Source organism: Pomacea canaliculata, linkage group LG1, assembly GCF_003073045.1.
Source record: "Pomacea canaliculata isolate SZHN2017 linkage group LG1, ASM307304v1, whole genome shotgun sequence".
Classification (NCBI taxonomy): domain Eukaryota; kingdom Metazoa; phylum Mollusca; class Gastropoda; order Architaenioglossa; family Ampullariidae; genus Pomacea; species Pomacea canaliculata.
The window spans coordinates 31,438,823-31,510,911 of record NC_037590.1 but is presented as its reverse complement, the minus strand read 5'-3'; the positions used below and the strand labels follow the sequence as shown (position 1 = coordinate 31,510,911).

At 42.5% G+C, this 72,089-nt stretch overlaps 4 protein-coding genes across 5 annotated transcripts; 3 read left to right on the top strand and 1 right to left on the bottom strand.

The window, feature by feature from the left end:
• The first annotated feature begins 23,364 nt into the window (after positions 1-23,364).
• Positions 23,365-35,530, top strand: LOC112562390 (interferon regulatory factor 2-like). Of its 2 annotated transcripts, none has more exons than XM_025235649.1 (10): positions 23,365-23,900; positions 27,223-27,562; positions 29,626-29,787; positions 30,407-30,459; positions 30,657-30,795; positions 31,125-31,410; positions 31,947-31,975; positions 32,179-32,230; positions 32,632-32,681; positions 33,400-35,530. In XM_025235649.1, exons 1-6 carry the CDS (start codon positions 23,805-23,807, stop codon positions 31,148-31,150), a joined length of 816 nt encoding a protein of 271 aa, XP_025091434.1. In that variant the 5' UTR covers positions 23,365-23,804; the 3' UTR covers positions 31,151-31,410; positions 31,947-31,975; positions 32,179-32,230; positions 32,632-32,681; positions 33,400-35,530. The 2 variants fall into 2 exon arrangements, with proteins under 2 accessions (XP_025091434.1, XP_025091426.1); XM_025235641.1 differs by having other exon boundaries at positions 32,629-32,681.
• Positions 35,531-38,456: 2,926 nt separating this feature from the next.
• LOC112561011 (probable ATP-dependent RNA helicase DDX46) lies at positions 38,457-39,005 on the top strand. Its single transcript, XM_025233134.1, has one exon. The coding sequence runs from the start codon at positions 38,457-38,459 to the stop codon at positions 39,003-39,005; it is 549 nt and encodes a 182-aa protein (XP_025088919.1).
• Positions 39,006-41,978: 2,973 nt separating this feature from the next.
• LOC112573942 (DNA-3-methyladenine glycosylase-like) lies at positions 41,979-43,395 on the top strand. Its single transcript, XM_025254656.1, is given in 4 exon segments — positions 41,979-42,181; positions 42,892-43,148; positions 43,150-43,192; positions 43,195-43,395. Coding segments are annotated over 4 exon segments (603 nt in total). The 5' UTR covers positions 41,979-41,994; the 3' UTR covers positions 43,311-43,395.
• Positions 43,396-44,140: 745 nt separating this feature from the next.
• Positions 44,141-71,504, bottom strand: LOC112575934 (neuropeptide SIFamide receptor-like). The gene is made up of 3 exons (XM_025258082.1): positions 70,490-71,504; positions 49,129-49,228; positions 44,141-48,234 (listed from the first exon to the last, which is right to left on the bottom strand). The coding sequence occupies exons 1-3, from the start codon at positions 70,803-70,805 to the stop codon at positions 47,517-47,519; spliced, it is 1,134 nt and encodes a 377-aa protein (XP_025113867.1). The 5' UTR covers positions 70,806-71,504; the 3' UTR covers positions 44,141-47,516.
• Between the last annotated feature and the right edge of the window lie 585 nt (positions 71,505-72,089).

The window sequence follows — 72,089 nt, the reverse complement described above, 5'->3', positions numbered from 1 at the left end:
ATTAAATTTCACACCGGGCCCGTTCATCTGCGAATTTTACAGGGCAGTATGCTCCCTAGCCCTAATGCAGTGCGGCACACCTTGAAAACCCAAGGTTGACCCATAAGGACAGAAGTGACTCCCCATTTCTCATTATATCTCCAGCTCATTCATTTCCAATCTTGCCTTCCAAGAACTTCCTCCGGTCAATAACCGCGTCAACAGAGTCACACCTATATTTTCTTTGCACGTTGCTTTGCCTTCTCCCCTCGCACTCCCACCCCTCCCACGTCCTCCATCCTCGTGAAGGTCGGTAGACTCGACTTCAGGCTGCACGAGCGTCAAGATCACATCGACAGGCGCTCAAAATACCCCGCTGTATACCCTGCTGTATACCCTGCTTCTATATCTGAACGGAGTTCTCCGAAATGCGGGGACAAGCACAGTTCCAGTTACTCGCCGGGAGCTGATCACGTGGGCTGCTGGCGAGAGGGTGAGGTGCTGATCTGGGCCAAGTAACGTCCCTAGTGCTACTGCTTTCCGTTTCCCCCTTTCCTCATTCCCTTCCATCCTCTCGGCTACTCGCCAGCTGGCCTAATATTACACAGCTGTTTATGGAACGATCGAGACAGATTTTCTTGGTATTAAAACAACTTTTTTTTTTCACGGGTAACTTTGTGGTCGTACCGTCCCCCCAAAAAAACCCAGAGTCATGAGAGGTGCACATAGACTCAAAGTGACTTGTTTACGCGAATTTTAGAGCTTATATATATCTTTATTCTTATATATTCTCTCCATATATGGTATCGTTAAAGCGCAGTTAACACACTCGTTTCTAAGAGTGATGCTAAGCTATATCTACCCTCCTTATTAAATCACGTGACACCGTAGTGATGTTAGAGCAGGGTTAGAGACACCTGATGGAGAAAAAAAGACTGAGAGATGGAACACATGGATCTAGAAACCATCTCCTGGATGTGTGGACCCCATGTAAACCTTTTGTCTAGCTTGATGTCGAAGTTAGTGGGTGTCTCTTCCTAGGGTAGCAGCTTTTGTTGTTAAAAGCTTAAGGGTATCTTTCGTACTTGACAGGGAGAAGAGAGTGGCGGTTGTCTTCAACCTGATGATAGTGAAACCAGTCTGTCACCCATCTAAGAGATGTGAGCCTCCTGCATCCTGAAGGTTGCATTCTGGGTAGAATCGGAGGTATTCCACATCGCGAAATGGTCAGCAGAAAGCGCTCGTTGGTGGCGATGTTGATGAATATAATAGAGTGTAGGAGAGATCATTCCACCTTGTGAGAGTAATACCCGGATGTTCAATGTCTGGCTGAATTTTCGCTGTGGACTTTGACTCTTGCAGTCCAGTGGTTGTGTCGAGCTCGTTTCTTGACGGTTTCCCTCACAGAACATCATCATCACTTTCGTTGGGATGGACGCCACCGGAAACCCACAGCAAAGATGTCTCTCTCAGTCGTGGCCTTAGTTTCCTCTTGGGACACGTCAACCCTGACCGTTGACTTCCTCAGTGAAGACTTTCGCCAAATGATGACGTGTCAGCACAAAAAGTTCTTCCTGTAACCATCTGCTCCATACAACCATCACACATCACATTTATCACAGTCGAAGGTGACTATACGAGATCTGGACTTTAATTAACCTAGTCCCTGGTCACGGGGTTACTATCGACATCAGCAACTGCACACAAACTGATTAAAAAGAAATAATTGACAAATAATTTACTCACAAACCTGATGCAGCCCGGTACAATAAGGTGAGGTTGGCTGACCCTGGGTTCAGCTGTTTTCTCGGGCACTCTGTTTTCTCTGTAGCATCTGTTCACACCACGCCTTAGATATAAAACCTAATTAGTTGCTGGCTCGGCGTAAAAAATTAATTCTCCCAATACCTGAGCAGCCCAGCAAAGCTTTCATCGCCGTCCTGAGGTCACATGACCAAGGACTAAGCCAAGTGCAGTGTTTTGTATTTTATTGACTCTATCTATCTGATTGTTAACAGACGTGAGAACACAGCTGTATATAATTATTTTATTTACACGATTTGTGTCTTTATCAGGTGACAGCTACGCTTGATGAGGTCTGTAGGCAGGAAGGCAACTGGAAAAAACCTGAGTGGATAAGCTTGCCTCTATTGTATGGAAGGAAAGAATGTTACACGTGATGATGGACATTCAGCTAGTTTATAATATTCATTTGTCAACAAACAATAGTTCTTTACGAATCGATTGGCATTGTTGTTTAAACTTGTATTCCGACAGCTAAAATGTTTTGGCTTTATATGTGCTCGCCAGTGCAAATGTGAAGAGTCACGATACTCATGAATAGTAATATCACGGACGTGAATATAAGTTCGTGGTAATCTGTAAGAGTATGTATGTTGTTTAAAGTTTGAGTTAAGAAAATAGAGATAATCCTAAACGTATAATTATTCCAATATTTTTGTTGATAAATGATTGTCTTTTGGGGGAGGGTGGAGGTGAGAGGGGGGGCGCAGTATTTGTCTTTCACCAAGGATGCAGCACAGCCTGCCTCCAACTTACAATAGAGTCAGTTACACATCAACGACAGATCGATCAACTGCCGCGCCACACGGGTATCGAACCCAAGCGTCTCCGAGTCAGGACGCCAGTGCTCATAACAGTTGGCTATCCATTTACACTCGCTTCTCTCCACTGTATTTAGCCTTGAGGCAATATCCCACTATGGGGGAGAGGGAGTAGCGGGGGGAGGAAACCAGAGAACGACCAGCCTTGCGAGAACAGAATCTGAGCTCTGAGTGACTCACTTCAGTGGTGACAAGTGACAGTTGAAATCACTATGCTTCTGGGCAGCCCTTGCCATTGCTAGTAATAAAAACTAAGTTATTTATAGGTAAACCCTTTATGTTGACGTCTGTACTGTGTCCCTAGGGGAGTTTAGTGCTCCTTTGGGTTTCAACAGTGATACAGTTTGCGTATTATCATTGAACTCTGGACGAAAACAGCTGACACTGAGGTTAATGAGTGGTGCGTTGTGGCAACATCTTCCACTATCAGTCTAGAGACCTTAAAATAGCTTTAGTGCAGAGGTGGTTGCAATTAGATATATAGGGTAGAGATGGTGATGATGATAATAACATTTCACAGATGCGATACAAAGTTATGGTAGACAGAAGGCCTGGGAGAAGCCAAAGTCAGGGTTTTGTAAATGTAATTGTTTTTGTTTTTTATTTTGGAGGGAAAGGGCTTCCACCTCGCGGAACTGTTAGGGGTGGGGATCTTTGGAGGTGGTGGTGTTGGGAGGGGTCGCTGTCTGGTGAAGCCACCGGTGTTGTCTTTTTTTGGAGCTCTTTTTTTTTTGTTTGTGATTAGGTTCAGGGCCGCCGAGAGCGACGACCTCTCCGGGCCCTTGTACTTGTAATCGTAAATTATTTTCCCAGTATATAATGTATGTTTACAATTCGAATCTCAATACTACACTCAAACTCAACTTCTGCATGTGTAATTTGAAACCACTGACCAAGGCCGGCCCCTTGACAGTCCGGCCCGGGTACTACTGTGCTGGTGCCCTCTTTTCTTCCAGAATGAAAAGAAGGCATAATTGCAGACCATGAAGCAGCTTTTTGTGTTGGACAAGTCTGATTACAGCATCAGGGCAGGTTGAAGGCAAGGATAGAAATTACTTGACATTCTTGCTAAGAGGATAACAGGAGAGAGAGAGAGAGAAAAGCTGGAATAGTATTTTCAGATCAGTTCTCCTTTCTGAACAAAGACAACCATATCTTCTCTTACAGCCCATGCTTAAGTTTTAATTATAAAAAGAAATGTATATAGCACTTTCTGGATAAAAATACACGAAAAACAGAAACAGTATCTCGACTCAGTTACATTCAAAAATTACTCATTCTAATTACAGGACACTTCTAACTATGCATACTGTATTAACAAGTTTTTTTTTTCGAGTTAATCGTCAGTCGGATCTGAGGAATAATAGTTCAATGCTTACTCACAAGACCACTGTCGAGGAACATGAGGCTGTACTCACGACAAACTCAGTTGCAGTCACTGTGAACTCAAGTTCTCTGAATCGTCAAATATATACACAAATACCCCACAAATATAAGACAGACGTTGAACTTCAGCGCCGCCTCCTGGGGACGGGTAACCACACCCTCTCTTCTCCGTGATGCCGAGTCTAAAGCCAGAGAATTGAACTCGTCGAAGCTCGCTCGTTTGACGGAGCCTTCATCTCCTCCTAATTACTCCTATGTTCTCTCCTAGAGTCATTTATTGCGCCTATTAATAAGTTATAAAAGAAATTAATAAGCGGAATGCTCACATAAGCAATATGAAAATCCAAATTGTACAACATTTCTGCACCTTGCTTGGAAGACTCATCCACCACTCCCTCACATGCAGAGTCTGGGAATTTTCCGTGTCTTCCTGGGAGATTGAAGTGCTTGCCGGTAACGGTTAATTATATTGTGTCACCCTATCCCTTTGAAGAATCTTTCAAACTATAATATTATTACTCATTTAACACATGCGGCTCGGCGTGTCCTCACCGTGTTGACTCATTTCCTCTACTTGCATTCCTGTGGCAACTGCATCAACTCGCTTGTACCCGTCAACAGAAAACCATCAAAACTCCCTTATGGAAAAAAGGAGCGAAACATTTATGAAACCCCAACGAAAAGTATAGACGAGGAACATGCGTAAGACATCAGTTTGGGAACATCTCCCATAGACTAGTTGTGAAAAATGTAATAATGCCAAGGACAGTAGTTAATGAAGCGAGGGTAAGTCGTTACCACGGGTAACATGGAGAAATCAAGGAAAACCGTCTTATTTCCAAAGTTTTAAACGGGTATCCAAACACATGTGTTATATTACCCTTGGACACCGCTTTACAACTGGAAACAAGACACTTTTCCTTGAGTTCTCCATGTTGCCCAGAGTAACGACATAACCTTGCTTCTCAACTACGGCCCCAGCTGGTAACATATAAATGCCAGCTGTGGAACATGTAATATAGGCCATACCGGGGGCATGTACCATGACCATGCTCTGGAGCACCTGATACAGATCAGATGGAAACATGACACAAAAATAGAACAATCAGACAATGAGAAGCATTACAGAACTAGTTCTACTGAGTCTGGTTGCCTGGGAAACGTGAGACAAACCAAAACGCTGGAACTCGAGGCCGAACTGAGCGTGGGCATTCAGATGAAATCAGGTTAATTACATTCTGCCTTGCTCGATACTCCTCTGATGTTGTGTGAAAGCCGATCCTTTGTTGATTTTCTTTTCACTGGGGGTTCCAGCTGACGAACGGTCATGTTGGGCCGCCGGCACCGGTCGTCAGGGAAACAACTGGGAATGAGGCCGACTAGGTTTGCCAGTTCGATCTGTCTTGAAAAGAGTTCAGCAGGTCTTGGGTGACGGTGCGTCCCACTGCTTTTTTATTTGCCTGGAAGGGGAAAAGGCCCTGTATCACACATAACTATCCGTAACTATGGAAACAAAACATGACATTGATTAAAGTGATCGATGTAAATGCAAAACATTCTTTGTCAAAGCATGGTTATCGCTTGACCTTTTAGCACTTGTGGATCGCAGTTGTTCAGTCTGCGCGATGACGTGGCTTCCTTCAGCAGAACTTTCGAGTTGCAAGGTGGCTCGGCGTGTAGGTAAAAGAAAGAAAGAAAAATCCCCCACAGTAAACTTTTCAACAAAGAGTGCCAATTTCGATGTCGGGTGTTTGAATGTTTGAGTCAACATCGGTTTTTTTTTCCTGGCAGGAGAACCACACCTCTTACTTATGTACTTGCGTATGAATGTGTGCGCTTTTGTGTACTTGTATGCATTCATGTGGCTGTGCAGTGTGTTTGCTCATGTGCCTGAGAAGTCTATGTCGGTCATTGGGTCTGCGTATGATTGCGTGTGGCGTTCGTGGGGTTGTTGGGTGTGTTTGCTCATGTGTCTGCGAGTCTCTACGTGTCAGTCCCATCAGCAGCAGCGTCTTTCCTTCGTAGCGCAAGATATAATCTTACCTCCTCTCTTGTAAGTTCGGCCATTAAAACAAACAAACAAACAAACAAACAAACAAACAAACAAACAAACAAACAAGAAAGCAGAAGGGAATTCTACTGGTTTTAAGCAAAATTTATCTCTCTGGTTTTATTATTATTATTTTTTAAAGCGGTAGAATAATTCTTCTCCAAACAATCGCAGCCCTTTTTTTTTTTAAAAAAAAACCTCTCTCTGTATTGACAAAGTATCTACTTCAGATCATCTTAAACAAATCACGAACTTGGAGTTATACACGTCAGTGATCAAACACAATGGGTTGTATTTCATCTTCTACCCTTGCGACTGCACTCGGTCTAATCTCATATTTTATTGCCAGTGTTCCTATCGTTCCACTCGCGGTTTTTATCTGATAGACCAAGAACGTGTGGTATTTTTCTGCTTTATCTTTTTCACCTACTACTGTGTACTTGCTACGACAATGACCTCCGTCACCGCACGATCCCTTGTCTGCCTCGACGAACGACGAACGCTTGAGCTCGAGCGAGGCTAGCTTTAGCCTGAAGCCGCGAGCAGACGACACGAGCGGCTGACGTCAGCGGCAGACGTTTTTCGCAGAATACCCCGAGAAATTCCCCGAATCGAGATTCCCCTCCCCCAACTTGCAATGTTGCGCAGTCTCGTCCAGCCATCTTCACGTGGAGGAGACATTCGAAACTGCTTGCGTTTTAGGAAATCAAGTTTTCAGCGAAAAAGTCTCGTCATCCCTGCTGTCTCCCCGCCGCACGCACAAGGTAAACACAATATTTTGTCATTGCACTGAAAGTGTGTCAGGAGGGCGGGGGAGGTTAAATTTAGCTGTGCGCTGTGTTGTGTTTTGATGTGGGAGGTCAGCGAAACCTCCACCACTGCGTGGGTGTGGTTGTGCACTTCAGCATTCTGCACGAACATCAGGATGCGAGTGCGCAGAGACGTTTGTTATTGCTCTATGTTTTTGTGTTGTGTGTGTGTGTGTGTGCACGTGGTTCGTATGTTGGTATGCGTGTATTAGAGAGTAAAGATGTGTTTTAGTATCCTCGTGTGTGTTTACTTGCTTGTGTGTTTGTGTCATCGTTGTTTTCTGTGTGTTTGTGTGTGTGAGTGCGTGTGATGTAAATTCTTGTGTGTGTGTATTAGAGTATGTGTTAGAGAAAGAAAAGATGTGTGTGTGTGTTTACCTCGTGTGTGTGAGGGAAGGAGAGAGAAAAAGAGATGGTGCAAGAAGTGGCAGATGAAGATTACATTATATAAATTGTCATTCTTTTAAGGAAGTCAATGTGTTATAGAGGTTTCTGAGCTTAATCTGGAGCTGTTTATTTGTTAGTGCTGGCTGTGCAGGCAGCTGTTGGCGTCTGTTTGTCAAAGCCGCTGATGTAAGGCTCACTGAAATATTGACATCTGGATTGTGCGTGGCTCACATACTCAAACCCTGCCGCATTTTTTCATGCATTTCTAACATCTCATTCAGGTATTAAGCATTCACCGAGCTTTAGAAATCTGCTGAAAGTATGGATACATTGTAATGTTGTATAGTAGAATAAAGAAGATGCAGCATATTAATAACACTAATAATATTTATGGTAATATGTTTTATCAGCCTTTAGCATAATTAATTTTAGATTTTTGTGTCGTTGTATTTAATGCTGAAAGGAAGTTGTCCCAGTGGACACAGTAACAACATTCTCACGAATCTCGATCATGCACAACAAGCTAGTTTCTCGAGGACTAAAATTACAACCGTGCCATAAGTGCCAAAATTATTTGTACCATGATTCCTAATCTGTCTGCCATGTGATATCTCTTTCGCAAACATTATACTCCATGGGATTATTTTCCGAGCATTTTACTGTTTACGCTTTATTATTTTTATTTCTGTAACAGTAAATACTGAATCAAAGAACAAGTTTGCTTAGAACCTTAAATAGATGTTAGCAGTGTATTTGTCAAAGAGGGTTGCATGCCTCCCCCTCCCCTATCTTTCCTGGAAACCGTAGCTGGTTCACAGTATCAATAAACCAGCAACTGGTTAACCATGCATGACTCAGAGTCCGATGGCTGACTGTCTCTCAATAGCATAATTGAGCTTCCTCCATTGACCTATGAGCTTCCATCATCTCTGTAATGCATCAAGAATGTTGCAGCTGAAGTTGACTATTTTCAGTTGAAAGCTTGACTCCAGCCAGTCTAATGCACTTTCAATCTACTTGTCTACTAACCACACTTGTCAACTAACTTGTCAACTAACCTACTTGTCAACTAACCTACTTGTCAACTAACCTACTTGTCAACTAACCTACTTGTCAACTAACTTGTCAACTAACCTACTTGTCAACTAACCTACTTGTCAACTAACCTACCTGTCAAACAATTTACTTGTCAACTAATCGCAGGAGGTGAGAAGGTAGTGTGCAAAAGGGGAGAGCATCACAAGTGCTCGTGTTTGTTGGTGCAGACAAGGTCGATTTATTATGGTTGAAGTGTCTTTTTTTTGTGACAGCTCATTGTGACTCGACACTGTTCGCCGCTGTACCAGGTGGCGGTTGATTTTCTAGAGCTTTCTCGTGCAATGGTGTCTCTGGGTCACAGTCCGCAAGTCTGTCGACAGTTAGTGTTGGCTGTCGTGGGTTCAGCTGTCATCTCTAGCACACTGTTCTTTCTTTCATGTATCATCTGTTTACAGGGCTAGCTGCCTTACCGAGATATAGTCTTAGTTGCTGACTCGGTGTAAAATACCAATTCCCTCACTGCGAATCTGTCGAAGTTCCAAGTTAAACTGTTTTATGCCGGCTTTAGGCGAGCGACAAACATTAGGAGGTAATCAAGAATTAGGTTGGACCTACTGCAACGGAAATTTAATCCAGTTTCAGCCAAAAGATACCATCTGGAAGGTCACTTAACACTCATGTAAAATTTAGGACAATCTTCCTCGTGCAATCCGCATGTTTTATACACAAGTTAGAGAGCATGAGAGAATATCTCATATCTAGGGTTATTTCCGGTGTGTTTGCGTGGGTTACACAGGTGTACACACACTTGTATATACATAGCTGCTATCACTATGAGTGTATGCCTGCTTTTGTGTAAAATATTTTAGGATTATGCAAGCTCGTCTTCCTGCAAAATTGTGTGTGTGTGAGTGCGCCTGTGTGTATATCATGCATGATGTATGCTTTGGAAGATCATTTTTCTAAATACTGCACGTGATACAGTTTCGACCGAAGCAAACTGACTTAAGATCGCAATTTTACAACAAAGGCACGATGATGTGTAGCTGCCAGCACATCATCCACCCCGCACATTATCCCACCCCTCCCCGCCCTGTCTACAAATCCCGCCACGTAATTGTTTTCTAGACGTGCAGAAACTTGGCGAACTTGGGAAAAAACTCACAGCTGGCGGCTGTCTCACGCACACAGCTAAAAATAGCCTTTCATCACTGTGCGCGAACCTCACACGCCCCTCTCATTATGTCATGGCGGCGACCGACATTAACTAATTGAGCATGCGCACGAACATTCCCCCCCCCACCCGACAACCCCCCCACCCCCCCACCCCCGTGCACAGGTTGAAGGACACGCGCTGCTGATCCAGCTGAAACCGGTTTCGAGACCGCTCATTGATTGCGCGTGCGCAGCTGGCGGAGTCTGCGACGCCGGGAATAGCTCGCGGTACTTTCCGGTCGGTGTTTCCCCCACCGAAGCTGGCTTTAGCATCCTCTGGAAACATCTGTCAATCCTCAGACAATCTCGACTTCGGGAAATCCTTGGCGAGAATTTCCTGCGTGCATTTATTACACGTCAAGTAAGATGCTGAATGTTCATGACTGAATAGAAACTTTGTAAACTGAAACTTGTTCCAGTCTAGGGATGGACAGAAAGACATACACCTGGAGAGGATAGAAACAGAATTACAAAGACAGAGAACGAACGATGAAAATTGTTGTTTAAGGATTTTTTTTTCGTACACAGAGATAGAGTATCAGGATAAAAGCCTATATGATCTTTTAAGGTCGTAAACGTGATACGTTATCAAGGAAAAATATATCCACACCCTTCCCTTCCCCTTTCCCCCCACGGGTATGGCGAAGTAAAGGGCGTGACGGAATAACTTAGTTAAGCCGAGAGTCATGACTACGATCACATGTGGTATTCATCGGTAACATACCGTGTGCAAATCACGGTCCCTTATCATCAGGTAAGGTGATCTAACCTTTTCATGTCGTTGGGGGAGGGGATGAGGGGTTAAAGACTTCACTTTTCTCTGTTTTTTTTATGAGTGCGGGTACTCATCTCTCCCTCTCTGCTTCCCGGGGCATCTATTGTGCGAGGGGCTGTCATCAAGTTATCGACGAACTTCAGCATCATGATGTCAGCATCAGCCACCCGATAAGTATTTGATTAGCGGGTGTGTGGAGATGGAGTAATAAGTAGGTGAGGTGGAGGTGGTTGTAACCTGACCAGCGCACACTACGACTAGTAACTGTTTACAGGTGTACATTTTAGTTCAGAAGGTAACATGTTTATCTGGCTCTTGTTTAATGATTTGTGCGCCTCTCTCCCTGTTATAACATTACCCCGGAAAGACTTTATCTCACATTATCGCGTGTACCCGCGCATGTGTGTTTGTATGCGCGCTTGATCGTGCATAATGCATGCATTCGTACGTGCAAACGTGGTCATGCATGTACACGTACAATTGATCGTGTTGCTGTAAATAGTGACTGAGCTGTGTGTGTGGAGGGGGGAGGCAAGTGTGTACACTGTTGACCAGTTCCCGGCAAGCTGATACTGCCTTCCTGGAAAACCGTGGGTGTAAACAGCACCTCGAGGGCAGACATTCGTGCACGCGCCCGTGCGATGGCACGTAGCCACACCGACGCCACACATTAACAACATAAAGTACATTCATAGTGCACACAAACATTAACACATGCACTGACAGAAGAGCTTACGCACGCACACACGCACGTATGAACGCTGACACACGCACAGAAACATCTCCCCTCCCCTCAACACACACACAGGCTCTGCTTTTCGTTGGAAGGGATGTGAGCTGGGGGTAGGGGGAGATCTGGTGTAACAACACCACGGGGTAATATATATTACTCCACAGGCTGCAGAGACCTCCATCCTCTCCCTACACTCGCGTTGTCTTGCTGGCTATGTCTGTCTGTTAGACTGTTTGTCCGTCTGTTCCCCTCTCTCCTCTATCCCTCCTTTCAGTTCCAAGCAAATCTCCCGCGGAAAGGGTACTTTTTGTTTCATTCAATTCCAGATAACTGTGATTTTACCCAACAGTTGCCAGTCATAGAGTGTGGTAGGTGGTTACGTGGGTGGTGGTGGTGGTGTTGGCATGCTCATGAGCGATGCGCAGCAAGCTTCTAAGAAGCTGATAGTTACTTAACTGGAAACTGGTGCCACCTTGGACATATTATTTCTCGTCGACTTCAGTCAGCGACTAGTCTGCAGCTTCTTGCTCTGCAATCTGGTTGTTCATCTGCCCATTATCAAACAGATAGTTGGAGGACTCGAACATTTACGTTGAGCTTCTTGGAACATTTTGGGATCGCCTTTTACTCTTAACTGCACTTGGAAAATAATGCAGAGGTTCCACCGAAAGAAAAGTTGGAGAGATTACTTGTAACAACCACGTATAGATGAGGAGTCTTTGACTTCGGGACTTGCACACCAGATGTTGCTGGTCAATGATGTTGACCCCGAAGACTAGTTCGAGGTTTTTTCTTTAGTGAAAAAAGACATCAAAACGAAACTGTTCTTGTATACTTTGGCTAGTTTGACCATCTTGCACTCTGGTGTTTCGTTTTCACAAACTACGACGCAGTTTTCTGGAGGAGAGGTTTTCTGATCGAAACTGATGAGGTTCGGGCTAAAAATGGAAATGATGTTCAGTGGTCTTGCAAATCTTTTCACCGAGAAATGATGTTTGACTGCGGTTCATCACAGATTGTGTCATGTGATTTATACTTTTCAAAATATTTTTCACTGATGATGACCCTCATCACTTTGTATCATGGTCAAAATTTTAAAACAACGGCGATTCGTTACAGGACGATCTGACTTGAGCATGTAGTGCACTCAGCCTTCATTGCAAGAAACCTTCTTTGGATGCTGGATTGACTGAAGTGCTTTGTACCGAGTGTCTTCTACATTTCTAACATCATTTGGAAGCTACATACCCCATTTTGGAAGTCAAAGTTCGTGAAATATTTTGCGTAGAAATACATGATGCATATTCACTACCTTAGCCTTACATCTGCCAATGGACATTGCCGGCGTGTGTATAAGTGCGCCTGCGCGAGGGACCTGCGCACTAGAGAGCCGGTAGTTGCAGAACTGTCACAGAAGCCAGCAGCTAACTTCTGAAAAACTTTCATCGTTGCACCGATTGTCGCCGACAAAGGTGAGTGAAGCTGATTTTCGATTCAATCCGATGCAATTACCATATCAATAGATTCTTGGCAGCCACGAAGCGCACCTGGTGAATGGGCGGACGGCCCGATATTTCCATTGTGTGGAGGAGTTCCTATCCCCCAACCCTCATCGTTAAAAACAGTCGTTAACAGGCGACATGCTTTAGATCATATGGGCTAGATTGTCAATATTTAGGATATTTTATATCCCACTTCACATAGCATTGTAGCAGGCATGTTAATGGTTGCCTTAAAGAAGTTTTATGATGTATGCATGCCGCGAGAAGAATAAAAAAAATTCCTCCATGGAAACGAGAGTGCAGGGAGAGGTCAGCTATGACACTTATATAAATAAACAACGTCCGGAGTGATATCACAATAACAACAAGCCTTACACAGAGCCCGCATTTCTGTAAGGCTTGTTGTTGTGCTAGCACTCAGGACATTGTTCATATCAGAGGCAGTAATCATTCACAGCAGAAATAATACCATCAATAACAATGAAGAATGAATTACACGATTATTACATGGCCCCTAAACACTACACACACACCACACTACACTCACACAAACTTTTCAACAAACGGCCAGGGAAAAAACTCTGTAAAAATTATTCTGGTTGCTGTCATACAATTATTTCGCCTTTGATGTTTAATATCTGTTAATTTTATTTTTATTAAGCATTTGTGTTGATGTTTTAAAATGGCTGTGTCAGTGAAAGCTGCACACTTCGCGGGTTGTCATGTTTACGGAGAAAATAAACCATTCACTACGGACAACAAGTAATATTATTTGTGTTGCCTTAATAACACTTTGTAGATTTACAAGATTAAACAATCACCAGGTGTAAGTTCTGCATAATTTCTAATGCTTTTGATGGATTAAAGCATCCAAAATTGTTAGGAAAAAAATACTTCCAGTAATTTATGTTAGATTAATATTAATTAAAAGCAAATGAGCTCCTCTGATGCTACTAATACAGTTAAGAATGTTTGAAAAGCTCATATCTTCTATATGTTTCAGTAAACCACAATGATTGGTATTAATTTATTGACATTTTAATTGACATTTTAAGAATTATGGATTGGTTTATTATTTAATTTATTTTAATAATAATTTTAATATCTCATTTGCTTAATGAATAAAATGCAGCGTCATTGTTATGGCGACAGAAAAAAGTCGAGAACCGTTTTGTGTTCCAAGTTGTCAGAGTTTACTGTTCTTATGATGAAAAGTCATTATCGGATTACTGTATTGTTTTATTGCTCTTACAAATAACTACATTTCTGTCTTTTAAAACCCTTGTTTCACCTCTTCAAAAATATTTTGTCTTCTTTTGGTCTATGCTGGTCCCAATATTTTGCAAAACCACTAAGATGGCGCTACTATTCCCATACTAATCCCATTTCCAACTAGTATTATTGCAATTATGGATGTTTGATATATCTACAAATACAATTTTCATATTCAAAAGTAACGCAGTTCAGATAATGAGACAAACTTACTGACTGAAAAACCCACAAGAGCATAACTTTTCTTGAATGAAGCAACACTCAAAAGGAGAAAAAAGAGTCTCCTTTTCAAAATTAATAGAGGAGGATCAAATTTCCATTTTTGTCCGGACAGAGGGGATAATTGTCTTCTACTTCAACACTGATTTTACTGATCGCAGGGAAAAAGAATGGTGGAGCAAAAGCTGCTCTGCATTTTTTTCTAAGGTTGCTTGGAGTTTCGTTAGTAAGAAACAAAGTATTCTTATCAATTCAAAATAATTATAAATAATATTATGAGGGTTACTTAATAGTTTACATAAAAATGCTGTCACTGAATAACATTAAATATTATTTATTGAAGCGAATTATTATATTATCATTAATTATTTATTTTGAATGCTAGTATTAAATATGTTTTTAATAATAGTATTGAATATGTTTTTAATATTACTATTGATTATTTGTTTTGAATATTTGGTTGAATATTTTTACTAAATATTTATCATGATACCGAAAAACGCTAAACAACAAACGCCAGACTAGCCGCTAGAAATCGAGTAGAAATGATTCTCAGGAAATGGCTAAAAGCGAAATAAATTATACATGATAGTGAATATAAGGAGCATGAAAGAAAGCTGTGCTATCAATTATATATCAATCATTGTGCTGTTTCTGGAACTTCACTGTCACCCGCCATGTCACTCGTGGAATAGTACACCCGACAATTCTGGTTTGGTGAAGGGTATCTCTACTTTCTCATTAATATTCTATCATAAACATTCGCCAGATAATGTGTCTGCCTGCTGAGATCATAACAATTTCCTTCAAGTTTGTTCGACATGTTTTTAAACACGTTGTTCTGCGTTCATTGAAGCGGAAATAAAGTAAAATAGAACTGCGTGAGTTAAGTACATTAATTCAGTCCTCTTCTTGAATACAATAAAATTATTATTTTACTCAATAATACACACACGACTATATCAAAATGGTTATCGCGCAAACTTCTTGTCTTTTCTCTGTTGTTTATAGTTTAGTAATTTTATTTTGTGACGAACTTAACAACTGATGAAGCTAATGCAAACATACTTTATATTCTGTTTGTTGAGAGGTGTCTCAAGCTAAATCTTCTCCACTCTATTCCTTCCATTAAATTACATTAAATTACTCTATTCCTTGCAGTAAATTAATTAGTAAAATCCACAATCTTAATTACACATTTAAGTGGCTTCCCTCCCAAACTGTAAAAACGCTAGCTTCGTCTGTCAATAAAAAAGCTTAAGGACTTTTTAAACTGCCACTACACTACATTTATAAACATGTTGGGACAAATGTAATTAAATGCATGCTTCACTCGTTCCCTTTATGTCACAATTTTTACAAAGATTCAGAACCTAACACGTGCCACTTACAAAGAGGTTAGAGTATTACCGAGGGTGCATTATTGTAATACAAGTGCATTGTTTAAAGCCAGATATTTCTTAAGTTAATGTCTTCTTTTCTTTCCCTTCCCTCTTTGACTCTGCAGTTCTGTTAAAAACTCAAGGACTTGAGAAAACAGAAAACTTTTTAAACCACACCGTATCTCAGTGTCTTTTATGAAACATTTATTTCAATCTTTAAGTTATTTTTATTATTTGGAAATATTAGACTGAATTTTAGTTCTCACTGGAATATACACTTTTTTATTCAGATATTCCTAGGCGTTTGTTTATTACCCGTCCTGGTATATCCTTTACAGCTTCGCAAATAAATAAGATTGAGACAGGTATCCGAAAGTTCTGAAAGAAAAGCTCATATGGATGTAGTCCAATTTTGCTTTTCACAATATCTTAGTTAATACTTGGTATTAATGTTTGAAATTCGGAGGAAAATATATAAAAGAGTAAGCAACCATTCTGCAAAGTTTGAATGCATCAGTTCTTTTCCGAGTAATTTTGTTAAAAAAACAAAAACAAAACCAAAGCATTTATGAAATGAAACGTACTGCAATTCCACCGGAAAATAATATTAGCATAAATGTAAATATCGGTATAAAAGCAGTTTTGTTAAAAAGTTGCATAATGCAAAGTACTGCAATTTTTCCATAAAACAATATTGTCATAACTGTAAACATCCGTATAAATGTAATTTCTGTATTTGTGTAATAATATCTAAACTGGACATGTCGGGGGAGGTCTGAACTAAATAACTAAGACACAAGAAGTTTTCATCGCTAATGGGGTAAAGGGTAATTTTATTGGCAACGGCTTTAACATCATGCCAGAATGTTCGACACTAGAGGGGATATTGTGTCCTGCGTAAATTGTTTACTCATATCTCTTAGCATTTTTCTGTGTTTATTTCCTCTTCTGTACGAATGTTTTCCTGCCATAATCATTTATCGAGCGATCAAACGGCCTGAGATAATAATGATAAAACACAACGTGTGATTTATATAGAGTATGATAACTGTCACGAAGGAGCATGCTCTCAGCTCTTGAGACAAGAACGAGACATGGACAGAACACGAAGGACAAGAGGAAAAACAACCCTGCAGACAAGTAATAAAAGACAGAAGACGCGAAGAAGAATCAGGGAACAAACAGTCAGGACCGAGTGTCGTAAAGCTATAGAGGAATAGGAGCAAGCGGACTAGTTAACTGACCAAAAAAGCGAAGGAACCTAGAAAAGAGACTAGCATTATGTGGATTAATATTAGGAGTAATGCTCATGGAACAGATGTTATTTTGTTCACGTTTACAGGATGCAATAGTGGCTAGGTGGCGGATATGGAGGAGAAGAGCGTTCCACTGTTTTGCAGCACAGTCCATAAATATCTGGTGACCATATGCAAAGTTGTCTGGCGGGGATGTAAGGGAATAGAAAATCCAGAAAACAGGAGCCTGGCAAAAATGTAAAACCCAGCAGACGGTTTGCACCGAATGCAAGAAGGGATGGGTAGCCAGTGCAGAAAACGAAGGAGAGGAGTGACATGGGACGGGCAGCGGAGTTCTGTACTTTCTAGAGTTAACGAAGAAGGTAGGCGGAGCAAGTATGGAAGTACAGTAATCAAGCCTAGATAAAACAAACAGACGAGAGTGTTAGCAGCATGTAGAGAACACGTGGCAGATTGCAATCATTTTACGGAGCTCGTTACAGGCCCGGGGACCGACCCCTCTGCCAAAATGTGAGCTGCACTTGTTGTCATATTTGTATCCAGCTAGGTTAATTTGATTGAAATTTAATTTATCAAGTAAGACAGCGTTAGAACTCTGGAGTCCGTAATATTCTAACGCAGACAAAATATAATAATAATAATAAATAACACGGCTTACATGTCTGATGGAGTTGTTAGAGAACATCAACGGCTACCTTCAAAAGAACGGTTGGTCTTAAAGTTTTATTGTGAGCGAAATTAAACAGATTCACTTTACACAACAAAGTCGGTAAGTGAAAGCCATTATGTATTCATTTGTTGTCCATTCCGTTATCACAAGGTTTGTTGTGTAGTCACCTGGCCTGGGATTTTGGTATTTTACCGGCCCGCTGCATATCTTAGAAATTTGAGACCGGCCCGCAGAAATATAACTTTGCCCTCCCCTGTTATAGGCAGATGGACAGACGGCTGTATTTTGTCCTTCGATGAATCTTGGGACGGACGACATGAAAGTGTTGTTGGTGTCGCCCATCATGACATCATGACGTACTTGGGAGGACTGATGATTGATGAACGATTTCTTCTCGAGCAGAGGAGGGTGTCCGTTATATCATCGCTAAATTTAGGCTTGTTTTCACCATCCAATCTTTGACGTCACTAATACAGGTTTTTATTTAGATGGTTAGATGTTTATATATATATATATTTTAGAGCTGCTCTTTTAGTCTCGTAGAAATTTGCATCAAACTATCTGTTGCTGAGATATATACATTGAGCTTTATACACTTTGAGGCCTTCTGTCAATTGGGTCAACTGCTTCGTCGGTGGGTGTGGATAGTTGTAGCTGCGTCGTGTAGGCAGGATATTTCTCGAACATCGGTAAATTTTCTCTTAAATGCGACGAAAGAAAAGAAATGACCACAAAAGATAGTAAAGAAAGCAGACGGTCTTGCGCAACTGTAGTTATTGTCCTGAACAAAGACCTTCAGAGCATGTTAACTGTATAATGTTCAATAACAGGAAAATTCGAGATCTCGATGTTTTTGTGATTAGAAACTATTATGTCCCGAAAGCATAGACAGTCGGAAATCGGGGTAAAACAGCTTAATCAAAATCATAGCCATGTCATGTGTTTGCAAATGAAAATGGAAAGTCTGTAATAGTTGATCAGTGTCCATCAGTACTGTATTAGTACTGCATTAGGCGGGATCATACCAAATAACTGATCGATCGACGACTACACCAGTCACCTCACCCTCCAATCAGCCAAACAATGTAAACTCTCACCACAGTTATGGTGGGAAGGCACGGAGCAATAATTCACAACTTGAGGCGGTACCGATGAAATAAAGAGAAGTCCTTGCTTTGGGACAATGAGGATAAATGTCTTGTTTCCCTAGTTATTAAGATATAGCTTTACACCTACAGTGGCAGTTATAAACCCATGGTAAAGGTCATTTACTCTGAAGTCACATAAAACAATGTTTGTGGGGTCTGCACACGGCAGTTGTGGGGACAACAACTTGACCTTGTTTCATCCCACTCAGCCCCCGGGGCAACGTTTTACCTGGCTTCATAACTGCAATCCATTTTCTCCTGTTTCCTCTACCTCCTAAAAAAAAAAGTTTGATCTGTTTTAATGTCAACAGTCGGGCACCAAGGCACATTACCGCATTATTAATCTCTCCTTGATTTGATAGTCTGACTCTTCCTCCCCTCCTTTTGCTGTCCCAGATGAGCGACCAACCTGAACAAGTTAGGAAAGGGGCATCAAGAGGGCTTGTGCAAGAGTATACATGTTTCTTTATTTCACAAGATCGAAGCCAAGCATATCAGTCACGCATTAACCTCAACTTGAGTGAGGTGGAAGTTAACGAGATATCGACTATAAACTGGAAAAGTTTGTGTGACAAGCTACCCTGGCGACACCTGGCTGGGTTTAATAGCCTCAAACTCAATGAACCTTAAATGGTGTGTCGTGTCAAGGCCATGGTAAGTGGAATGTCAAAATACCGCAATATTTGACATTTCTTGTTATATCAAATATCCATCACTACTGGGGGGCAGAGGTTTTTGTTTTCATTTCATCTGCCCGAACGAGTTTCCGAATGCAGCTATGGAGGTATAAAAGTACTGTGTAAGCCATCTGCATGCAGTTTCAGTTTGATTGTTTTCATGTCTTCCAAAGTTTTTATTTTTTTTTCCACCCACCACATTTCCCCTGCTGCTCTGTGTTTTTGTTTTTCCTTCGATCGTGCTGAGTAAGGTAGGACACAAACCTGTGTGGGTTACCTGTGATTGGATAGGTGTAACATTCATGTCAGTAGAGCGATGCCGTAAACACCAGCACGTGCAAGACTGAAGTAACGGACTTTTGATATAAACATTAGAGTAGATAGCTGACACTTTAGTTTCCTTACCTTTATTGTCTTACCAGCTGTGGACTGTATCCAAGACAGGAACCAGACTATACACTCACCTCAGGTCAGCAGTCCATTGTCAGGTGTGGGGTAGAGTTACCACCGTGTTTACAGTTTCAGTAGACTGCTGTGGCACGAGGCTCAGTGAACAATAAACAATGTTTATGACTGCAGTGCCGCACGTGTGTATCCTGACACCAGACAGCAATTCTAATTCTTCGATCTCATTGCATTTGATAATATATATATATTAAAAAATAAGAAAGCATGATGAAGCTTCACCAAATCCAAACTGTTGGTCGTTTGCAACCGATGATCTATAAGGACACGTGGCAGTAGACTGAACAACCTGAAGACATTTCCCAATATTTAAGGATTTCCGTAAAACTCGGTGCCATAAGGTAATAAAAATGTCTGGCTGCTTTGGAAATACAGTAAAACCTCACTAAAGTTTTTATAAATCCACTAAAGTCAGGTCGTGAGAGGTGGTAGTAGGGAGATACACCGTCTGCTTTCCTTTCAGGATTCATAGCTTCAAGAACTTATAAATTCAATTTCATTTATTTAATCGTTGAAATAAAGCTCGAAAAGTCATAGTAAAATGCGTTTCTTTGTGGTTTTTGCTTCCACATGGTCATGCTTATTCTGCCATTGTTGCGGTTGACGGAAGATTGCTAGAAACTAATTCTCCAGGTGAGAGCAGTTGATCAATGCACATGTACCTAGGCAGACAAAGGCGGTATCTTTAAAGGCATTGTTTGTGTTTTCGAACGTGATCTTTTGCAGAAATTCGCAAAAATTCACAAAACTGGTAAAGAGACAACAAGTAAGAGTGTGAGTGTGGCGGGTGTGATGTGGTGGTGGTTCAGATCTCTTTTCGGGATACTCTCTGTATGTGACCCCTGTCCGCAGGGCTGTGCGTTGGGGTTTTTCTCCGGGTACACTAGTTCCCTCCTCCCCCTACTTGCACTCTCCCCTCATGTGAAAAAATCACGTCAAGGTGGAAGCACTTTCCTATTAAAATAAACCAACCAAACCAACCGCCCCTGAATCGATGCGACCCCACCTTGACCCTAACGTCCCACGAAAGACTACATCATCCCAACAATGAAAGTCGAATGGAGCCAAGCCCAGGCTAAACGATGCCCGATCTGCATGTACATTTAATAAAAACTTCCGAACTAAAACAAAGGCTGTTTAAAAGGGATTTAAGAGTGCTGCGCCATTGTGTGACTGGAGTGACATGGCTTGGGTCGCAATGACCCGGAAACCAGTGAACAAGCAGTCTCTTTCAAAATGTTATCAATTTATATTGCGTGATCTCATCAAAGTCGACCATGAGCGGCCAATCTCCTGCTGTATAAACTCTCGTCGACCAAAGTTATTGCTTGGAACAGTAATTATTTATTGCTTCCTGTCTCGGTCGTACCAGTAACAAATGGTGGGAAAATGATTTATCGCGCTACACGGGTATCGAACCGGTGCGCTTAAAAGCCGGAACACCAGCGCTGTAACCACTCGGCTGTCTGAATGCACACGTATGCACTCACCCGAAGGCTGAGAAAACCGTTGTGGAGTCCGAAATGTACGACAGCTGGCACGTTTGCCGTCTGGCGACCTTCGCCTTCCAGGTGTGTAAAAATACGCACAGCTACGTGAGCTATCACCTGCACCCGATGTCGGAAAGCCAGCGTCGCCCCAGGCAACGGACACAAGCAACAAAAGCAAGGCACAGGCTTTGTGAGGACTGCTTGATTTGCTTCCTGCACGCCCAATGTCTGCAATTAAAGTTACTTCAGCAACTGTTGTAAACTGCTGTTAGAAAAACAAATTAACTCACGCAATGCATGCTGGAAGATATTTGTTGTATATCGTGACGTGTACCGTGTCTTGTGTCATATGTTGGTCTTGTGTCCTCTGTATTGTGTCGTATGCTTGTCTTGTGTCCTGTGTCTTGTGTCACACCTACCATAGACAGGAAGGGTACAACATCACCAGTGTGTTTTCAGGATAAGGGGTTCTGATCTCTAACACTAGTACAAGAACCCCACGTCCTCGGTGAACAGGACAAATGAAGTTGGAGGGTGTGGCGAGGACTCATGCAGGGTCGACAAAGGGTTGGAAACAGGGCGTTCACTCGGTATTTCTTCATGACAGTGCACAATATCCGCATAGACCTAAGTATGTAGTGATTCTCGGGCCTTCCTCCACTCTTCCGTTCGCTTTGACATTTTCAAGAAATAGACCCTCGTTCTGAACGCGACAGATGGTTTGATTAGTAACGAAGGCTTCAGTTATAAAGGTTAGCAGGACGGGTGGTTATGAGTGTTTATACTAGTGATCAGGACAGAGACACCGGCGGTGTAACGAATAATGAGCCGTTACGGATCATTTCATTCATGAAAGGTGTGAAGAGTGATGATCAGTTACGACAAAAAGACCAGCTAGAATAGATTGTTTGATGAGTAATGAGCGACCACAACAACAACAGTAGACAGGGCAAGTGACAAAGGATGATGGATGATTTATAATCTCAAGCGGGGGTTACGTCGAGGTCAGGGGCTTTATTGCACCCAAAGTGCCAGGTACGGAAGGCAGTGCATGGTGGGACACGCCCTGCTGCACGCACAGCCATGTCTTCGGGACTCCCGAGAAATGCAGCCGCCATGCTGTGCGATCGTGACTTGAAAATGTCACCTTCCGACCCTTCAATCAGCCTTTAGCCTTCTTTGAACACACATACACTGTCTCAGAGCCTAGGGGTACAGGCACGTGAGATGGATGGAGAATGTAGTAATCCTCCCTTCCCTCCCAGTTCTCGCTAAATACATTTCGCCGTTTACGCCGACATTACACGTGTAATCAATGCGCGAACCATAAAGGGATGGCCGACGAAATTGTTATCTTTTAACTTCCTGCGTATGTCCCCAATAACATAATAAGACCTGAGGCTATTGTTGTAACAACTATTGTACTGTCATCACAGTCTGAGTCACGCTTCCAGAGCAGAACGGCCCATGGAAGGGAAGGTACAAGTTATTTAACATTCTGTCTCAAGAGTGGGCTGTAGCTGTCATCACATCACATCCCTGCTCTGGTGACACCTGACAACATTCACAGCAGAGACAAGAGCAATTAAACATGTCAAAGTCTCTCTCTACGAATTTAATCTCCAAGAGTCAATTGTCGAAGCCCGCGGGTTCCAGGCGCGGTGCAATGTTGACAGGACGGTGTCAGAACCTTCGTGGCATCCGAGTGTGTTCAGTTACAGCAACATCCACGTTCACCTGCCAACTCAACGACAACCACTCGCGCATAGTATCACGTCCCTTGCATACCCGAGGTCACCTCACTGACCCTGCCAAACTCCCCTAGTCCGCGCCATCCCTCAACTGAAATAAGAGCCTGAGGAGCACGGAACTATTGTCTGCCAGATGGCCGACGCTGAAAGATGTGTGGCATTGCCCCCAGTTTCTCTCGGGATGCTGACCCGCCCTTTGATTAGCAATTGTCAGTCATCCCCACCATTCCCCGCTCCCACCTTATAGCTAGATTTGATTCATCTGTTCGGTTACGTGCTTACATGGATTCAAACTTACTCCAATTTATTGCTGTTAACCTGTTATTTCGTCACACACACTTGCACACACACACACAGCTGCAGGCGCGGGTGCTTACAATCGAACCTTCACCAGTCGCCAGGTTGGTGGAAGGTTGCATCGATTGCTGGATAGTGATTCCAGGAAACGCTTGCGTCAGAGAAGCGATAAAAAGAGAGCCTCGACAGTTGGCAGTTGGACACGGAGGTCAAGGCCGTGTTTTGATAACGCTCCACTAATCGCGTTTACGAGAAATTAAACACGAGAGAGACAGAGCTCGGCTGTCATAGGATCCGCCGCTACAGACACAGGCTCGAACCCTTCATTGCTGTCCAAACGCAGGACAGTTAACCTCACCGAAACCTCCATCAGCAGCGTCAGGAGGGAAATGTTTCTTCGCTTTTTCCCTGATTACTTTTCCCTGGTGAGATACGAACGGGATTTCCAAGTTGACGAGACCGCGACAGCCAAGCGGGATTTCCCGGTCTAAAATAGCATCTCGTCAAAGCTGCAGAGGGGTCGGCTGGTGGAGATTGCTGCTCGTCATTTGTTGTTACACTGCAAGCTGTGCCGCAGTCAACATAAGTGACGAGCTGGAGAGAAATATAGACAGATCACACGGATTGCACCGTCAACCGACTAAAGTATTCCGGGGGAACTTGCACCAATCAGGCAAAGATGGTCGTCATCACGCGACGAAGAACCCTGACGACGACAAAACTGATAACGATAAAGCGTTATGTCGAGACTACCTCTCGGGCCTCGCTGAAAAAGGTAAGCTGGCTGAACACCAGACCTCTCTTCTGTGTGTGTCTTGACTGAAATTTCGTCCGATCGTGTAATCTCTCCAAGACGCGTGTTGTGTGTATGCGTGCGTGCGTGCTAGCAAAGGGGGAGTAAGCGGGGCGTCAAACGTGCAAACTTCTGGCATCTGTTAGCAGTCCATCGTGTGTGTAAACTGTTTTGCATGTGAGTGAGAGAGAGACTGGCCTAGTTCGAGCTCACGACTGTTTAGGGTTAGTGCAGCGGCTGTGCAGTCAAAACATCGGCTCTGCAGCGACTGCACTTCAGTTGCCTCTTGTCATCGTCACGTGACTGACTCGGTCCATGCCTCAGCCTCCTTAGTGTTAACCGAGATTGCCTCACACTGATCAATCGTCGAACACTTCTCCGGAATGATTTATTTGTTGTTTCTACCCCTCTCTTGGTGTTAGCACCGTCCAGAACTCCTACATGGTTCGGGGTCAGTCTGCATGCAACACTTTGCTGCAGCTGCTGTGTGTGTGGTTTTTATTTTTTTCTTCAATACACAATCCCTGTGTATTGCACAGATGCACAGTAGCATCAGGTATCCACACTGTCGCAAAACGTACCACGTAGCTAGACTGCTGCTGAAACACATCAATCCTTTGAAACGTGTGTAACATTCTTTTTCTAGCTGATGTGTGCAGAAATGTTGTTGTCCTCATTCATCTGCCAGTGGCCACGTACAAACAGACAGCTCTTCCTTCCCCCCACCAGCTACCTCTCCCTAGTTCGTTATGTCAGCCTCGTTATGGGCTGTCTTATCGTCAGCTCGTTCACTCCAGAACGCACATGCCACTCGACGTCCTCGCTGCACGCAGTGCACGGCAACACCTTGAGCTCGTGGCTCGGGCGCTGGCAGGCCAACGTTATTTGATAGGTCACCGTGGTGCCGCGTGTGCGTGCAGGCACAGGTCAAGGCTGCTTGGCAGCTGGACTAGGAGATATGGCAGCTAGACTAGGAGGACTAGGAAGTATTTCAGCTAGACTAGGAGGTATGGCAGACTAGGAGATATGGCAGCTAGACTAGGAAGACTAGGAAGTTTGGTAGCTAGACTAGGAGGTTTGGTAGCTAGGCTAATTGATGTCTGACAATTGTTGTGTGATCTGTCATCTGGGCTGATATCTCATATCTGACAGCTGTTCTTTGATTTGGCAGCTAGGCTGTAATTTGTCCCTCTGCACTTTTACCAACCACTGGGAGATATTGAAACCCAACGCTACTGTACTTATAATGTGATAATCCCCCTAAACCGCCACACCCCTTGTTTTTTTTTTTAAAGAACCCTTTCATTATGTTTGCTAACGGCTTTCCAATGCCAATATCTTTTTGCGAACACCGAGGTTTTAATGTAGGTAGAAGGAACTAAAACGCGAAATAAGTAGAGGGTGATCTTTTCAAACAGTCTGGGCTGAATGCGAAAACTTAAAACTTCTCTCTGTGAGGTTGTTTCTTGATCTGTTGCCCTAGAGTGGGAGGAGTTAGCATGGAGGGCAGCAAAAGCAAACCCTAAACTCGCTCAAGCGGATCCGCACCACCCGAGGTCAAGTCAGGCTAAGTGTGATTGCGTCAATGGCACTTTCTCGTCGCTGTTTACAGGCGTGAATGCCTCTTTTCTCTCTACTTTCTTCTTTTATGGGCCTGAAGAGGGCTTACTGTTGTGCCACGACATAACTAGCCGTGCTGGGTCCCGAAACCTCAATTGGGTTTAGCAAAGCAGCGATGTATGTAAAAATCGCGAAAAGTTTTGCATTTCGGTGGAAAATGATATTTACAGATTCCAGAATGGTGAATCGCTAACAGAGGAGGGGTGAGGGGATAGTGGGAAGGGATGAATGAGTCAAACAGCTGGAAGTGGATTCATAGCAACACAGGCGCAGTTCTGGCAGCAGAGAAGCTTAGTCAAGGGAAGGTAAGCTACAGCTGATATAATCGATGATTAATAATCTGAGTAATAAAACTCCAGCTGATGGCATGGGGTCACCGGACTGACCCCTCTAATAACACGACACTCAGCGACCTTGATATCTCTGTCTTGTTCCTTGTGCTCCTGCTGGTTCCGATCAGCGGGAGATAGCTGGGGTGGGGGTGATGGAGTTGGTGGTGGTGGTGGTGGTGGTGGGGGGCAGTCGTAGGAGAAGGGAACGGGACTGGATTGGAGGAAAGGACACCATTATGCGGTTGTCAGTCCTGCTAGACGAAGCACTTAGCAACGTTGGCAAGTAGGAAGTACTCGTCGTGCGCCGTCACCACCGTGCACCCTGACCTCACCAAGTGTTTGGGTCCGGAGTACACCTTTACTTACGAGAACACTCGAGAGAGTGCATAATCTTCTATCTCTCTTTCACACGCACCGCTTTGGCTCTTCCAGACTGACATGGTGTGCCTCAGGAGGGTTGTATTGCTCTTTCGCAACAATAGGTATTTATAATACAAATAATGCATAATGTTCCAAAAGGATGTTTCATATACCACATTTTGTATGACTAACATGGAAACGCTTCTAGAAACAGATGATCATTAGTCATTGCTCGCACTTAACGTCTGCAAACCACACAGTCTCTCTCTCTCACAGTTTCTTTTTTTTTTTTCTCTCTCGTTGTGATATCGCCTTAGTTGCTGGCACCACGTAAAACTCAAACAACCATCTTCAGCTCTTTCACACATAAACACACATGGACAAAATAACGGAGCTCCCTATATCGTTGATCTGCTGGAAATAGCAAGCAACTATGAGATTTATCAGCAATGTGATCTTCCTCCTCCCACGTGTCTGCCCGGCCTTTTCGCAGTTGCTTCCTATCACTTGACAGAATTGTGTACTTGACCGTTCAGTGAGAGAACGAAGATAGAATGCGAGAGTGAGTTTGAGGGAGAAAGAAAGAATATAGTGTGTTGGCAGGCATGATGCTTGAAAATGTTGCGTGTCTGTTGTCCGACCATTTAGTAGTTGCTTCCTATCACTTAAATGAAATAAACTGTACTTGTGAGCGAGTGAAGAATGCGTGAACATGCTTTTGAAAGACAGAGAGGGAGAGAGAATACAGAAAGAGTGTGTTGGCAGGCGCGATGTCTGAAAATGTTGCTTGCTCAACTGTTAAACGTGCACTGCACACTACATACTACTTTGTGTGTATATAATCGTTGCTTTCTGCCAGCTGGCACCCTCTCATTCCTCCCATCTCATTTCCTCACTCCCTCCTCGCTGTGGATGGGGAAATAAGCATGCACACAACAGCCTCATAAAAAGCGGCCAAAAGAGTACAAAAACATAACCGGTGTGTTTTTCAGAAAATGAGCCGCCGGCGCATGTCCTCGAGAAAAGTCACCATCAAAGAATCGTCCCCGGCAACCCTCGACAGGTGCCCAGCGGTCCCCACCAAGACGGGTACCGGTGGCGCGGGGGTCTGCCCTGGCGGGGCGGTGAAGCGGCGCCCGATCCGCCCCATCGACAGGCAGAAGATGCGGGACTGGCTGCAGGAGAAGTTGGATGGCGGCGAGCTGAGCGAGCAACTGTCCTGGCTTGACAAGTCCAAAGGCTTGTTCGTCGTCGCCTGGTGTCACGCCGCGCGCCATGGCTATGACGTCAGCCAGCACGCGCCGCTGTTCAAAGCGTGGGCCACGCACACAGGTAAGAACGCAGGCTGACACTTAGGTGCGAATGTATTCCTACGTCACACAGGTGCGAATGCAGTTCAAACACACAAGAGCGAGTTCACAAAAAAGAACTTCGATGCAAAAAAAAAAAAAAAAAATTACTCTAACACACCGATGCGAAGGTACGCATACTACTTTAAAAAAAAAAAAAAAACTTAAAAAAAAAAAAAATATCGCGAACGCAGGTCGGAATCAGGAGTGTCTAAGATTGCTTTTGCGCAGTAGCTGGTGTATCAGATAGCTTGTCTGCAATGTGAGGTTACTAGAGCTAGTTCTTGTAAGGAAGAAGAAAAAGAAGAAAAAAAAAAGAACATTTATTCTGACATTGCAAAATACTAAAGTCCTATTGGAGCAATTTGGATAAAATGTTTTCTAAGAGATATCAAAATTGGATGCAATTTAAAATGAATGAAAATATTATGTTAGTGACGTTTCATAAGGATTTTAAAACACATTTCTGTCTGCATGGGGTATGATGATAGGTTGATAGACAAAGTCGCTTGAAAGACCAAACGAATGGGGTTTTTTTTGCAGATATCGGTAGATATAATCTGTAAATTTCAGCTTCCAAAACCCATCCATTAATTAATTTTCTGCTAGCAAAGTACGCGATTCGTACCTGCGATCAGGGATGTTTTACCTGATCGAATGATGACAAAGACGAGAAGTCGAGAAGCAAAGCCGATAAATCATGACCCTTGTCAAAGTTGGAGAAAAGCAGATACCTCAACTTCAGTGTTAGTGCGAGTCGATTAGAAACACAGGAAGTGCAGCGGCACACTGTGCAGGAAGACAAGTGTTGTTGTGGCAACAGCCCTTGACAAGAAGCATCAGTCATGCACACATGACAAGGAGTAGAGTGACCTGCTCTGGTCCCCAACATCTCGCTGTGTCTACTTGACCCACTAAATGTCAAAATGTCCACACATCTAATCACTCTCTCACTCTCCTTGTACTTCCTGCTCATGTCATGTCTGAAGACGATAAATGGATAGACATGGTAGATGTGTGTGTGGGCATGAGTTTAAACTTTTACAACACACAACAACGAACTGCTTACATGGTTTAAAAAAAAATATTTTTCGTACGGGGCGCTCAGTGAGTTGGCAGGAAAGGGGTGCGGACCTTTTTTCCGTTTTGATTTTTATAAAATCGTTCGCGATCCGTGCAAAATTATCTACTTAAAAATTATCCTGCTGTATTTGTCACATGTATGCTTATTTCTCCAAAGTTGTCCATACAGACCGCTGGCAGCCGACGAGAAGCATACATGTCTGTCCCACCATGTGTTGAACTCCCTGTGAATGTGTCCTGTCTACTACGTGGACGCTCTTTGTTTGTTTTGATTTTTTTCTCATAATACACTTTATTAATATGATTCACGGTTGGGGCCGGATCAAATGACTTCCCAGGCCATATGTTTCCATCCAACCCCATGAATCAGAAGGTGGCACAAGCACGAGCGGTCTGCTGCCATGTGCGTCCCACTCCCTCCCTTCCCTTCCGAACACAACCGAGCGAAAATATGCATAACCCTCAGTGTAAACTGTCTGCTTGCTTGTCTGTCCCTCGGTCATTCGCAATGTCCTCTACCACTTAGGAAGTGAATGCACCTCGCGCAATACTGCAGCATTACTGCCCCTGATGTAAGGTAAGGATCTGCAAGGGTGGTAACAATACCCGTATGACATTGACAGGACTGTCCTTGACAGCATTGTTGTCTCCGTCACGCTTGGCAGCCCCTAACTGTCCCCCAACCCCTGGTCCGAAAACGGGGGATAGACGAGTTCTCTCGTACTTTACTGATCACGTAGAACGTCGATCAAAAAGCCGTAGTTCGCTAAACGGACTTGGAATGCAAAGCAGGACACCGTAGCACCCAGTCACACCCAGTCACACATTTCCAAAAGTACATTGTGCGGAAGGGAGAGCACTTAGTGTCAATGTTATTTAAGCGCATGCATACAAACAACGGATGATGAACACATCAACATCGCCTTAACAAGGTCAGTGCTCTTTTCTTGTTTCTCTTGATAGAGAAGTACAAGGAGGGGGACGAGGAAAACCACAAGACGTGGAAGGCCAACTTCCGGTGCGCGCTGCACAGTGTGCCAGACATCAAGGAAGTGACTAAAGATGGAGAGCGGAAGGGGAAGTCGGCCAAGCGCGTGTACCAGTTCCTAGACAAGCCCATCGTAGGTAAGTCTTTTTATAGGCAAGACAGGTAGCAGCCCGAGGCTTATCACCTTAAGTTTGCTAATAGTTGGAGGGTTTTCAGTATAATGAGAGGTTTTAGTGTCACGTGCTGAAGTTATTTAGGTCACGTCAGACCCTTCAGAGTAGGGTCCGTATTGTGTCGGAGGGCTGACAACATACATATATGCGCAGTTTTAAATATTAAGACTAGCTGGCTTGATAAAGCACTTACGAAATTCTGGTGTCGATGAAATGTTAACATTCTTGAGTAAGTGAGTCGAGCGCCATGACTAATTAATATATACACAATGAGAAATGTCGAACGCAACCATTGAGCAATGTGAACATAGTGGTTGAGAAATCACAATGATTACACCATTATTAAGAAATATTTAGAGTGATCGAGAAATGAAAACACCACGAATGTGTGTCTATTAGAATTAGCAAAAAGAGTCTGAATGAAAAATGCAACCGTTAGCGTGATCAGAAACTACAACACACCATCGCAAAATTATATATATATATGCTCACATAAAGCAAGCTTGAATTAGTCTGAACATGATTATTGTGTGAGACAAAAATGCCATTTTAAGTAATGATTGGAAATCTGTTCTTTGTGCAGCTAAAAAGCCTCGAAAGGGTCGAAGGTGTAAAAAGTCCTTGGCAACAAGTGAGGTAATACATTTTTTGAAAGCTTTTGCTAAGTTCTCTTTGTATTCCGGCTTTGTCTTATAAATGGGCCAAGGATAGAAGCAGTAAGGACGATGGTCAGAAGCCAGAGTTTATTGTCCTCTCGTGCTTCTATCCTTGGCCCATTTCTTGCTCATTTACCATTTACAGGCTGTTCGATAATTGTCGTCTTTTGACCTCAGGAAGCCGAGCTGGAGCTTGAGCTGGAGCTGGCAGAGGAGTCGGACAGCGGGGTATCCATTGGCGACAACACGGAGTCTCGAGACACCCCATTAGCACTGGAAAACGTGCCGGACTTTCGGCAGCTGGGCATCAGCACAGGTAAGGCTGCGGAGGTCGCTTGTTTTAATAGCAACATCCCAGAGAACTTGTCTCTCTCTCTGTGTGTTTTTGTCATTTATATCATTAAATAACATTGCATAACATAACATTTTCTTTTGTCTGGGTAAAGGGAGCACCATGTCTTGCATATACAAGACATTCAGTCACTCTTGATAGGATTACATGCAGTCAGGGCCGTGCTTAGGGGCAGGCGGACGAGGCATATATTGACTATGGTAACTAGGCATCGGTGGCGTGACGGGCCTGCATGCAGTATATATGCATTAGTTCCGTTAAATTGTTTTAAAAAAAAATGATTTCGTTTGCAGGTCAGGGGGAACAACCACAACAATAACCTCCAGCAGGCTGACTAGTGGAGGCAGCGTTCTGGTCTGCAACGATAGAGATAGCGACGATTGCCCTCCAGCCCTTCCACCCGTGATGATAAGTGAGCTGGGGATCCACATTCCCGTCCCCCAGTGCGCCTCCGACCATGGGGAGGTCCAGCAGACGGCAGGGGTCGTTCGGACACGCTCCTTGTCGGGAGATTCTGGCAACTTGTCGTTCAGCGAGCTGATGAGGGAACTCTGGATCCTGAAGATATCATTGGCACAGGTAAACCACGCTGAGGGCTCACATCCCCAAAATTCAACCAGTCATGCACTCACTATTCACAAGCTAACCTATTCGTTTTTGTGAAAGGGATCATTTGGAAGACAATACGAGAGATAATTAGCAATCTGTAAGGTCTTCATTGTTTATTCACGAATTAAAAATAATATGAAAGTGAAAATATAGTAAATCCTAAGACAAAAAGTGAGAAATAAAGAACATCTGGTTAATCACTGAATCAGCTAGCTGGCGGTTGGTTCCCTAAGAATTCCAACCATGCTGCTAACGGTTGGAACTTTTCAAGGGACGCAACACGAATGAAACAAGCAAATTGTGATTAGTAGTCTCCCTTTACGATTTTCCTTCTGATGTCGCCTAGTGTGTTGTCTGTCACTATGTTTTTATGCAAGTCTTTCTCTCTGTCGCACACGCACGCATGCGCGCGCAAACACACACTCTTTCTCACATACACATACCCACACACATGCATTCACATACGCACGAATCGCTATTTTCATTGATTAAATTTTCTTTTCCAGATGAGGAAATTCTGATGATATTTGGTGAGGTAAGCCTGTTTCTTCTCGCACATACGCTGTCACTCGCTCGTCCACTTATCAAATATTTCACTTGGTCATTCACTCACTCGTTCACAAAAATCACTAAAAGCCGTTTGCCGTGAATAATTATCTCCTTTATAGAGGTATATTCTTCTGCATTTCAATCACCGACTTCCTGGCGTGAAACTTGATGTTCTTCTCTATGTTTCAGGACAATGACGACGGTAGTAACGTATGGGCCGGCGAACTGACCCTGATACAAGGTACGAGTATGGTGTGTACTGTAACTGCCTAAACCGCTTTCACTGTCCTAGCTTCCTGTCTTCGCTGTTTTGCTTGTTACTGTCGTAGACATGTGATTGTCGTAGCTATGTGATTTATCTACAAGAATAAGGACATTACTTAACAAGATTTTACCGTCTAAGAGTCTGCACCTACCTGCCGTTGCAGCTTACCATTAAAAAGGTCTCGTATTTCTCTGGGACCTCTAAGGCAGAAGAGTGAATCTGACTTAAAGAGCAGATTACGTTCTATTGGTTGGGAGCTGGTGGTGCGATAAGGTTGTTGCTGGTCCATCACTTTTATGCAGACTTATATATACTTGAAAAAAAAAATTGGTCAGCGCTCTTCTTAATTTCCTTCTCTCATCCTATTTTCTCAGCAGATGAGTGTGTGATCACAGAAAATGTGAACGATACCACCACAGATGAAACTGTAAGTATCTTATTTCTTTATCTCTTTAAAAAAAAAAATTATTTAGCAAGAAATAGAGCACTTGAGCACATAGACATACTCTTGATCATCATCATCATCTTCTCAAAAACACAGACGCACACATATTAAAGCACAGATACCTACCCATTACAACACAGTGGAAAAAATTCAACGATACTTTATATTCATTCACACCATCGACTGCACTCTCTTAGCACAAAGTTCAACTTATTGCATAGGTGGGTGGCACTTGATAGAATTGTCTCCTTACAGACAGACACATTTTGCTTGGTATTATCTTTAGTTCTAAATTTTTGATATATATTCAACTGAGTTGTAAGAACGCTAAACGATACGATATTTTTAATGATTCAAACTTTTGACCCAATTTTACAGTAAACGAAAACGGAGAGGCTGTGCATACCAATATTTCACACATAATGTACTGATAGTAGGTTTTTCCAACCACCTTTAGATATTTGTTATAACCTTTACACTATTTATAACATTATAAATATATTTATCATATTTATACTTCAGTCTACGGTAAATTTCACTGCAATAAAATAAGAGTCGCCTGGCTGCAGTTTTCCCACAAGCAAAGTTTTGGTACAGCCCACAGTGTACAATACCCACTCACTAAATAAGTAGGTGGCAGTGTCTGTAGCGACTCTACTGCGTGGCACGTGAAGTTATATTTTCCTCCATTCTGTTTCAGTACACAAGTCTGTTGAACGCGGTTCTATGTTGACGAATTCACAACATCCTGCATCACGTGACGCTGTGGCAAAAAAAAGTTCTCAATGGGCTGTGGACGAGACGCGGTTACAGAGAGTTCTCAGTGAGCATTGTCAAGAAATATCCATGGAAATCTAGTGACAAGGACAGTTATGAGACCTAGTGACGTGGACCCCCGCGGAAACCCAGTGACAGGAATACCCCCGTGTAAACCTGTCAACAAGAAACTCGCATGACAGTGCATGACAGAAACAGCTGCAGTTGTATTTCTCATGATGCTTTCTGGAGCGTCCAGCAGGTCTGTTGCACGCTAGAGAACGAAGAGATGGAACTGTGAAGACATTGCACTTATGACAAAAGTGTTGGAATAATGGAAGAAAAATCCTCTAGAGTTCTAGAAACCGTCCGGCCTGTTCTGTGGTGCGAGTAACGAACAGTAACCCTTCAGGAACGTTTATGCAGCAGTTATCGTTCCTGTGAAAATGTGCTACCTTACGACTGAGGGAAAGTTTGTATTGATGACAATATTGACTAGACAATTTTTTTTTTACCCTTACATGCACACATGGATGCATGCCTGCATATGAATGATGAAGCCCGGTTGGTTCGGTGCAAGTAGACAATTTCACAGCCTTGCTTGCACAACATTGTCATTCCATAAAAGGACGAGTTGACCTCTGTGTTGTTGATGGACACTTAAGTTTCGTATTTTCTTCATGCACTCTCGCTCAGAGAGTTGTTGCCGTAAATGAAAGACAAGGACAAACAAACATTTTGTCCGCAGCAGTAGTTAGCAAGTTTCAGAGGTTTTTAAAGTGGTGAAGCAGAAACATCAGTTCTGCATAAACTATGTGGCTCTGCTCACGACTGTTCCAGTGACTATTCGCTTTCTTCTTGGGCTGTCTGGAAAAATGTGGGAAAATGGTCTTCACTCGTTTGGAAAACAAATGTTTTAAAGTCGAGTATGCTTCATTTCAGACTTTCGAACGCTAGCCAGTCTTCTCCGTAAGCTTCACACCAGGCCGATTCATGAAAGTGCAGAGAAGCTGATGGATTTTGTTTTTAAACAAAGAAACAGGAGGCCTTTGCACATGATGGCCACTAAGAGCTTAGTCGAAGCTGCCTGACTATTAGAATAATTTTGCTTTCAGCTAACATCTATAAAAGCAGAGACCAACGCCATTATGCTTAGCCCCCTAAGATCATCGTGAACCCAATTGGTTAAGAATTAAAATTAACTTCATTTACTGCCTCATCTTACCATTGCAGCACACATTGTGGAATTTGTAAACATTACACATATGCTGTTCAACATGTATTATTATATGTTATACCACTCCACATAGCACTGCTTGATGTAGAAATCAACTAGTTGAGTTAGTGGATGATTCGTTGAAGCGTTTAAAACACTTAAAAGTCCATTTGACTTGATTAGGATGAGCAGAAGACATATCTATTAATAAATGATTGTCTTCACATTTAAGCAAACCATTGGTCTATAGCCATAAAGCAGTCATGTAGTTACACAGAAAAGACACTTACTCCACTGTGCCTATGGATCATATTGCTAGTTAATCAGGACTGTGATAAAAATGATATCGCTACATATTTTTATGCGTGCAATAATCTGAAAACACTTAAAACACAGGAATCCAAGGTTTACTGAAGCCGTGAGGCTGAGCAAACTGCTTAAGACACAAAAAGAAGCAAATGTTTAGAGATGCATACACATAACTTCATGCTAGAAACATTTTTTTTCAAAGAAGTACACAAGACACATTTTGATGAACAGATTTCTTATTTCAAAGTGTTATCTTATTATCTACAGCTACTTTTGTGACATGGAATTATTTGATGAATGAAAAGATACAGTTTTATTGTTATTTAGATGGTTTATATGAATCAGTGATGCTCCTCTCAAGCAGCCATTTACTTTATTTTTAAAAAAAAACCAGTCACTTATAATCCAAATCAGGCGATTACACAATGGTCAAATGTAGAAATATATACTCATCATATATTCTTGTGATTTGCAATCTGGTCTTTTTCTCTTTCATACCGTGCATTATCATGTAGGTGTACATATTTTGAAAATAAAAAAATTAAGAATATCTCTGTCTTTGTTGAAACTGCATGATGGAATGTGTGTAGTGTTTTAAATGGATATTCTTATAATATTATGCTTTCATGTCTGATATGCCCAAGCTTTTCGGCATATTTGTGTAAATAATTTTAAAAATTTAAATCTCCTCATCTATCGTATTATCGGTTTGAAATCTTCCTAGTGATTGCACACACACAAGTGTAAAACGTAAAAGATGATAAATGGTAAATGCCGAATGATTGAGCAAGTTAAGCAAGTTCACTGGAAAGCAATCATTTTGGTGCTGTGAAACTTTGGTCAACATGCTGATCTAAGTCCTAACTTGTGTGCCAATGCATTGCCAGTACAATAGGACTTTCGGCCACTTTGGAGGTTTTGCCCAGTTATGACATTGCCACATGCAGCTACTTATTATCAAACTAATCGGCAAGAATTACAGGTCAGGGCAAAATAATGGGTGACATATGCCAGTATAGACCACACATGTCAGTATAGTTACTAAAGGTCTCTGCTGCGCCTGCTGTTGATCACAAAATGTACCATGCCAAGTACAACCAAGCTTCATTTCATCAACTGTAATTTATCCAAATAGATGCAGCGCTAAATTACAGGCTGCCTAAAATCTAAAACAAGAACAAAAGAATTTTAGTGACTGAGTAGGATGGGAAAGAAAATAATAAAATCCATACACTGCAGTGTCCTGCAAGTCTCCAATCATTATATGCCAGCATAGCATAGAACTGGCACTAGCTCAGTCATGTCTGAAAAAAATCTTTATTACACATGATGATGATGATGTTGATGAAGTCTTTACAAAAGAAGCAATAGGATGATTTGACCGCTTACCATGAACCGTGTAGATATTGAACGTTTATTGCAAGCTTAGCTTTTTCTTCAACGTGTGTACATGAGAGCTGCACTGGGATTGAGGTATTCCTGATGTAAACTGTTTCTGATAATCAGAAAAAAGTGTGCGTATGGCAGACAATAGTACCACGAACTTGTGACAGTACCGTAGACATCGCATGAAATATAAAGATCTGGGTTTTGAAAAAAAAAAGATTTGAATTGTTCGTTCGTACAACGTCTGCGCCATCTTGCCATATTTTAGATCTGTGCATCGTTTGGGTTACTTGTGCCTACTTCACTGAAACGTTAAACTGTACAGTTTTCAACTTAAACATTTTCGGCTCTTCTGATCTGCGGGCCTGTTCTCTACTCCTCAACGACTTCGCTGATGATGAGTGTGTTTTATCGTGGATTTGTGGTTTCATGTCGCCCTGCTCCATGTGTGTTTTGAGGCTGTTGTCACCTTCCATTATCAAGTACCTGGATATTGTTGCCCTAAAACTTGAAGTATTCATTTTCCTTCACCTTCCCTTAAAAGTGGGAGACCTTGAAATGTTGCTCTGCGTAACGCCGTTGTTTTACTTTTACAGTTTCTATGCATCATACTGTTTGCCTATGGCGAGATTGTGTTGTGATTAGCAGTCTCCATGGATATTGCTGACGGATTACTTATGTCAAATGCTGCCAGCAGGAAAGTGTGCTGTGAAGTGCTACTACTTCTACAAGAAGGAAGAAAAATAAAGAAGGCTGTATGAAATATAACTTGAAAGGTAAATATTATCTTAAAAAAATTTTTTTCATCCAATGAATCAAACGGCAGAGAAAAATGAACAAACCAAAACACGTTTAACAAAATCACGTAACGGTGAAACTTCTAATTTTCTTAATTATTTCGTGGTCCAATTTTTCAAACTTTCTGAACTTTTACATTTTTAAAAAAGAAATATGAAGCTTGGCATGGGGTTTCATGCGTCATTAGCTACCCCGATAACACTACAAATGTCTGCTGCTCCCAACACGTTAACTCGATTTGACATACATTGAACAGAAATATTAGTATTGCAAAAGAACCAGTCAGACTTTTCTACGCATATCTTAACAAACTCAAGTAACAACGAAACAGGATAGCTGCATGCTGTTCAATACTACTACTACGAATGGTGTGAGCTTGTATTCCAACTTGTCGGGCCGTTATTCTGCCAGATGACAATCATAGGTCAAGATGTCAATGAGACAGATCTACAGTCACTGGACTTGAGCAGAATGGATCAACAATCAATCAAGATGATCACAAAGTTTGAAATTGCAGTGCAATATTGAAACGCATGATTGTTTGGCAGTCTATCCACGGGACGATCGACTTGTAAAAATTACTAAAACCGTAATGGCGTTAGTCAGAGAGGATTAACGGCGATGAGAGAGTTGATTAATACATTGATCACCACATCAATTTTGTAATAAAAATATCAAGTACAGAAATTCTGAAAGTGTTAAATATAGATGTAAATAATAATCGAAATAATTTATCTAGTTTCTATGTTATGTGACTTTATTGTATTCTGGTTGCTTTCATTTTAATTAGCCTTTATTCCACCTGTAACAAAATATGACGTGCTTATTCAAACTACGAGCGATTTTGTACGCATGCAGATTATAGCCTCATCTAAATAGGATGCCAATGATCATGTCTCATTCAATTGAACGCCATTAGTTTTCTTCCCGACCCGCCTCAATAGCTCGAAGTCAGCTTTAACAACATGAAGAAATTGACGTCATGCTGTGTACGTCATTGTATCTTCCCACGTAAACAAAGACCTAGAATTAGCGTCTGGCAGTGACCATGGTAATCACGTTCCTTTGCTGTGTTGATCACACGCCATGACAACCCCCCTCACATCACCCCGTGTGTTGCTGACTGCGTTGCCATAATCTCCACCCAATCAAATGTGTTGCTAACCGCGTTGCCATAGTCTCCTCCCAATCACAGCGAAGAAGCGACCGGCTGCCCGTCATAGAAACCTCTCCCCATAGAAACCGCTAGCAATAAATGGTGAGCGACAGTCTTCGGTCGCCCATCTGTCAAGATGCAGGGATCCAACAAGTTCCAGTCTTCCAATGACGGGAGGACCCATGGCAAGCAGCAGATCACAGTGTCACGGGTGGCCTCGACCATCTTGCAGCTGGGGGACAGGAATGGCTCTAAGCTCTCAGACATTCGCAAGGCGATCGCCTCGAAGACCGGCTTGCAGCCCACCTTCCTGCAGCTCAAGACCATTGTCCGCAGAGGCCTTCGAGAAGGAGCGCTGAAGACTTCTTCCGAGAACCGGTTCATGGTGGACAGAGGAAATGGCCAGGAAATTCCTTGCAAGCGCTCAAGACAACGCAGTGATTCGGCCAATTCGAGTCGGGGACGTCGACGGCGACATCGCAGCCGCGGTAGGCGCCGAAGACGCCGACGATCTCGCCGTCGCCGACGAAGGCGCCGAGGAAGACGCCGAAGAGGTCGACGAAGACGCCGAGGACGACGTCGAAGCGAGGACGACGTCGAAGGCGCCGACGACGAAGGCGATAGTAAGGCCAGCACTTGCGACGACTCACTGAGCTTAGAACGCCAGAAAAAGCTAAAAATTTAAAAAAGTAAAAAATATTTATTTTTTGAAGGTCCTTTTCAGGACCAGCCACTTTTCCAGAGAGTATCGTCAGAATGAGTATTTCAAAAAAGAAAAATCGAAATTAGACAAATATAATTAGAACCTTATTGAGTGGAATTTTTTGAAGGTCCTTTTCAGGACCAGCCACTTTTCCAGAGAGTATCACCAGAATGTGCATTCAAAAAAGAAAAATCGAAATTAGACAAATATAATCAGAACCTAATTGCGTGGAATTTTTTGAAGGTCCTTTTCAGGACCAGCCACTTTTCCAGAGAGTATCGTCAGAATGTGCATTCAAAAAAGAAAAATCAAAATTAGAAATCAGAACATTATTGCGTGGAATGTTGTTAAATAACGTGAAAGTTGTTAAATAACCTGAAAGTTTTACGTTATCACTTAAACTACTCTAATTAAAGCGACCACCGACAGACACCACTCTTTAGGACCTGTCTGCTGCATTCGACACCAACGACCACTCTCTGCTCCTTCATAGACTACACACCCTCTACGGGATTTCCGGACCTGCACTAGCGTGGTTCAACTCCTGATAGGAAGCAGACTGTGTTTATTGATGGTCCAACATCGCTCTCTCTCTCTGCTTCAATATCTGTTTCACTTTTTTCTTTCCTCAAGGCTCAGTATTCGGCCCAGTTCTGTTCATTCTGTATATAAAACCACTTTCATCTTGCATCCAGTCTCACAACATTTCTCATCAATCATATGCTGATGATACACAAATGATAGGCATCACCTTTGCGTACTCCATCAGGAATCTGGTATTCATTGTCACTGCGGATATGATTCTTGCTAAACAAGTTACGACTGTCTGTCAGTCTGTCTATTATGAACTGCACAAGATCAGCGCCATCGGTCACATTAATTCTGGTGGTCATTTCTTTTAAAGTTTCTTATACCGGTATTAGTGAAATTAGCTGACATTGCTGGCTAAGGAGGGCGCGCGGACGTACCTTTGTTCATCAGGGTGGCGTCACAAGTAAAAGGTTGAGAACCGCTGCATTAATGTTATTTTTTCCTCATTTACTAACCAATCACTTGTAAACATCTCTATGCTTAAGTAGTGATGTAGATCCTAGTGCACTTGTCCTAACGCTTGCAGTCTATACTGAATGAAATGTAGATATTGACAATCGAATAGTAAACATATTATTATATACTGGGAAAATAACTTACGATTAAAATAACAAGAGGCGCGGAGAGATCGTCTATCCCGGGGTCCGTGCTGGCTCTCGGGTGAATTGACACCACAGTTCAAGGGAGAGCACTCTCTCTGCTAGCCACCAAACAGGGAGTTGTCTACCTTTGTATATCTTGATTCTTCGAATGTATACTAACAGCGATTAACAATTTATCCTGAAAGCATATTGGAGGTTGGTTTATAATCATATACAGCCCAGATTATTTTACTTCAATTATTCGTGTATACCTTGACATTGTAGATTTCGTGGTTTGTTTTTGTGCTTGGTTGGAAAATTGCAGTTGTTTAGCATTGATGCAGACTTTGCTCTAGAAGTGAAAGACACAATCATCTTTATACCATCTTCCTGTCCCCTGTACAGTCATTGAGAAGATGCTGATATTTCATGATCATGCTTTGCGATGGAACACATATACTTTTGCTTCAAAGAGTGGTCAAAATCATACTGAGGCAGTTCATCTTCCCCACTCCTAGTCAGATGCTCATATCTGTCTTGGTTTCCTGTAATGAAACGTAGCATTAAATTAAAAATTAAATAAACGTAAAGCTTCAGCTTGGTTACAGTTACACAGTCTAAATCCCCTATACAGGCGTGACATCTGTTTACTGTAAATTCGCAAAGAAGTTTAACATGACACAGTTGTATTTCCGGTCTTATTTTGGAGCAGTTAGGTTGTTTTCTTCAGTAACAGTGTATAGACATATTTGAAGGAGCATAACTTTTTTACTTTGCAATGTATTACATAGAAGGTGTTTCAGCACAGTCTTGACACTGGTTGTATAGGGTTATAACACCAGAGGGCTGAAGATCCGAGTATACCAGTCAACAAGTTTGTAAATCTTTGCCTGTAAGCTGAGCTTTTAAAGAGAGTGATATAGCGACATGGTAAATCCTGAGCAGTATGCTGGGAGATACAAGTTTTAGCATTAGTAGTTGTCATACCATGTTCGTAGGTGATAAGAGTCAAGTGTAATGTTGATTATTAATGAAATCTGCTTCCATGTAGTCATAAATAATAACTAGCTTTATGACTTTAACAAATTTGCATAAGCTAGTTTGCTTGTTATGTTTATAGTTGGATAAAGATGCAATTTTCATAATTAATAGAAGTTAACTTTCCAGAAACAATTGTGTGCAGTATTATGGGTGGTATTTATAATGCCATATGCCATATGGAGTCTTTCAAATGTTTCCTAATGTGAATATGTATCCAGGTATCATCTGAAACACACACAGAAACAAACCCCTTGTGCATGCAAGCAGATCTGTGCTAGTATAACCTAATATACTTATAAATAATTGATCTTTTGGTTTTGTTCTAGACTTTGATCTCTATGGCTAAAAGGAGTGTGCAAGATTTGAGTGACAGGTATAAAAATGAGAAGCATTCAGCACTGCCTAAACTTCGTGTAGTAGACAGATCAAATCAGGCATCATGCTCTGCAACAACTTCAACAGCTCTTTTGACATCTTCTTGCTCAGAAGAAGATGCTTTCTCACTCTCTGTTTCTAAGCCCATCACATTTCAGAATTGTGATTCATCATCGATCATACTCAAAGGAGAAAAGCAGTTCAATATCAAAGAAACTACATCTAAGGAAATTGCAGTGACAACTTCTGTGGAACTGCTTCACAAAAATGACATTCCAAAAGAAATCCTACCCCAGGCTAAATTATCAGAGAGGCTGAATCGCAATTTTTACAGTTTCCTTGCCAACAACTTGCATGGCTCTTCTGGGAAAAGAATTGTGCGAATGGTCGATGGGATTCGAATAGCTGCTCGCATTGTGGAAACAGAAGCATATCTGGGAGCAGTGGACAAAGCAGCTCACTCGTACAAAGGTCAGACTGACCGTAATAAAGCAATGTTCATGCAGCCTGGCACAGCCTATGTGTACAATATCTATGGCATATACTGCTGCATAAATATATCCAGTCAAGGTAATAACTGCTTGTATTAGATTTACCATTAAGCTTTCTATTATTGTATGACTTTTCTTTGATTTTTATGTATTCTGCAAAAATTTGATCATGATTAGAGGAATTCTGAATACAAGTGAGGTTTGTTTCTTTAGCCATTTCAGAAGGCAAGTTTAAAATAGTATTACTGTCTGTCAGACAAGTTCTTTTTTAAGTGTTCTAGAACAGTGGTTTTGTTGCTGTTATTACACGGACTATTTATTCTGTTGTCGTAACACAATTCTACCTATTTGTCTAGAAACCTGCCAGCTAGCCAGCTTATAAACCCTCTCACTAGCAGTGCTTTCTTTTTTTGCCCCCTTTTCTTTGAAGAGAACACTTAACGAGGTCTAAAACACTCTATTGTGCTATTTTTCAATTGGTCTAATTGTTGGCGAAACATTCTTTTAACTTTCATTTTTCTGTTTGTACCTGACTGAGTACGTGGTTTTCATTAAAAAAGAAAGTGGAGGTTCTGCACAAAACAAAAGAAAAATCTTTCCAGCCGACAGTAGCTCTTATTTTAATGCCTCAAAAACGTAAAATGGGTGGGGGTTGGGGGAGAGTGAGTGCCTCGAAAATTGCTTCATCGATCAGAAGAGTCAGATATGGTAGAAAAATGGGAGCATTGATGATCAAGAGACTAGTTCATATACCTGATACACCTGTCTGGTTTTTTTGTGTTTCCTTAGGAGAGGGAGCCGCCGTGTTGATTCGAAGCGTGGAGCCAGTGGAAGGCATGGAGAAGATGCTGGAACTGAGAGGGAGCAAGTCTTCGTCCAAGAAGACGTTAAAGGCTAGAGACCTGGGAAATGGACCGTCCAAACTGTGCCAGTCTCTGGCCATCACCAAAGCCAGCATCAACCAGAGGGATCTGGTTACGGACGATTGCATCTGGATAGAAGCAGACGAGCCGATTCCAGAGGAACAGGTCGTGGTCACAGCGCGCCATTAACATAGGGTACGCTGAGGAGTGGACAGACAAGCCCCATGAGACTATGTTCTCCACAATGCCCACGTCAGCGTCAGGGACAAAAAAAGCAGAGCAAGGGCTGGCGTCATCTGGTCTTACAAGCAGTTACTTTTGAGAACAATTAAAGGCCTGGTCTAGTAAAATGCAATTTTGTTTCTAATGACTGTAAACAATGACTGTACACAGAAACATCATCCTCGCAGTCAGGATCACCTATATTAACAGTAAAATACACATTCCGATTGTTCAATTTATTCAGCCACATGTGTGTGTGGGCACAGGTACATGATAGTGATACCAGTGTCTCTGATGGTGCAACGCGAACTTTGCCAACCTACAAGAAATTCAGCATGTAACTTTCCCAGCATCTATACGTTTGTGCCAATCGCTTCCCCAATGTATCGCTCGCCCACGTACACCATGAACACGAATATTTTTCAGCATTTACTGGTCATAAAACTTGACGAGAAGATTCTGTTGGATTATTTTCACGATTACGTGGACATAAAAACATTAAATGGGACTGGTGTTATTAATGATTGCTGAAACATAGGAAATAATAAAACCAGTGGGGTCTCATCTTTGGTGCAGAGCTTTCATTAACACAGAATGGCAAAAAAGTGGGCGGCATAACCCGTTATGTGCTGGCACAATTTAGGATATTTTTAGGAAGGTTTGTGATAGTGCGTGGGACAGCACCAAGTGGAACGTGCACACACCTACACTCTCTCTTTCACACACACTAGCACAGACCTCCTAAAGATGAATACCAACACTCCACGCTCTCACAGAATATTCAGAAACGCATCAGCACAGATAAGTACGTAAGTAACCAGAAATTTATTTTGATACAACCAGATGTGCTTGTACGAAAATAAGAGACATTCGTGTAAAGGCCACGCTCCCTGACCACACCACCCGCTATGTGAAAGCCGTTACATCACAATACATTATTTACATCAGACATACACTAGATACATCACGCTCAAGGAGAGGGAGACATTACTTTCTTTTCATCAGTCCGCCTGGACCGACTCCACATAACACTGTTGGTGTGTAGCTGTGAGGTTCAGCGTGGAAACAATCATTTTGACTTTAATTAAGGATAAGAGCAAAACACCAAGCAATTGTAGACAAAGGGTTTGAACTCACGTTTGCAGAGAAATATGAGTAAAAGTGTGTACGGGTGTAGGAATTATTCACAAGGTGTAATATTTTGCCAACAAACACATCTAGTTATTGTGCTGCGTGAAGAACAGTAATCAGTTACATGTGGTAGTTGCCAGGGATGTAGACTTATAATGAGGATTATATCGCGCCAAAGATTTGCTCACTTTACATGTCATACATAGATAAATCGCCAACAACCACGCACCCACATTCCCATATAACAGACTCGCTCACTTCTTCAACATACTCATACACAAAGTAAATTACAGACTCATTATGCAGGGTCAGGACAGGGTCACAGTTATTTGTCTCTTTTTAACGCCGTGTCAGCAGTAAAGGCCGCATCACTGTGACTGGGGCGTCGGCGGTTACTGCGCGCACTGTGAAGTAGGAGGTCGCTGGATCGGAACCTGCTTGAGCCTGCGGGTGGAAAACTCGTCTTCCTTCCCCTCACACCCAACAACAGAGATGGGCATATGGTCTATCAGGGAAGGTGAGGTCGTGGAAGGAGAGGGTAAGGCTCCACCTCTTGCTTCCCATGCTTTAGACATGGTAAACCTTTAAGGTTCACTACCCCTACGTTGATAGGTTGTGGAACTGTACCTTTTCATAGTAAGCAGAAAAATAGATTTTTGATGTAGACGTCAGATAATTACCGTTTCAGGATGCTCTGAAAAGAAAAGTTCAACCTCAGCATGGGAGACTATTGAATTGAGAAATGACCATTTTTTTATCAAGTGAGGGATGACTTTTTAATGACTTCAAAGATGATCATAAATGCAATGGAACATTTAAATCCCGGGCCTGAGTTTGCTTTCAACGATAATGCTCCCTGCGGTGTTTTTGAAGAAGCTGAAGTATCTTCTAACGACCCTCCGAAGGTCTCCAAAGTCGCCTGTTATTCACTTAGACGGTTCGGCATCAGAAATAAGAGGTCTAGTATTCCTATCTCTTACAGGGGCTATTTTAGCATTATAAAACCACTTAAGTCTTCTAAGGCATATCCAATTTATCAAAGGTAATGTTAGCAGCCATCCACATAAGTGTATCAAGCCTGGCTACATCAACTATCCAAAAAAGACTATCTTGTAAATATGTGTAAATATGGAGGGCGGGATTTTTCAGGGGGATTGGGGTGGGAGAGGGGCTGAGTAGCAGAAGACAAGACTGAGTATGACTAGTAAACAGATGAAGGATAGGGAGAACAAACAAGAAAGAAGAATGTAGCAGAGGAAAAGAATGGAAAAGGGGAAGGTTCACGAAACCAGTTTGGAGAAGAAAGTCTTGCTTGTCTCATCAAGCTGAGACATCAGAGTTTGTATTGTCCACTAGGCTTGCAGACATATCAAGAGCTCGAACCATAATCTAGAGGTCTTCATCAACATCAAGAGCCTAAACTACAGGCTTTCAAGTCTTCATCAACATTTGTCTTCATCTGTCTTCGTACCAACTGGCCAGGACGAATGTTTAACAAAGAGCGGTTGTATATCACATGATGGCTGTGATCAGTCTGCCACCTGGTATTTATCCACACTTAAGTTAGGTATGTGTACCAAGCGTAGCTTGTCCACGGAAGGCATTCGCTTGAAGTAGGATTTGTCATTTGTTGTCTCATAAAAGTCAGGGAGCCAAACACACGAGCTGGCCAGCCAGAGGCAGTCTTTCTTGAAAAAATGCGCAATGGTCCTGAGTTGAGAGACATTCGCCCGGTTTAGCTTATGTTTTCGTCTTGCTATTTGTTTTTCGACTGTTGTTATATTTTTATTGGTGACATAGTTAATACTGTGATGTATGGAGCGCTCTATGCTCATCTATAGGAATGGATCCTGTTGTCATTTCTGTCTTTCATTTTTCTAGCAGAAGAAAGTACTTGGGTATATATATATTCCATTCTCTCTCTCTCTCTCTCTCTCTCTCACACACAACACACATAAAAAAATTTGCTAAATGTTTCTACTTTTCCAGCATTTGGTTGTCTTTGGCTATGTGGTGAAAGATGGGTCTCAACTGGTCGAAGACACAGAATATTGCAAAGACTTGACATTCGTTTGCAATCAGTAGCTAATTTCTTTGATTAAAGCTCGAACCATTTTGTCAAAATTAGATTATTAATACCAGTAAGCCTTTGCTAACAGTTTTGTGATGCGTTGCCAGAGGATCTGAAATGACTTTAATAACAGTTCAAAAAACTTCTGGAAACAAGAAAAACCATTCCAGACTTTTAATTTACTGGAAGTGAACAAAATGTGCTTTTCTGTACGCGTAGCCAGATGTAGACAAAGTGAGTAAGGCGAAACAAATAGCGAGCTCTCCACTCATAAAAGTACAAACAATGTCCATTTGCTGGAAAGAACTCAGTATGAAAGACTGAGATATCATCAAAGTTCGTAATTTATGGCGACAAAGCACTGTCTAGGGGCAAGCCCGAGGATTTTTATGTCTGCCTCTGGCAGCATCGGGATCATTCAATGGGACCCCGCCATCACAACGATATCGCTTTTATAACTGATGCTGGGACAGACTTTATTTTATCTCTTGGCTAAGTTCTGGGTCAAAGCAAATTTTCAGATATTCTTGTTTTTGGTTAAAATAATAACGGATGGAAATGGACTTTTTAAAAGTTTAAAGTGTCAGACAAATTTTGAATTGCTTCAATCAAACAACTTTAAAAAAATGGAATGTTAAACTTGTTTTTTTCTTGGGTTAAAAAGGCATGGCATGTCCTAGCAGTATATATATATTTCCAAACAGCCTTTGCTCAAAAGAGCCATGTTTAAAAAAAGTCTAAATATGTTGTAAAAAGGCGTACTATGCTTACTCATGCAGTCTTAACAGTCTTAAACTCTGTTTAATCACAGTCAGGAACATGATTTACCTCAACAACTCTTCTGAAAGTTACACACTTAGGGTAGTCATCTGTTATGATACTCCATTCATCGTCTTCAGATCTGTGTACCCCTCTGTATTCGGAACTGATGGGTTTTCAAAATAATGATGTGTGTCCTTCTACAGCTGCCCGCACCGCCTGGGCTCACATCCGTCGAATACAAACGTCACTTAAAGGAATGTAAGAGTTTTTCTTTAATGAATTCTTTGGGAGGGGGTTAGTTAGGGTATGAGTGAAGGAAAGGAACGATCCACAGCTCACGAAAGTGTTATGACAAGTCATCTCGATCAGATCGTGGAGGAACTTTCATCTCGATTCTCCTTCCTGAAGATAATGTTGACGTTGCCGTTCATGTACTCGATGGTCATGTACTTGGTGGTGCTGGAGTACACCCCGGAGAATCGGCGCTGGCTGCGTCGGAAGAAGCACATGCTCTGGAAGCCTCGCCGGAAGTTCTTGCTGAAAAAGCAGTAGATGATGGGGTTGATGCCGGAGTTGGAGAGCTCCAGCCACTGGGCCACGGGAACGGCGACATAGTACACCATGTCGAGCTCGGCGGGGCTGAAGCTGGGGTCGAAGTACAGCTTCATGTAGATGGCGTGCAAGGGCAGCCAGGAGAGCGCGAAAAGGGAGACCATCACAGCCAGCATCTTGACCACCTTCATCTTAGAGTGGCGGATCAGGCGGTTGTCCTTGGTACCCCGGCGCTCGGCGGTTCCACACGCGCAGGGCGATGCAGATGTAGCACAGGAGGATGACGAGCAAGGGGAAGACGTAGGTGCCCACAAAGATGGCGCCCACGAAGTAGGCGCGCTGGGACAGGAAGTCGGGCCAGATTGATGGCACATGTGCAACACCTGTAAAGGAGTCTCCTGCTGGTATTGCTCGTAGTACACCAACCACGGCACCAGCAGCACCTCCCCCAGCGTCCAGATGGAGAAGACCATAGCGCGTGCCAGCTGTGTGGTGATCCGCCATTGGGGGTTGTGGCAAATGGCCAGGTACCTGCCACAGACACACGCAGACACGCACACACATGTACACACACACATACACGCACGCACACAGCATGCTTTATTATTTCAGGATGAAATAGGTACACAAACTTAATTGAAGGGAACAGATGTGTTGTACATTTTTGCACCTTGGATTATTCTTACTCTTCGGATGTTGTTTGTGCTTTGAACTAGAAAGCCTTCATCAACCAATTTCTAGCAGTAAGCAAAACACATACACTCTCACGAGGAATGCGCGTGCGGAATGTGCACACACTAAGTGTTTGACAATGTACAGTTCAGCAACAGTTTTTCGTCCGCAGCTTGAGCAACAGTATCAACTAACAGTCTCAGCAACTTGAGCAAGTGTCTCTTTTCAATACATCCACGAAAAAAGCACTTTGCCACTGTCAGTGTTTTGTCCCCTGCAGGTGATCAAACGTATTTGCGGCTAAAAAGTTCCATTACATTTGAAGTGTTCACCTGCAGTTAAGTCTACTTGATGGTATCAATCCAATTCACTAAAAGCTGTATGAACTTGTGTCACAAATATTGTTGTGCAGATGTTTGATTTATAATGCATAGCGCGGTCTGTATGTTTATAATGAGAGAAGAGAAGGGTTATTATTTTTGCAGCAAATGTGACGAAATATAAATAAATACTTTAATACCTATCATTTGCGACATTTACTTTCAGTTCTAATTACTTCAAACTGCAATGAGAACTTTTTTCGTTTATCACTTAATTCGTTTATCGAACACCGACATCGATCTCTGCAGTAGGTAGGTAGGTACCAAAGTCTAGATTGCTAGATAGATGAAGATGCAGACAAACACAGAGACAGATGATGCAGGAATACATGTAGGCAAGCAGGCAGACAGACGGGCTGAATAGAAGTCTCACCTGTCCAGTGCGATGGCAGCCAGGGTGTAGACAGAAGCGCACACGGACACACCTTGCAGGTAAGGTGTAGACTTGCACAGAAAGGCACCGAACGGCCAGCCTGCCACACATGGTTAATGTCTAATCAGCAGAAGCAAAACTGACCTTTAATTACCCATTACAATAAACTATTTAGAGTGATGAATTGACAATGTCATGAAATGAGGGATAAATCACTGCTGTGATAAGAATATGACAAACAATTTATAATAACATAAATATTGTGATGATAAGAAGAAAGAAAAAAGAAACTGAGAGGATCTAGAGGAGGAGTCAGACACAGACTGAAGAGGAGAGGGTGCCGACATCCACTGCCAGCCATCACCCTGTCGAATGTGCGCTCTCTCCAAACAAACAGGATGAGCTCTTGCGCTCATTAAATTCGATGGAGACTACGACGTTGTGACCTCTTCTGTTTCACTGAAACATGGCTAACAGAGGAGAGACTTCGGATTGAAGTATGTACACAACGATTCGATTTGACAGGAATGCACAAGCGACAACAAGCATGTAGGGGGAGGCTTGTGTATGCTTGCAATGAGAAATGGGCACGAACTACAAGTAGAGAAAGACTAGTACCCCCCATTATGAGATACTGACAGTGTTCCTTCAGGCCGCATTATTTACCTCGTGAATTCGGCAAATCACTGTGGTCCTCGTCTATGTGCCCGGCCCAGACTTAACCTGCAGCTGAGCACATTGCAGAACACATATAATCGAGCGACAACAAGATCAGTTGATCAGCCTGTGTTTTTGCTCGGCGACTTCAACCGCTGTGATGTCTGTAAGCTGCTCCCCTGTCTCCATCAATACGTCACGTGTCCCACCCGCCTCGGACAGAACGCTAGACAGGTGTTTCGTAATGTGCCGGCCGCTTTATGTTTCAAGTGCCGGCGCCGCTGGGCAGATCGGACCAACATTGTTCATCTGCTACCGCACATACAGACAGCTCCTAAACGTGAAAAGCCGACAACACTATGTATAGGACCTGGACAAATGAAGCAACTGAGATGCTCAGAGACTGCCTAGAGGTCACTGACTGGGATCTGTTTTTCACTACCTGTGGAGACGACCTGGACTGTCTGGCAGACACAATCACCTCTTACATCACCTTCTGTGAAGAGTCTGTCATCCTACCAAGCAGATCTGCAGCTATCCAAATAACAAACCATGGCTAGGTAAGGACTGAAGCACTGTCTCAATGAAAAGAAGATAGCTTTTATGCAAGGAGACAAACAGAAAGTGAAAGAAAGGAGAAGGAGTTCAGGGCAAAGGCAAGAACGGCTAGGGTGGAATACAGAAAGAAGGTAGAAAAGCAATTAATTGAGGGCAACGCAAGAGATGCTTGGAAGGCCTGGACACCATGATGGGTAGAGAACGCAAGACACAAAGAAAAGTGTGATGACCCAGTGTCATTTGTTAATGAGCTCAAACTTTATACGCGCGGTTTGATGTGAGAGACTTCAGCAATGAAGCAGAAAATATCTGTTCTTCACTGTCGGAGCCATGTCACCATCTGTGAGGGAGATGTTGTCAGAATTCTCTCTCAGTGTGAACCCACGTAAAGCCCTGGACCTGACCACGTGAGAGGCAAAATACTCAAAGAGTGTGCTAGTCCAGCTGAGTGGTGTTTTACCAGACTTTTTCAGCTCTCCCTTGTCTCATGTGTCCCGCGTGTGGAGAAACTCCACAATAATACCAGTGCAAAGAAGCCTCATGCTACCAACTTGAAGACTTTCGACCTGTGGCTCTCACGTCTGTTGTGGCAAATGTTTGGAGAGAGTTGTGGGAAGATTGTTAATCCCCATGGCTGATCGCCTGGATCCTTTGCAGTTTGCCTACAAGCCACGCAGGGGTGTCTGATGCAACTCTCACGCTTTTAAATACTATCCTACAACACTTGGAACTTTGGACCTATGTTCGGGTCCGTTCATGGACTTTTTCCAGCGCCTTCAACACGGGTCCAGCCACACCTTCTTGTACAGCGCCTACTAGACCTGGATGTCAACACTGGCCTAGTTCTTATGGATCAGATCATTCCTGAAGGACCGGACCACAAGAGGGTGGGTTTCAGAGTTCCACCGACAGGTACTGATAGGGTCCAGCAGCTCGTCTGACGGAGTTTATTTGTCAGTGGATGGAATGATTCTGTCAGATGAGCAGATCCTCAACACGGGTACCCCTCAGGGATGTGTGCTTTCCCCCATCCTGTTCTCTGTATATACAAATGGGATTAGTATTAACAGTGCTATTCTCAAACTTGTTAAATATGCAGATGACATGGCCCTTGTGGGCTGCCTGAAAGACGAGCAGTCCCTGTCACAGTACCTGGCCTGTGTGGGAGCTGGAGGAGTGGTTTGACCGCAGCTTTCTGGATCTGAACGTTGACAAAACGGGAGAGATGGCCTTTGGAAGAGCCTACGAAGGAAGAGATGGCACAACCCCTCTCTCCCACCACTCCAAATCAAGGGACAGCAGGTGCAGAGGGCTGCTGTGTTAGGTACCTTGGTACAGTGATCGACGGAAAGCTCTCATTTAGTGATCACGTGAACCAAGTGTACAAAAAGCCCAGCAACGGCTGTACCTTCTGAGGAGACTTCGCAGCTTCGACGTCAGCTCTGGGGGCTGGAGACTGTGTACAGGTCTCTTGTTGAGAGCATCCTCTCATTCAACATCGCTGCCTGGTATGGTCATCTACTAGTCAAAGACAAGGCAAGGCTGGCCAGAATCATCCACCAGGCAAATAAAATTATTGGTCAAGCACAGCTGCCACTTTCTGACTTGTACCTTCATGCAGTCAGAAGGATGGCACATAACATCATTTCGGACTGAAACACCTCTCCACACTAGCTTCCAGCTGTGCCCTCAGGCAGGCGCTATAAGGTACCACGCATAAGGAAGCTGCCTACCAGAGGTCCTTCGTGCCAGCAGCCATCACCATCCTAAATAAAGGCACAAGGACTCAGGAGGAATCAAACAGAGACTGAAGAAGAGTGAGTGCTGACATCTATTGTCAGCCATCTCGTGAGTCATTCTTGTCAATGACATTTTCTGGACGCAGCCGCGGTATAAGTTGAAGAAAAATGAACAATTAGCAAAATAAACAACTGATCAATGCTTACGTGTCATCTACGGTGTCACCGATCACCGCAACTAAAAATATATCCATGGTATTCATATTGCCATGGCATAGCGTCGCACGAACTGTTTCATCCTACACTTTGTGCGAGTTTGTTGCCTGTCTCGCGGTAAGTCGCTGCGATCTGCGCGGTTCGGACACGATAGGGACTCATTTCTGGTACTGTCATCTGACACCAAGACACTGTTACTTTGCAACAGGCATTGTCACAAGAGTTCTGTGGTGATGGTTTGGAAGAGTAGCATACCACCCTGGCGTTTCCTCTTCACTGTCGTCATCCTGAAGGTATGGCGCCTCCCGCAGTTGAATGTCCTTTATCTTGGAGTATACCAAGATCGTCTAGGTACACAAGAAGGACTGAAATTAACAGTTCGGCATGGTGGTCTGCATTAACTCTGGAAAGTGGCTGGTGTGGACGTCAGACCCATTGGCATCCTGGAACGGGCGTGTTGCCAGCGGCCCTAGCCAGTCCTTTTGTTGACAATGTCTTCTCAGATGAGCTTCATGCACGGCTGCTGTACTGCCTGCCCACATCTTCGGTAGAGTCCATTATCTGATCAAGGACGTTCTTCTAGTAGAAGCGACACGCGCCTCTGCGCTCACTTGTGACACATCGACCAGGTCCTTGACCACCAGGATAGGAACGTCCTCAGACGCTGGCCGTAAACATTGTCCACCACGCCACTCCTGAGTTTGTTTTAGCTGTAAGTCCTGTATGTGCCTCGTGCCCACTCGTCAGTGACCGTCGTTAACTCACTGCCGGTGTCGAGCAACGCCATCACTCAACTGCCATAAATGACAACCGTCCGCCGTCGGACACTTTCCAGTCAGGCCAGCTACACTTTATTTCCCTGTCATCCTGTTACGGACGACGGGGGCAGTCACTTTCCCCTGACCGGTCGGGCTGCAGTCCTCCGAGATGGTGTCAATCGCCGCCACCGACGCTCTGCGCCCCTTCTACCTCGCCTGCTTAAATTCTGGAGCTTCGCGGGTATTCGTCGACCACTCATCACGTTGCTGTGGCACTGATGTCGACATCTTCCGTTCGCCTACGCCTCCACTAGGACACCCAAGATTTTCTCGGCGTATCTCTTGCGTCATGCGGAAGCATCAACACTCGACGTCTGGCAGGTCCCTCCAGCGAGCTCAAGATGTAACACGAGCCGCATTCTGACACATCGGGTTATGGCGAGAGCTAACTCGACCTCTGTTCAATCTCGTCGACACTCGTTGGTCCACCGCAAACTACTGAAAGCGGACTAATAGTATGCTCGTAGAGCCTCTGCCCACCCAACGGATAGCATCATGGTCCTCTCTATGTACTATCTTCTGTCGTGGGCTTCTCTGCCCGTGATGAACAAATGTTACTTTTTGTTCAGCAGTGCTTTTAGGCCCTTGGTCACCAAGGTTTGTTGTTAGGATAAACATACACTGCCTTGATGGACTGGTGCAATCAACACTATTTTACTCCTCACTTTTACTCCTAACTGTTTGTTAAATGTCTGTATGGGTATGTGAGCAAAGACAAATTTCTGTCCTCCTGGGCAGACAATAAAGTCTGTTTTGATTTTGATTTTTGATTTTTGATTTTGATAAGTAAATTACAAACAGGCAGGTAATCAACATTATAAACAAGTGAACAGTAGTAAAAGTGTTGTGAAAACAAAATCTTATGCCGCAGTCTTTTAGTTTTCTTGGTGTCAATATGTTACAAAAAACGCCAAAACTTTATACATCTTCTTTTGGTGAAGGAGGAAGTTCGGAAAAGTAAGACTTGAAAGTAGATATTGCTGATTATGAAAGTCTCTGAGCATGCACACACGCACACATACACATTAAAACACATCCCCAATACACACACATACGCATTGAAACAATTCCATTGCAAACACAAAGGGCAAGATGGACCAATCCTCTTACTGAAGCCGTCGTGTCACGTCACCTCCCAAAATCAGGAATGTTTGATTTTAACGAGAGCAACCGAGCTTCGCAGTGCGAGCGGTCGATGAAGAGAGATGTATAAGATACGAGAGAGAGGGCAGAACAACAAGAAAGAGAGAGATTGAAAGAAAGAGAGAGATGAAAGGGGTTGGGATTGATTCGAAAGAAGATAATGGCACGAATGGACCCAGGATTCTTTAAAGTATCCATCATGGCTGGCTACATTTTGTCTGGATTTCATTCCCATTGTCGATGCGGTGTGTATGTTTAATTCCGTATCTGATTTCACTGCTACCCTCTAGCAATAGTCCTACCTACCATTGTTCGCCCATCCCAAGCCAAGCCTACAGGTGTGTTCCAGCGCCGCTCACGCAAGCGACACAGCTCGTTGGTAACGCCTGGTGGTGTCCCCCAGGCCGTTACGTCCTGAGACGTAGCCTCAACATTTTTGGACTTTACCCGCCGTCTGGAAACTGTTAGCCGTCTCGTTCTTCCGTCCTTTTGCTTTGAATTCTGATGAAGGAGATGACTGTGGTGGAGAGACTGGTGGTCGCCATGTAATTTCCTTGCCTGCCTGTGGACCACAGTTCCACGCAGCGACAAGGTCTGTGTTGCACGAGTAAGATGGCGGTCACCCAGGGGAGGAGCTTTCTAGGGGCGAGAAAAGTAATAGTGTGCTTTTTCCCATTATCAGGAAAATCCAGCTTCGGCTCAACGACTACCACGTGTCAAGAAAACAACCAAAGAGTAAGAGAAGGGAGAAAAAAAAAACCTATCAAGGATTTGGGGAAAAATCAAACCGAACATTTAGAAAAAAATGTTTGCTTTAGCCAATTAGTTACTTTAAAAATGTGACTTCCTCTGTCAAGAGTACCAGGTATAACATGTTATCTCTCTTCTTTAGGTTAGCATCTCTAAGACCACTAATAGCGGTTGTCAGAGTTTAATAGGATTTTTGTGCCTGTCCCTTTGAAGTTGCGAGGCTCAGCATGGATGCTCGGCTTTGACAAAATAGTGAAAGGAATACACTGCTGAGAAAAATTAACACCAGAGTTTTGAAAAGGTTAAGCGAGGAACCTGAAAGCAGGAAGCTAAAATGAAAAACATAGTTTAAAAAATTCAAGAGAAAGAACCAATTTGATGATTTCGCCTTCTATTTGATGCTATATTTATAGGAAGACTTTGTTGGACCAAACGAAAACTGAGAGTTAATCCGAATCAAGTCAAACCCCGACGATTAGAAAAACAAAAAACAAACCTGCGCAGAGAGGATGGTGCGAGTATCTTTGGGGTCCCATTAGCTGCAGAACTTGGCGGCGTTTGACCGCGATCACGTGCTTGTCACGTTAATAGCACGTAGCCTGGAAAATGTAAATGGGCGAAAACCGCACCCGGCTTTTCGGGAAAGGCGGCACATTCCTTTCATGGAGTGTGCCGCTGCGCTACGCATACGTACTCGTCTTCCCTCGCACGCCTTATGTCTAACAGGCCATCACACATAATAAGTGGCAGAACCTGTCACTGAAAATATGACTAGTCTGTCATATCCGCCAGAAGCGATCTTAGCGTCTACTCAACAAGTATTTGTGCCTGAGGCAGCTTTGATTGAACTTGTATATCTTCCCATTGTTGGATTAACAGGATTCTGTAAATATGAACACTGTACTCTGCCCTGAATGTCGCATTAATTGTGTCTCGCTTAAGAGGACTCTTACTGATAATAGACATAGCTTGCTAGAGACGAAGACTTAGCCCTAAAAAGATTTTGCGAATTTGTCCAGACAGACAAAAATAATTGGCTCACCGAATTTACAAACCATATAACGCGTGCTTGTCAATAATAAGAGACCCGAGGAGAAATGGTTATCTGCAGTTGATCTTTTTCGTGTCAACAGTGACATTCGTAGTGAGCCCGTTAAATTAGAGCTGATCTAGAGACAAGTATATGAAGAATACCATAAGTGGAGAAATTAACAAAAGTTCCACAAACGTCAGCTTTCGTGATATAGAATGGAGCTGTTAAGGTATCGGCACACAATTACACCTTAGAAATAAGGTAAGCTATTATCACTATTCGATGTACACAAATCTCATTGGTTTGTGCTGGTCAGTCATGAGACCCGAGCATGATGGTCACACGCGGAAGACCCACAAAATATAAAAGAAGAAGCCGTACAATTGCGAAAACTCAGTTTGCTATCGCGTTAGATTCGATGGCCATTAGAATAAGAAATTCTACAATGAGTGTCGATGAAGTGCCAGCAATACACGAATCATCCGCCGCCACGTGTTAATTTTGGCTGTTGTGAATCATGCAATTGCTGAGTGAGTTGATGCTTCCGAATTCACCTGCTTTCGGGAATGCAGAGATGCTCCTAACAGAGGCGTCTTCCCTTACTCACTAATGGCCGCACGCAGACGCAGCGCAGCAGACTGCCCCCCCGTGTTATGACCGGTTGTTCAGTAGATTGGATCTTTGTGGCAAATTTGTATCTCTTGGAGCGACACCCCTAAGTGATGTCACGAGTGGTCAGACTACTCGTTAGCAATCTCAGACTAAGATGTCAGAGAATTGAGTGAGAAGTTTTTGGACGATATATTGCTCTCGCACAATACTGTAGGATAGTAGCTCATCGGTTAAGGAGTATCGCCTCAAGTAATAGAAAGAAACGCACTTACCGTTCGGAGCAACCTTAGCATGTTTTAGCTGGGTAAGAGAAAAAATAGTCAAAATTGTTTACCACCTTCCTATCGAGTCATGGGATCTTACTCCCCGCTGATATAGCATGTCAGGAGAGAGGTCTCGCTCGTTCTTTACACGCACCACACGACGAGACACACTATTATTCCGTATGTGTCCGATAAACTGTTTGCTCGGCTCAGAGTTGTACAGAAAGAGTATAACTGCGAGTTATATATCACAACCAGCGACTGAGGAAGACACTAGTCCGATTCGCAAGTGTTCGCCGGCACACGTTATAGAACAGATGTTAATAGACGAAAAGTGGAAGTTGAATATAAATCCATCAAACAGACCCACTCCACTCACGAGTATTCCTCCCAACGATCATATACCTCTTCCGCTCTTCCTCCTCCCCAGCCCCCCACCCAGAAGTCTAGCAAAGTAATGTAGGCTTACCTATTTGAACTGAAGTCTCAGTCCAGGGACACACACAAATGCTGCATTGCTTTTCGCCAGCACGGAACGTCTCCGGCTCCGCAGGGTTGTATATCTGCTCATTTCCCGAACAAACAAACACCTCAGAACAGGCTATGATCAGTGCAGTCAAAAAATCCTTGCATTCCAATGCGGGGCTTTTTTTCCCCCCTTTCCATTCCGGAAGCAGGAGGGCCTGTGTATTATTGACACGGACTGACCTCCCCTTGAGCAGAAGCGGACGTGCGCACATCACGTTTGTTGCCGTTGGCTCGTGGAGGTCAATAAACCCGCGGTAAAAGTCTATTTTACCAACCAGCCCAAAGCCAGACACCAATAACACACGAAATGACTCATGCGAGAATAAGGAACGTTGCCCGCAGCGTAGATTTTGTGAAAACTGGTACAATGTACAGTTGTAGAAATGACAAACACAGAGCCCTAGATGGTCTGAAAGGTCTGGGTGTGAAAATTTCAGAAAACAAACGAATCCTAGATAATGCAACAGATCGCTATTGAAGTGTAATCCTATTCTTATATGGTATGTACCATAAGCTAGTAGTCATATCGTGAAGATAAAATAGTACTAACTGTCTGAGACATTCGAATTGTCGCTTTTGAGTTAATATATGATGAGAGGAAATATAAGTTCAGTCTGCTTTTGCTAAATATAGAAAATCCTACAGGTTGTAGTCAAAGTAGTCCAACAGTAGAAGAGATCGATGTGTCAACACCCAGAGAATTGTGTGAGGAGGGGAGAGAAGAGTTTGAAATGCTTGTAGTCCAGCTACGCGGTCCAGAATAGAACCTCTAAGAAACCTACAGATAACTGACCCCAGAGGTAAGTGGACATCGTTAACCGATCATGGAGTCGAAAGGTAAGGTTCAAAAAGTTTATCTCATCCATGGTGGAGTGCCAATGTAAATAGGTAACGCTTGCTAGACTGTCGTCCTCGTAAACAAAGCTTGTAAAAATATTTGGCGGACTGCTTCGTGCACAATGACAGTAAAGTTAGAATAACATTAGAGGAAGTCGCAGTGGCACGGTATGCAGGTACAGCTTTTGGAACAGCGAAAAGTACAGCTTTGACACACAAAAGAATCCGCACGAGGTTAAAGAAAAAATGAATGGTTTTGCACACAGTGTCTTAAAAAATGGACAGTATATTATTTGTGATGCTAAAAATGAAAAGAGCGTAAATAAAAATATATTTCGAAAATAACATGACCCTGGCATGTTTTACCCTTTTCGTTCGATCACTCTCACATGCAACAGGCAGCTAATCCATTGATTTATATTTCGAGGTGCCTGCCTCGTAAGCACATATTGAAAAATGTTTTTACTTTGCACGGCTGATGCTTCATGACAAATCCTCCCCCCAACCACTAATCTCTAAAGAACTCTCCTTCATCTTCAACTTCACCAGAAGTGCTGTGAACGTGATCACTCGGCTTAAGACGTAAGTCACGGTCGCTGCTAAGGCCACAGAGTGCTAAAGCTGTGCATAGACCTGCATATAGCTCTGTGGCCCAGGCTGTGGCTAAATAGCTATATACACACCTACGCTCTGTGGCACATGATACACACTATATTGGTCACCTATAGAGGCTCTATACAATCACACCCATATAGCTCTGTGGCCCATGGCTCTATACACACCTATATAGCTTGGGCCAATACATACACACCCTATATAGTCTGTGGCTACGTATATCAGGTGACGTGAGTACTATAAGGGTGAGAGCTACAGCTGCATTCCCTTCCTCTGCCCTAGTTTGACTGATTCCCTCTTCATTTAAAAATTATTTTCAAATTACGAGATTTCAGCCGAGTCCCAACGTAAATCGAAAATGTTCCTTTGATACTTTGTCCATGGTACATTTCTTTATTTATTTAGAACAGAAAAAAGCATGTCAAGTTTTGATCTGACCCCAACGGGACAATAAAAAGTTTGGTCTGGAAAAAAGACAAGGCAACACCGTTGTCTGCACCCTAAATTATTCTTTAAAGAACGGGTTTGAACTTTCAAGACTGATTAAGCACGGAAATCGGTTAAAAGACAAGTGAAACAAAACAAATACGAAATAAAAGAAAAAAAAATATGGGTGAGCCAGAGCTTACTGTGGTCAACAAATTCCCTGCCTTCGTAGGAGGGCAGAAAATTACCCGCATTCATCACTCCGTGCACCAGGCATTGACCAGGGCAAGTAAAGAATGAGACTTCAAGGAAATCTGCGGCTTCAGGGCCGGTTACTCCACGGCTGAGACAAACCGAGTTATGCCGCTGCCATACCTTCATTATTGCCGTGTAATGTTATTGTCGGCGATTCTCCTTTTTGGCTTCAGACTTCGGTCAACGTCTTATTCCTCGCCGCAGACGAACGAATGGAATGTTTCCACTTATTTATTGAATGTTAGTTTTTTTATTAGTCTTTGTAGCTGTAAACTACATCTTTATATTGAAATCCACAAAGTCTAGACAGTATGTTCTAAAAGTTGAAACATTTTGCGAACAAACAAAAGCAGACAAGAAGGAGAGGAGGGGAAACGAGAGGAAAACAAGTAAACAGGCTATTTTCAGTCTTTCATGAACTTTCGTGGACCTCGATACTCCGGATGATGGACGCTTGCTGCAAAACTCATGTCCTCCCCACCCTTCGACTTTTTCTAAGGGTATTGGCACTCCTGTTCCGACGATCCCCAGTTTACCAAGATGGAAGAGTCTGCCAGTTCCAAACCAGGCCATTAAGTACCATCTGCTTTCACCACTAAAACAAAAGGAAAACTCTCATCCTTACAAGTGCTTATTTGTGGCTTTCTCTAGTCTCTGCGTCTATCTTTTCAAACGTGTTTGTCATGCTGTGCATCTCTCTCAGTGTGTGTGTGTGTGCGCTGCTGTTACTACTAATTCTTGCCACTGATATTATTACAGTTAGTGCGATGTTAAATCAACTAAAAGAAAAAGTACTTTAAAACCAGTAGTGGGAGGGAAAACAGTTTTCTGGAACGACATTCTCTGAAGCATCCAATTAGTCCATTCAATTGTTTTCTCGACGATAGAGCGGAGTGCAAGACTTAACTACACGGGAGTGTAGCAACAGGAGCCTGATTAGCAGTGAAGCCCATTCGCCTAGAAAATTAATTTTTAAAGAAAGAGGACCTGAAAACTAAGTCGGGGAAACAGCGGAGGCTGTTACAATCAGAATAAGTGCCCGGATGCATAAAGAGATGTATTGACAGACTTCACTGGATGCTCGTGCAATCGACCTAAGTGCCTGAGGTTATTATGCGTCTCGCCAGCCTTTTACTTCCAACTGTTTGTACATCCAGTCCCAGCCAATGAGAGTGTGGACAGACGTCTGATGTGGCGCAGTCATCGTTATCGTGCACCCTCTCCCTCAAAAACAAACAAAAACCTACTAGAAAGGTTGAAAAAAGCAAGAAAACAGTTTTTCTTCTTGAAGTACTGACCTAAATGAACATGAAAGCAATCTATCATCGAGAAGCTTTGTTTAGTGTTCCAATGAATGAATGTGTGTGTATGTGAGAGAGAGAGAATGGGATATATTCACGTATTTCATTTTGGTAGAAAGATGAAAGACAGAAATGACAACAGGATTCAGGAGAATGGCGCGCAGAAAAGCTACGAAGAAACAGAAGTACAGAGCATGGTCTTGTATTGGTAAACAGTAGTCTTCGTCATCAGAAGATTACTAAACATTTCTTAGTGGTCATTTCCATTAGTGCTCTCTCTCTCTCACAACCTTACAACCTATGCACGAGGTGGAATGGGGGAAAAGTTGCTACAACAACCACGGAGGCAGGCGCATACCTCCAGTTCTTAGGTGCAGCTCCAAATGGAGGAGACGGAGAAGCTGTGATGGGGGTGAGAAGGAAGACCACAAAGTAATGTCGGAGGCGAGCAGCCAGACGGGACACGAGCAACAGATCATTTAGCAGTTCCTGCTCTGCTGATGGTAGGTTCCAGTTCATTCTTCGCCTCTTTCAGGCTGGCTACAGCGCGGTTTCCTGGCTCGCAGAAGGGGGCTCGGGTTCTGCCAGCTAATCTGTGCGTCTGACCAACGAAATCGTGATAATGAGGTGGTCTGGCCTCGCCATTGTGCTTTCACCGAGAACTAGTGGGCACGCCGGGTGGGTCTTGGTGAGAACTCTACTAGACATTGCCACGGGGCTAGCCTGCACCCATAAGTTAGCCCATCCTCCTCCTCTCCTCCTCCTCCTCCTCCTCCTCATCAGCATCATCATCCTCATCATCATCATCCCGATTAACATGCTACCACAATCACAATTTAAAGCACGATAAAAAGACATCAGTCCTCAGCGTGTTGACCTGGACTCATCTAAGAGTTACATTGTAAATGACTTTGAACCTCGATGCCGTTGGATGCTTAGAATGCATATACCTTTCAAACTCCATACATCCATCTTGACAAAAAACACACAGCAAAGCATACACTTTAGGATGGAAAATTCTACCCGTTATTAACACTTAACATAAAACAATAATTGTTTCTTATGAGGAAGGTAACATTACCCTTGTATGTACAAAAATCAAAACAAAACAGATAACACTTACCTGAATTTACGATGAAAACGCAATATATTTACCTTGAAAAAAGAAGGTAACAGTATACTCAGATGAACAAAAACCGTTAACCGATTACAGGTATCGATGGAAGTAAGGTTTAGAAGAATACACATATCAGTGCAAGAAATATAAAATTCCAGTGTATGTTAAAGTAGGTAAGTCCTCTGAAAGACATTTGTCGTCTCAAAAGAGTTTAGATGACACTGTCTACATAGGAACGGCGATTGGAAACTGTCAGGATTTGTTTTTTTCTGATTGATGCAAGATGGTCAAAGTTCAAAGTAATTCGTGATTTCGACAACTGCCTTCAACATTCGTTAAAAATATTCTTTGCTCTCTTTCATGACACGAAGTGTGCACAAAAATAATTTTTTAGTTAATAAACGTGATTTCGCTGATGAAGATTTACGCCCCAGTAAACATCACGAGGTTGCAAAGCTGATGCTCGGAGGTTTTATTCTGTCTTTCCATTCTCTGCAGCCGTCAATATCTCGGTGGCAGGATCTTTAAAAAGCAGGATGCCCTGTTACTGCAACAAGTCTCACGTTTCTTCTCGTTGCCAAACAAATCAAGCGGTCGAAAAAAAAAAACCAAACTGTGAGTCCAGCGTTCTGTGTTTTTACATTCTCGAAAGCAGTATTTTGTAATCTTCAAAAATCAGCCGAAATTTGTAATGTTTCTGAGGTTTAATAATAAAAAGAACCCCTTCATCTTCCCTATTCATCGGGAATCAAAGAAAGACACGGCCTTGGCTTGTCACGTGTTGAGCGGACACGATAAAGCACTTTCTGACCTAGGAGAGAAGCACGGGAGAGAAATAAAAATACTCGATCTGGATAGGTTTGCACATACCTACTCTAGGTTAAGCTTCTTTTCATTCTGGTCGCATTCTTAGCTTCTTCAGGGAGCACTGGCCTCCACTAGTGACTTCTGTAGCCTACATGTCGCTCCTGCCATCAGAGGAACATAATCTTGACATATCACAACGGGTTGCGGAATGGTCTGGGGTATCAAAATGTTTTTCCAGACTTTCTGATAAATTCCTTTGTCCTTGCTGGTTGTCAAAATGAGATCAGTGCCAGGAGAGTCTCAAAACTGGGGTCGCCTTGGGGTTTCTTTTCTTTTCTTTTCTTTCAAATACCACACTACCGAAGACAATCTCATCACACTTCGAGATTCTCGTCAGGTAAAGTGAAGGCCATCCCGGGACTTACTTATCTCGCATCTTTGTTTTTGTGTGTGAGGCTGGTTTCCATGCAAAGAATGTCGATGGATGTGTTTCTTTGAAAATAACTCCATCCATGGCTGCGTCTCCACAGGCTAAACAGATGTTAGAGACGATTAAAGGGGCTCCAACTACAAAAGGATTTTGCCGACAGTGGTATCCTTTCAGAGATCGACGAAGTCTTCTGTGTCACATGACCATGTGACATTTTCCACATGATGGGAATAGAAAAGATTTTCAGCAAAATGTGTGTCGTGCTAAAAATACACTCTACATGTTATTATGTAAGGGAATTGGCTGTCATATTAAACTGCTTCATTTAAAAGCAGAGAAAACGACCGAAGCTCGAAAGAAGAGCAAACCAAGAAGATGGTGATATGATGGAAGCATGCATCACGACGAAACCAAATATTTTGATATTCGTTTATATGGTAAGAAGCGTGACAGTCAACAATTTTCAACAATAATTAAGTTTAAATATAAACAGAACATGATGCTTCAAACAGATGACATGCTGGAGAAAGACGGACTGGCATACAAAAGTTAATGCTATCATTTGTGCAGCATCCCAGTAGTCAAACCACTTATGTATCAAATGTCGAGGAAACTAAGATCTTTTAATTGGTAAACTTACTGAAACATTTTCAAATAATACATATTAAAATCCTCTCGTTAGAAGATTTTGTTATTCCAGAAGCAAAATTAAAATAAAATATTTATAAATTCGGAGAAACTTTGGAATTGCCCAATCATCTCTTCACATTTTTTAAAGTTTGTTTATTTGATCCTTGACTGAATTACAGAGCCTCGACTAGAAAAACTGAAACTATGCTTAATTATTTAGCACACCGCTTCAACTATTTCCGTTTGTGGTTAAATAACGTGCATGATGACCTCAGTCCCCACACATGTAAAATGCTGGAACTGATATTGTTCCACCTTGTTTACAGTCCACGCTTAAACCGCAGAGACCCTCGACATCAGTCGTGAGCAAGGAACGAGTCCCGGTCTCTGAGAGTCGGACACCAGTTCGTCTGCGGGTCACAGGTCTTGTTTTTACGAAGCCTGACTCTCACATTGCGGTTGAAATAGAGAAAAATACTCGATTTCAGGAAAATCTTTCAATTTAAACAAAAATAGACTGGAATTAGACTTGATGAGGTGATTAAAAGTTTCAAATAACCATGATATATTTCTCGAGGGAACTGATCACCGAGTTTCGAGTGCTTTCGCACCCCCTGAAGACCACATGACAATATCACATCCCCTACCTTAAAGCCAGAGTTCGTACTCGTAAGGACAAGGGTAAGAGTAGCGCTTGGCTGCGCGGGTACCGATAGGATAGCGAAGGCTAAAAATAAACATCGTAAACAATTCCCTTTATTCCCGGTAGTGGTTACCACAAGGGTGGGATTCCTCGGTGAGCCCACAAATACAAACGCCTTCATTTTCTCGTCCTGTGCAAATTACAGCAGTATTGGAGTTTCCATGATAATATGGAAAACAAACAACTTTAATAAGAACTAGCATGTAGTATACCCCACATAAATAAAACAAGTACACAAGTAGAGGAACACCATTCACATGTAGCCTGCTTAAACCTCAGCAAAGCTCTCACAATTGTTATTCAGAACTGGATAGATGTATACATTGGACCTTTATCGTCGTGAGACATGTAAAATATTGTGTTTAAAGCATATTTACATATGTACATATGTACAATTTCGGCGCATTGAGCGTTTCTCCATGATACGGATTTTGCGCGTTATAAAACTCATCATCATCATCATCATCATCATCATCATCATCATCATCATCATCATCATCATCATCATCATCATCATCATCATCATATCTTTTTTGTTCAAAATGACATACTTTCTGACCTTCGTTAATCTCTAGCACGGAAAGACGAGTTCATTCATGACCCTCAAACCTTCAAACGCTGAACCGCGTAAAAATGAATGCTCAGTCCATGAAAGTAGTTCCAATTACGAATACGCTTTGTGATTAGGTTCTCTGGGTTAATCTGTGTAATCACGTAAACAACATCTTTGCTGGAAACATTTTCTTAGAAAGACACGACCAGCCAAAGTGAGATGCGAAATGCAGTTTCTGTGTTATTGTCTGAACATTTCCCATTACAGCTTCCGATGATGGTCTCTCACGAACAGGATTGTCTTCGACGATTGGCCAGCGTTGTTTGCACAAAGCAAGGGAAAAAAAACAAAACAACTACGCTCCAAGGTAGCAAGTGGTGGTGGTGGTGGGGTGGTAGTGGTGGGGGGGGTCTGTTCTTTGACTGTCTTTCAAACATACGCGCCGTGTCTTGATAGCCTTTCTCGAGCTACTGGTTGTTATTGTCTCTCCCGTGGAGCCGGTGATGCACGTTGACTCATACCAACTTTTTGCAACGCCAGCTTGTCGAATCGATCGCCCACTTTTAATAATTTTTTTATTGTTTGATTCTTTGGAAATACGGCGGTTTCTGAAGCAGACGACGACGACGACGACGACGACAAAGATTGGCATTATATCCATAAGTACGTGCAGAAATATATTTTCACCAATATATCAAGTATGTACAGAGTATTATGCAGTAAAAAAAACCCTGTATTATAAAAAACCAAAACCAACCAACCAACCAACCAACCAACCAACCAACCAACCAACCAACCAACCAACAGATAAACAAATGAGTTAACGAATCAAAGATGCAAATTAAAAAAAAAACAACCAACCAACAAATAAAACGAAACAAAACAATGCAAGCGAACAGAACAAAAATCAGACAAACATCCTCCTGCTAAAAGAGTTTCTACAAGGACATTTCCCAAGACAAGCTCCAGCAGGTTAATGCATTACGTTTGGGTTTTTGTCCATTAAAAGATTCAAAACAACGGCAAGATTCGCTAGAGACAATCTTCTGACAAACAACGGATTTCTTTTCTTTTTACTTTTAGATAAAAAGGAAATCTTGTTTTGAAGTGTGGGGAAAATAACACGCATCTTATAAACAGAGCAGAGTGTCAGCGCTTGATACCTGAGCAAATGCACGCCCTTTGTCAGATCTTTTATCAATTTTGGAGAAGATAGTCCTTTCCATTATGTCTCAAATATGTTTGGCTGCTGTACGTTGCCTCTAGGCAATGTTTATTTTCACAGTTTATTTTCTATTTAAAAATCTTTTGGCCAAACACCAAAAGAAGAACCACCGAAGAACTGAAACCGAGTTTCGCAGGTTCACGAAGACAGAGAACATTTTGAGTTTAAAAAAAAAGAGCAAAATGCCAGAAAGAATTTTACTGTCAAAGAATGAGGTCTGTCTGACAGTAAAAAAGTTAAAAAAAAGAAAAGAAAAAAAGTGGATGGAAACTTGCTGCGCCACACGGGTATTGAACCTACAGGTTGGGAATCAGCGCGGTCTAACCACTTGGCCATCCGTTTTCCACGGTATCCTAACGTGAAGCTGTCAACTAAATCTTTCTTAAAACATAATTATTTTAGTTGGCTGCTACAATACTAGCCATTCAGCTGTTCATGTCCACTAGCCTTGCACCATGTCATCGACATAATGTCCAAAGATTGCGCAAGAACAGGTTTTTAGCCAGAATACAAAACCTCTACAATGGAAGCCCATGGTAATTAATCACATGTTTGAGTAAAAAGTTATGTCCTACAGCCTGTCACTGAGTAAAAACTACATAATTAAGCAGCCAGGTATGAGCGGGTGCCATAGCGGGTCTTCATCGTGTTCTTGTGCACTGACGCTGATGATGTCTGAAGGATAAATGCCAGCAGAGAGAAAAAGACTGCCGCTATTTGTGATTTTGTTGGCCTCTTCATTTTAATAAAATTAAAAATAACATTTCTAAAAAAGGCACAGTTTATGAGACACAGATTGCATGAACTAGATCATCTGAGAAAAGAGTCCACTGATGGGAAATAAAAAAGAAAATTGAGAAGAGACTACTGACCTGATTTCAAAAACAACACACCTCATTCTGTCTCAAAATCTGAATTTAACTTTTTGAACATTTTGATTTATTTTTTGTACATTTTAAATTACATTTTTTGTACATTTTGATTTGACATTTTGTAGACAATTTTTTGAACTCCAAACGTTGACAATTTGTCCAATTTAAAAGTCCTTTGTCACCAGAAAAAAAAGACGCACAGAATGATCGCCTTGGTTTCTTTTGTGGATTCGAATTTGATGTTTTTAAATGTCAAACGAGGACAATATTTACAACCAGTGACTAGAGTAAAAAAATATAAGCCTCGATTTTGAAGATAAACGTGTGTGTAGACAACTGATGGTCACACCTCTATGAAGCCACGCGCATGCGCATAACAATGGTTGAGACCGTTGGCCTCGCCATCGAGTCCACACGTGACGTCATAGATTTGTTTCGGGGTGGACTACGGTGGGGCTTCTTCGAGGGTAATGAAGGAAACTTTATTGTGCAGCTAGGTAATTAAAAGTTTCTTCGGACCTGAAGGGAAAGGGAGGAAAGCCCTGTGAGATTATTTTTATGAAAGTATCAAATGTAAGTAATCAGAGGAAAAGGCAATGTGCACCATTTGGACATGTCTATATAAAACTTTTTTATTTCTTACTTTACTGGAGTTTTTCATTATTTTTTTCTTTTATTTCTTTTCCATATCTTTCATTTTTTCACTTTTTCACTTTTCTGCTGGAAACATGCGTGGACGACTTCACTGTAATTATTAAAGATAATTAGAAGGTACCCACATTTCTGCATCTGCGTCAGTTGCTGCATTTCGCTTATTTGAACCATTCTCTCCAGACCCTCATTCTTCCTTTCCCCCTTTCCCTTATTCTCCTTCGATGTGCCTACCTTCTCTCCATCCTTCACCAACCTTTCCTCTTAATTTCTCTTTTGCTTTTCATCTCCACTTCCTTCACTTCCCTCTTCTCAGCTTTTTTTGACTCCGTGTCTTCTTGTAGCATATTTATTTTGATTTGAATAGAAAGAAGCATCCACGGGCATTAATCTTCGAACACCAGCCACTCGATCGCGACTGGGGCCCAAAAGCTACACCGTGCGAGGGCGCTGCTGAGGATCATGGTGAAATGAAGAAAAATTTGAGAATGTAACGCATCGCTGTGCTTCATTGTTAAAATGATGTACGGACTCCTCTTAATGTTAGGACAATTATTTTCCGGTATTTTTAAGAGAGAGAGAGAGACTGTGTGCGTGGGAGGGATTCTCGTTAAATTGTAATATAAGTATTATTATTTTTTGGCTATATATAAATATCTTAATGATCTGGCAAGCATATTACGGGGAAATTTGAAAGCAGCAGACAGTGTCACTCTATACATTTCTCCGTCTACAAGAAGCCGATCCCATACTAAAAATATTTATTGTGATTAATTACTCAACCCCCATCCCTGCGACATGCACGTGCCAGGAGGTTGTTTCCAAATCACGTGCCATCCAAAGTAGATCGTTTTTAAAGACTCCAAACCGATTGCAAAATTATTTCGGAGACAAGAAGATGATCGCAAAAAAACCAAAACCAAACAAAAACCAAAACACGAAAAAATCTCAACAAAAATCTGAGCTAATGATCGGGTCGAAGCTTTTCATTCTGCTGCACGTGTAGTAGTCCACAAAAACGTCGGCATCCAGTCTTAACTTCAATGACCTGCCAATAAAATGTCAGTTGGCCACATGATATATTAAATATCCACCTCAGCTGAAGGGAAAGTATAGCAACCACTGTAGCCACGGCCATGGGGTTACCCAGCCATTGACCCTCCCCAACGGTGGGCGCCGCTGTCTTTTCAAACCTCTAAGGTCGGAATATTATTCTTCAGGGGAGTTCAATCCTCAGAATTTGATTAGATGGATTGAAAGAATACATTTATTTCTTTTGTAAGTTCATCCTGGTGATCATAAAATGTTCGCAGTGGAGAGAATGATGTAGACTTTGTTTGCATTAATGTTCATACGTATGTTTGTCTACATAAATGTATGTACGAACAGACAGACAAAATTAAGTATTTCAAGCAATTTCAGATCTCAAGCAAAGTAGTGATTAGAAAAATATACTTAAAACAACACCACTGAGTAAATATCAAACTCAAGAATTTCATCGACAGTTCGTATCCGTTAACATCACTATTTATTTATTTACAAGTTTGATTTCTCCATTACTTTGCTAGGCTTTTTATCAAAGTCCATAAATTAAGCGAAAGAAACAAAGAAATCAAATTACATTTTTAAAAACCTAGTAAAAATTGAAACAGTTTAGAAGCTCTGGAAGATTAATGACTGTGTAAGTTTGCTAATTTGTTTATGGTTTTCCTTTTCCTCTCTAACTTTATTTGTCTAGTTTTTCCTTCGCGTCACGTTTCCTCCTTGTTAGATATTGCAGGCAAACAATTTTTTGCAATTAGGTTTCCTCCAAGTTATGGAAAGAAGTTCGAAAGTTCACAATTCTTTACAAGGTCTCTCTATAAAAGAAAAAACATCCATAGTTGAGTAATATTAGCTCAAGTTTTATTGCTGGCCTGGACGCCGCCTGGACCGGAAGTACAGTCCGAGAATGTTTGTCTCGACATTGTTGATGGCATTGAGCAGGAACACTCACTCTCTGGCTTTAACAGTGTGAAGGAAGGAAGAGATGCCTGAAGCTCTTAGTGCAAATTGGCTCCATTTCAGGAGCGCTTAAAACTTCTTAAAAAATGATTTTCTTAACTGCTACAACTACTTTCCTAAGTTTGTTTTGTTTCTTTATGCGTCTTCTTCCGACTTCTCTTCTTTCAGTCTTCTTTTTCGTCGTCGTCGACATATTTTCTTAATTATTTGTGGCTTACTAAATCTTTAGTAACATCATGACGAAAAAGCAGCGAGTACCAGCTGTCTTGCATATGTTTGACTTTTTTTCTCCGTCTGATTATGTCCCAAACCTGTGAAAAATGATAATCAACCTTAACTTACCGAATGGCACATTTGATTCTCATCTCTTCCTCTTTTTCCCTCTTCTCTTTCTTTCTCATTCACCCATATACATCATTTGCTAACTGAAACGCTCCGCTAATCCTTCAATGAATCGGTCATAATTCTGATCACATTACCTGAATCAGGACTGCGCACTTGCACCCTTCTGGAAGGTCAGGGTTAGACCACCCCGCAAGAGACGACAGATTGGTGAGACAAGCATTGAAAGGATCACACAAAAGCACAACAGACAGACAGACAGACAGACAGACGTACCGTTAAAAATGTTGCTGAGGAGGGTGATGGGGATGCAGAAGACAGCGACTAAGATGTCAGCGACGGCGAGGTTGGCGATGAAATAGTTGGTGACGTTGCGCATCCTTGGCGTCCGCAGCACGACGACGACCACCATGGTGTTGCCCACCAAAGCGGAGACGAAGATGAGCAGGTAGGCGAGAGAGTAGACGAAGATGAGGTAGGGAGGCTGCTTGACAGGCGGGAAGAAGACATGTTCCTCCTCGTCTTGCCCGGGCTCCTCCGTCTGGTTGAAGATGCTGAAAACCTCCGTCTGGTCGGGTGGGAATGTTGTCATGGCGACGACGCTGATGACGTCAGCCTGGATAGCCGAGGACAACTGTAGTTCGACGAACAACTGGACCGGTAGCTTCGATTTACACCAAGAGGCAGCAGTTTTAGTTTCTGATTTACACCTTCTTGCTTACAGATACCGAACACTAAACATAAACTGACTATCGGTACCTTGCTCGAGGCAGAGTCAGTGGCATATCCACACATAGTCAACTGCCATCTGAAGTCCAGCAGAAGTTCGCAGAACAGCCTCCCTTCCCAAGAACAGTTTTCAAATCCGTGCGCTAGGAAGTATGGAAGCCTGGGCTGGTCCACTGTTTAAATTTGTCCACTCGGTGACTGTTCATCACCTGTCTCCGAACAACGTGTAAATAATTGAACGATATCTTGCCTCGTAGGTAAGCGCCAGGAGGAGTGACATGGCGGCAACATTTTTCTCTTCTCCTTCCACCCATCTCCTGTGTCCCTCCACTTCCCCCCTACTACCGGCTGGCACGAGCCTTGCGCGATACGTCATCCGCCGGCGCTGGCAAAGCGCAAACGCTGCAAGGTGGCCAGACATCAAACTGTCTTTGTTTCCTCACTCAAGCCAAGTCTTTCTCTCTCTCACTCTCATTTCTTTGGCATCTTCTGTTACGAAGTTCACGTCTTTCCATTCCAAGGTGGAGCTCAACAAGATGGATCTTTCTCGCAGGTGTAACGATACGCTAGTCACGTGACAAATATCAAAGAACAAACAATTTAAAAGGAAAATTAACTAACACGTATTAATAAACTTGTTGCGAATCAAATCTGACAATATAATTCTATCAATATAAAACTGGTTACAGAGCAAATAATTAACATGCTTATTGTACTAATATGGACAATGTACTAAATGTAATGCTTGTGATAATGGAGACGAATTCCATTCTATTCTGGTCTGGAACTGTGCTAAGAATGTAAGAAAAAGATTAAGACAAATTTTATTTTAACTATTCCTAATGTAGTTAAATTTAAGTCTCATTTGCTACACAGAAAGCAATGTATTTAATTAAAAAGTATGTGATAGATGTTATGTTGATGTAGTACAACTATTAACATCACGGACATCCTTCGTATCATTACTATGTTTTCTTTTTATAAATACATAAGACTGTCTTTCTTACATTTAATTTTATTTAATCGCTCTATTATCTTTATTGAAGATCTATATACGGAAATTGTGTGGGTGAGCTTCTATTTGTATATAGTGTCAATTGTTCCTACCCCTCGAGGGTTGACGGAATAAAATTAATGTCTAATGTCT

Excerpts from the sequence above, each read along its gene's own strand:
- LOC112562390 (XM_025235649.1), top strand. The coding sequence starts at position 23,805 with ATGGTCGTCATCACGCGACGAAGAACCCTGACGACGACAAAACTGATA. Across the intron at positions 27,563-29,625 it reads AGCGTGGGCCACGCACACAG|AGAAGTACAAGGAGGGGGAC; the intron begins GTAAGAACGCAG and ends TTCTCTTGATAG. Across the intron at positions 29,788-30,406 it reads CCTAGACAAGCCCATCGTAG|CTAAAAAGCCTCGAAAGGGT; the intron begins GTAAGTCTTTTT and ends TTCTTTGTGCAG.
- LOC112561011 (XM_025233134.1), top strand. The coding sequence starts at position 38,457 with ATGCAGGGATCCAACAAGTTCCAGTCTTCCAATGACGGGAGGACCCAT.
- LOC112575934 (XM_025258082.1), bottom strand. The coding sequence starts at position 70,805 with ATGACAACATTCCCACCCGACCAGACGGAGGTTTTCAGCATCTTCAAC. Across the intron at positions 49,229-70,489 it reads CCTCAGCAACATTTTTAACG|GCTGGCCGTTCGGTGCCTTT; the intron begins GTACGTCTGTCT and ends CATGTGTGGCAG. Across the intron at positions 48,235-49,128 it reads GCTGCCATCGCACTGGACAG|GTACCTGGCCATTTGCCACA; the intron begins GTGAGACTTCTA and ends TGTCTGTGGCAG.